Raw genomic sequence first — 72089 nt, 5'->3', positions numbered from 1 at the left:
CCTTGTGCGGAGCACATTCTCAGTACAAAAGAGTGTTGTTGCAGCTCATTATTCATCACTTCGATATGCTTTTCTTCATCTCGTTTACTCTCGTTCTCTACTTCAAAAATCCCCCAAAATCTCTATAAAACTTCATGTTTTACTTATATATTATTATATTTTCGATTCCGGTCGATCCCGATGTGATCTTCGAGTCCCGAGTCCCGATTCTATCCTACTTTAGTGGTTTCACACTTTACAAGTGAGTTCACGGCCCCTTTTTTATCGTTTTATAAAATATAGGGGAAATACATGTTATAAAACTAATTTATCAATTTTACAAAATATTATTATTTGCAATATATTAAGTAGTTTATGCGATAACTACATTAGGATAATATGTATGTACTTACTCTACCGAGTTTTAAGTATTGATATTATGCCTAGTCGTTATGATGGCCGGTAGTCTATGACTAGATAATACCTAGATGTTATAATGACCAAATCCCTAGGAAACCATAGTACCTACGAGTTATGCTAGAAAAATTTAGGGATATGCAACGTATTTAGTTGTTACTCTCCCTATATCATGTTAAAATAATCATAATTAGGGTATATATATATATATATATATATATATATATATACAAAAATCATTGATGATATACAGCGGGAAGATGTATATACAAAGATAGTGTGATGTGTGTGTGTGTGTGTGTGTATATATATATATATATATATATATATATATATATGGGTAATTATGGAAAGATAAAAGATAAATACCTAACGTCAATGCGTTAGTGAGTTGATAATCCGTCCAAAGGCCTTGATTAAATTCAGCATTTGCCCAAAACCTATACTCGTTAATCCTGCGAGAGCCTGAAAGCATCGATTATAAGGAGTCACGGTAATACATTAGATCACCCTAGAGCTTAGTCGATTATAGAGGCTCATGGTAATAGATTAAAATCGCCTTAGAGTTTAGATTACCGTTAGGGACGCCTAGGATGGTAAATAAAATACGTTATGATCGTTAGATATTCTAAAAAGATAGTAAATAAGGATTAATAAAAAAATATCCTAATTAAAATACATTAGGGTCATTTGATATCCTAAAAAGATAGTAAATTAGGGTTAATTAAAATATCCCAATTAAAATATGTTAGGATCATTAGATATCCTAAAAAGATAATAAATTAGGATTAATAAATGATATCCTAATTAGATAAAAGATAGATCGTTAGAAAGATAGAAAACCAGGTTAATAAAATATTTAAGAAAGGTTTTTCTTAGAGAAAAATGATTCTTAAAAGTTACCCAAAATCGAAAACTCTAAAAACATGTGAGGTCACCAAAATTACATTGACATTTTCAAAACCTCATGTATTCCTAGGAGGCCGTGAGATGGAAGCCTACACTCCTGGAAGCAGCAGCTGATGGAGGAAGCAACTAGAAAACCCTTGTAGTTTATCATTCATGTCTATCTGTTAGGACACCTTACTAAAATAGGAACCCTAGAAATCCGATGTAACTTTTTATCTATAAATAAAATATAAGTTTATGTTATATATTTTGTTTTGTACTGTTAGATATATGATCAAGGACTGAGAACCAACATCCCTACGTCACACTGCAGGGTGTGACATCTATGAGGTCCAATAAGCATTCCAAACTGACCAAATGATGTTGGAGTCCACCCAACTCTAAGATCACCCATAAAATGGACCAAAAGTGCCAAAAACCATAAATCACCAGATCTATGGAACTGAAGAGCAATATATGAACTTTATACTCCCAATAGTCCAGAAACGGAGTGAAACCAATGGATCCAAACTTGAAACTGATGGGTTTAGAGCATAACAAACAATCTCTATGTGTGCATGCAACCGTAATTCTTGATCTATGTTTTCTCTAATTGAACATGCAAGTATTGAACACAAAAGGAAAAACCCTAATAGGCATCTAGTATTTTCGAAATTCACAACAAGAGATAGCAAACTAACATTTGAATGTTATGTAGTAATAACAAACAAATCCTTGTTGTTGTAGAAGCTTGAGAACTGGTGTCACAAGTGTAACACCTCTAATGGCTCACAAACACACTTAGCAAGAGGATGATATATGAGAGAGGAGGAGGAGGAAGCTTCAAAATTTCGGCTCTTCTTAAGGTTGGAGTGGTCGAAATCAAGGGGGGTTGTAGCGGCTTATATAGCTGAGGTATCTTAGAGCCAAAGCTAGGGTTTGCTGGAGGAAACCCTAATTCCTTAGCTTAAGGTCTAAGCAGCCCATAGACTCCACGGCCTTGGACGAAAATTCTAGGGCCTCCCTGGAAGTTTTTTTCCAACCCTTCTAGGATGGTCCTAAAGCCCAAATCCACGACTATCAATAAATTGCCAAATAGGCATGTACTTTTAATTAATTCCTTTAATCCAAAATTAATTCCAAATTAATTTCTAATTGAATATTAATTAAACAATATGATTTCTAAAGAAAATATTATTTCCATAATACATTAATAAATCATTTATTGCAATTTATTAATCAAATACTAAATTCTTCCTCTTTCTCAATAGGTCATCCTATCTAGTTGCTAGTGTGAAAACAACCCTAAAGGACTGTGTTACTATCAATTCAAGTACATACCAATTATAGTTATGGGCTTAGACACCTAATTCAATAGTCTCTCACTTGGATAAGTCTAATAATTATAGTTGCAAGTATAACTTAAAAAATGACTAGCAAATTGTAGCTCTTGAAGCTGCTGTCGAACTCTGGCCTAGTGAGTTTCGTGTCCTACGATAAGTGATCATATAATCCTCCGTTCTGCAAGATATAATGTGGACAAACGACATGGAACAAAATCAATCTGATTGTCTAATACCTTTTTTCCCGATTTCCGATTTGTAATAACAAAGAACTACTAATCGTAAACATCAATTTAGTCCTGGTCTGGCCCGACGCTATAAGTCAACACCAAATCATTGAGGGGCCCAAGATATTGCTTTTCCCATTAGGGCAAAAGGAACTAATAAACTTTGACTTATATGCTTGCACTATTTACTTATCAAATCATGCACAACAATACATTTTATAATATCAAGTTACTGATGCATTTACGCATTATCAATGCACATCCAACTCGTAAAAAACAACTGATATATCTCCGTTTAAATATTATACAATATTATCGTCTCATAATTACTCGTGATACATTCCACAAAGCAATTTTCTGAGTGTGGGTTAATCCAATACTCAAATTCTCCATTTCAAAACTACTCATGAATACTGCAGCAAACCATTGCTATGTCTAAACCCTTAGACAATCTACAGTCTAACTCATGACATTATTAATTCACTGCTTACTTCTAAAGTATGATCGATTGTGGATATTTGAATAACCTAATTATCTGGGAAGTAAAACATGCAAACTGAAACACAATAATAAACAATTGACAAAAGATAGTAAACAATACTCATATATAAATATTCATTATTTAATCATCAAATGTCAATTACATTTACATTGTTACAAGTTTCTAAATATCTATCTAATCACTATAACTAATATCATCCTTCAGACCAATGCTCCATGCATGCTTAACGTGCTTAACCCTACTTAGACCCTTTGTGAAGGAATCTACAAGATTCTCTTCAGATGATACCCTCTTCACAACGAGGTGTCCTTCCACCCTATGTCTAATGAAATGGTATTTTCTATTGATATGTCTAGATCTTCCATGATCTCTTGGTTCCTTTGTCAAGGAAACCGCTCCTTCATTATCATAAAAAATCTCCATTAACTCCTTTATGGCTGGCACAACTCCAAGGTCTCTGATGAAGTTCTTCAACCATATAGCCTCCTTTGATGCTTTGCTTGCTGCAATGTACTCTGATTCATAGGTAGAATTAGCTACTGTTTCTTGCTTGGAACTTTGCCAAGTTACCACTCCTCCATTAAGGGTAAATACCCAGCCAGATTGAGAATGGAAGTTGTCTCTGTATATCTGAAAGATGGCGTCACTATACCTGGTAACTCTTAAGTCATCACTACTACCAAGCACAATGATCCAGTCCTTAGTTCTTCGCATATACTTAAGAATATTCTTGACCGCTATCCAATGAGCTCTACCTGGATTTTCCTGATATCGACTAACCATGCTCAAAGCAAAAGCCACGTCAGGGCGAGTACATGTCATAACATACATGATCGATCCAACAGCGGAAGCATATGGAACTCGATTCATTTATACTGTCTCTACATCCGTACTCAGACTCTAAGTCTTACTCAGTTTGGTATTACTCTGGATTGGCAACTCTCCTTTCGTGGAATTTTCCATGCTAAAACGCATTAGCACCTTATCCAAATACGTACTCTGACTAAGTCCAATTAATCTTTTACTCCTGTTTCTCAAAATCCTTATTCCCAAAATATAAGCAGCCTCTCCTAGATCCTTCATAGCAAAACATTTTCCAAGCCAAGACTTAACCTCTTGCAAAGTTGGAATGTCGTTTCCCATGAGTAGTATGTCATCAACGTACAATACCAGGAAGGTGATTATAGTCTAGAGGCAGTTATCTGGGCTGCCAAGTCTGTTGAGGAGATGATAAAGGGAAGAGTCGCCAACAAGGTTGAGGTTGGTGAAAAAAGGAAGTTTGAGGGATCTGCAAGGTCCAACAAGAAGAGCAAGTCTGGTTTAAGAAATTTTGGAGGAGGAGGAAATGAAGCTAAGTGGTGCGAGAAGTGTAAAAATGAAACACTTTGGGAAATGTAGCGAGGAGGTGACTTACTACAAGTGTGGAAAGATTGGGCATTACGCCAACAAGTGTACATCTAAGAAGAGGGTGTGATATGGATGCAACGAAGAAGGTCGCATTTCGAAAGACTGCATGAAGAAGGAGGATGCAGCAAGGCCCAATGTTCCACCGAAGCTGAAGGCGAGAGCTTTCTAGATGACCTGGAGGCTGGAAGCCGCAAAGGATGCAACAGATGTCGCTTCAGGTACCTATCTTGTAAATGGATTGCCAGTCAATATATGTTTGATTCTGGAGCGAATTACTCCTTTATATCACACAAATTTGGTGGAAGACTAGCATTGCATGTAGATAAACTTGATAATGCTTTAGTTGTAGAAGTTGCCAGTGGCAAATTCATACTTGTTAGCGAGTGCATTAAAAACATCGCCATTGACAAAGTCTTCAATGGTGTTGTTTCACCCCCTTCCAAGATAACTGATAGCCTCATACAACCATCTCTTTATCTTTTACTTGGTGCAAACATATGGGGAATTTTTTTCATGTAACTAGGGGATTGGAGTCATTCCCCTTTTAACTGTCATTAATCATTGTCTACATTTTTCTTGCCCCTGCTTAGTTACTTGCTAAGCTTGTAGCCAGTTGCAGTTTTGTATATGTGCCCATAGTGGCATCGATAATACCTACCCTGTCTGTTCGTAGTAAAAAAAAATTAATTTTTTACCTATTCTTCCTGCAGCGGCAACACCTATTTCAACATGGGCAACACCAAGTATGTGTTCCTGTATCCGCCCCTATTTGTGGCCATTATATATATATATATATATATATATATATATATATATATATATATATATATATATATATATATATATATATATATATATATATATATTCCGTTTTCAAAAATAAAACTTTTATAAAATATGGTATTTTTGTTAACAATCATTAAATAATTATTCGAAAAAAGAGGAGGTGTTTTAATCAAGTTTTATTGCAAGATGAAACAAGCACTTAAAATAACGAAATGTTTAATACATGGACCAATTATGAGAATAGTGGAAACATGGATGGCTGCTTTGATTGAATGAGTAAAGTTGAAGGACGGAAATGTGTAGAATCTGATGGGGTATAAAATTTGAAAGTAAATGCATATTTGTCAGTTAGACTGGTGGAGATGACTGTGGAAGCACCTAATAAAAACAACATTGAAATAAAGGGTGGGTGTGAGGGTGTGGTAGACACGTGTGAGGGATGAGCACCGCACGTGAGTTTACCCCTTAAGTTACTCATTATTACGGGTCTAACCCCACGCCAGGTAGTCCAATTTATTTTGATGTCGTGGTCATATAAAACCAAGCCAAGAGTGTCCAAAAGCGTTCGAAGGTGTACTTGTCACCTGACCATTGAAAATAAAACAAATTTTTATTCTAAATAATTTAATTAATAAAAAAAAAAGTATAACTAGATTGATATGGAGTCTGGAATCCCTATTAAGTTCATACATAGTTGACAAAACAAGCTCTAGCCGGAAAGTTATAACTCTAAAAACAGAAAGTTGTAGCTTTCAATTATGTAAAAATATATTTTTTTTGATGATTTTAATGTCATCGATTATTTTTTTATTATGAAATTTACAAAGCAGAAGGTGTAGGGTGTATGCATGTGTAAACGAGTTGGAAAATGGTACCACCAAATGATGAGAGCTCAAGGGGGTTGCGCCCTTGTTGGTGTCCAAAGGACAGTGTATCTGGTCGGCGCCCCGACTCGAAAATTAATTTTGTTAGGAAAAATATTACGAAAAATATTATTTTTGAAATATATTTTCTGTGATTATTGGGGTAAAATCAAAATTTAATGTTATTTTACTCTTATCTTTGATAATTAGAAGAATTTGAATTCTATATATAAATCTTTTGTTCGTGATTTCTATCAATATCTTCATCCGAAATTCTTTCTAGAATGATTATCCCCATAAGTTGGATTTCGTGATACTCAGACATATGATTGATACGGAAAGTGATCACACGATCCTTCAAACAGATCAAAAAAAAACCTCTCGATTTCAATAACCACCCTATTCTTTCGAAACTCATAATGTTTGACAAATAGTTATAAAAATTTTGAAATATATAAAATTATATAAACATAAAAGCTAATTCTTAAAAACATTAAAAGACTAAATTAAGAAATATCTAAGAACCTTTTTACCATGAGTGATGATTAAAAAATAATTAACTTTGTTTTAACTTTAATTTGATAATTAAGTTTTGAAAATATTAATGAATACTATAATTGACTCTTGCAAAAGGTTTCGTGAAGTATGGACTTGGTGAAGTATATATGGACCATACTAAGTTATGGTCATTTACATGTAATTAGGACCAGTTTCTTATTTTAAGATCGATAATCAACTTATCTATATAATTTGAATGAACTTTTTGCAGAGTTATGCTCTTTTTTTTTTTTTAATAATTTTCAAATTTTGGTGACTGAAATAGAAATCAAAGCGATGTTAAGTGTTATTTTCTTAGCATTTAGTCATAAATCATATTTTTCTTGTTTTCCAATAACTATGCCAATTTCCAAGTAAAATATGCTTTTGTCTCTATCTGTTATTGAAAAAGAATAAAAAAATTATAAACGATTATAAGAAGGCCAGCATACTGTGTGAATCAGTAAATACATAAGGATTAAGGAGCGTCCATGTGCCCCATACTAAAACAACGAGCCCAAGCCCATGGGAAGATAACAATAAGTCTCCATCAAAACAACTTTATATTGTCATAGCCTTACAGAATATAAAATTGGACTTATTGAATTGAGGTGCCAAGTATCATTTTTTTTCTCATTTTTTAAATATTTTTCAACCCATAATACCCATAACACATGAGAAGTTGGAAATATCTTTCCAAACCCACTCAGTCACATCAACATCATTAGTTTTAATTTAATTTATTTAAAAAATCAAAATAAAATAAAATATAACATTTTTATAATTTTTTAATCTTTGAAATACATTTATATTAATTTAAACCAAAAAAATATTCAACAATATTAAAAATAACATTTAATTTTTAAACCACGTTACAATAACATAAATTAAAACCACACTGCAATATCATAAATTAAATCCTAAACGACAAACGAAAACTAAAATAAATACTTAAATTCTAAAAAATAAAAGAATGATGATTTTTTAAAATGCTTCAGGCTGCTTAGTGACGAAAATTTTTCATGTTATGGTGTTCAATACTCATTTTGTGTTGCATTTAAAACTTCTTCATCGGAAACTCCAAGCCCGCGGGTATTCGTATTGTGGGTAAAAATAACATTAAACTCTTTCACTTTTCCCCGCATATCTTTCCATTTAAAAAAAATGTTGGTGTGTTGAACGATCTGAACCCCCAAGTTGTTGCTTAAAATGATCCAGAAGTCATCGTTAAAATATGACGATATATTTTGACTCACATACCTATTCTCGAAAGTGTCAATGTATGTTCGAGTCAACACCACTTTTTTGACCTCGGGCCATTCTGTGGATACAACTATCTGGGAATGACATCTATTTTCATATTTTAAATTGGAATGTAGAGAAAGTAGAGTAAAATTGAATGAAATTGAAAGAAAATAGGTAGAAAAAGTAAAGGAGAACGGAATGGTATTGAAAGGATAATAGGTGTGGTTTTAAATTGGTACTTAAATGAATTTATAATAAAAAAAAATTACATTGAAAAAAAAAACTCGGAGCCGTTAAGAGGATTCACAGGTTCCACAACCCGTGTTGCATGTCGAAAGTCATGTCCCCGGCAGCACCACCGGTACCGCCATCCCATTTTGGCCACCCCGAACAACTCTGATGTAACGTCCCAAAATTTCAAGTTAAAAATTTCATTTTTAATTCAACCATAAAACACCATTTAGTATTGCCAATCACTCAAAAGTGTAAGTGTATTAATGTGAAAACAATTATCAGAGTGCAATTCCAAGATCATAAAGTTACGGAAACATGGGTGGATGCAGTGCAGTCATGTCGGACCCTCCCCTTTTGTACCAGAAGTACATGAAACCATAAACAATAAACCGTAAACACAAAGCTTAGTGAGTTCCCCAAAATATCACATACCATACATACAATAGAGAATGTTGTGTCAACCATAGTCTTTCCATTATGCTACAAGTCGTATCATGGTCTTTCCTTGCCAGTTCGGGGGCCAATACCCTAGGTCTTACAGACAAGTGCCAAGAGCCACCTCCTGGTCTTTCATACAAATGAAAATGGCCACCTTCTGGTCTTCCTATTTAACATAAGACAATGGGTGTAACACCCAGTTCCTGGTACGTATTTTAAATATAAGTAATTGCATTTTTACACTAGGACTCGATGAGTTGGAGGCCCAACTCGTCGAGTAGACTAGATTTTGGACGCGGGTTTTAAGTAACCTACTCAATGAGTCGGGAGCCCGACTCGACGAGTAGGACTGTCTCGGTGAAACCCTAATATTTAGGGTTTGCACCCTATTTAAGCACATTATCTTGTCCCACTTCAGCCTCCATCGTCTCTCACAGTCCAGAAAATCCCTAACTCGAAACCTTAAAGCATTTGGAGTGTTCTTGAACCATTTTTGTGTGTTTATGGTTGTTTGAAGCTTGAAGAAGGAAGTGGAAGCTTGGTGGTTCTAGAAGGAGCTAGTAGATGCAGAGATTCTGCTTCATTTCCAACTTATCCAAGGTAAAAAAAAAAAAAAAAAAGCTTCAACCTTGACCATTTATCTCTTAGATCTCTAGTTAGGACAAGTTTCTACCTTTCTAAGTCTTAGTAGAGCCATTTTGGGGATTTTGTGGTTCTAAAGGGGTATGACTTCTGATCTGGAACCATTAAGGGTTCCAATGGCATAAAGTTGCCAACTTTATGGCCATGGGGGTCACATGCATCATATAAACCCCATTTTAGAGCCTTTTGAGCCAAAAACCCCCATGCATGAACGTCAAGTTCGTAGCTTTATGTGTAATATGGGCCCTAGGGGGTCAGATCTATGTTTTGGATGCATTAGGACCATCTGAAATCGATTGAATAGTTTTGGACATAGAGGGGCTCAGCGAGTCAGGTAGCATTTTCCCCAAAAACCCTTTTGATATCGTGTAGTGTGTTGAGTTGGAAGAAGACTCGGCCAGTTGGGTCCATTAGGGACCTAAAGAACAACGTACTCAACGAGTTCAAGGATGAACTCGGCGAGTCAGGGACTAAACACCTTAACCCGGATGAAGATGGACTCGACGAGTTCAAGGATAAACTCGGCGAGTCAGTTGTAGAAGGTCCCGATTGTGTTTAAAGGAGAACTCGGCGAGCCCTTGTAAGGCTCGACGAGTAGGATCAAAGTCTTAGCGTTTTCATGATTTCGAAACTCGACGGGTTGTGGGGCCAACTCGGCGAGTTGAGTCAACTGGATGTTGACTTTGACCTAGAGTTGACTTTGACCAAGGTGTTGACCTTGACTTTGACTTTGACCTGAGTGGACCAGGAAATGGTAATTAAGGAAGATTGTTATGTGTAGGATCTGAGAGGGATTGATTCTGGCAGCAAGGACAGTTCAGACACTTTACGACATCGAGGTGAGTTACCTTCCAGTAGGGGTGGGTTTAAGGCCACAATGTCAGCCCACTAGTAGGAGTATGTAGTTAGATAATTGTATGTGTGATAATTGTCTGGTATGCCACTATCTATTACGTTCTATGTGCCAGTATGTTATGTTCTATGTGGTAGTGGTAGGGGTGAAATAGTCCCCGATATTCGATTGAAGTAGACCGAAGGGGAGGCCAACACCCAAATATGTTAGGAAGTCATCTGGTTGAAATAGACTGAAGGGGAAGCCAGCACCCAGATAAGCTAGGCAACTATCCGGTTGAAATAGACCGAAAGGGAGGCCGACACCCATATATGCCTGGATAGATATATTATTGTATGGTATGCGGTATGATGGGGGAACTCATTAAGCTTCGTGCTTACAGTTTACATTTTTGTTTTTAGGTACCTCTTCATCGAAGGGGAAAAAGTCGGCACGGTAGCATCACATTGCACACATATCCGATTTCTACACTATGATGTCCTTAGGATTGTACTCTGACATTATTATTATTCCATGACATGTTTTTATGACATTTGACTTATGGGTCATGAGTTTGATATGATTGATGTTTTTTTTTTCAGTAAATGGTTTTATAAATTACTTAATTAAAAACGAAATTTTGGTCTTGAAAATTGGGATGTTACAAGTTGGTATCAGAGCCTTGGTTTAAGGGATTCGGACACACCTTCGGGGGTGTCCGATCTCAAATCGGGGGTATGAAATATTTTTACAAGAAAATAGTTTTCTAAAAGTTTAAAAATAAAAAGGTTTTGAGAAAGAACAAGGTGTGTGATGCGTGCAATCAGCCGAGCTCAAGTAAGTTTTCCCCAAGATACCCATACATGTTATGTTATGATGTGATATAATTATGAGAACTGCATGCTAGATTAGGGCCAAGGATCTAGGAATGATGCCTTATATTCTTGTTGCCTTTGTATGAGAACTGCATGCTAGATTAGGGCTAAGGATCTAGGAAGATGCCTTATGTGCCTGCTATATGTGCTTATTGAGTTATATGCTAGAATTGATTAGTCAGTAATATGATGGCTTGAATAGGATATGCTTGGTATGGTTACTCAATGCCCGAATGTTGCTTGCTTTGTGCTTTTGGGAGTTCTAGTTATCTTTAATTAGCTAGTAAACGAATACAAAAAGTTACATATTGTGAGGAATAAATAATTCCAGAAGGTTGGATCTATCCCTATTGCGCAACTCTTGTTTGAGTCCAACCGTTGTAGGGTAGGACCTCTCATTCGAAGAATTATATGGTCTTAGTGATATGTAATGGTGCTTGCAAGCTAGTTAGATAAAGGTAGTAGGTATTCCTTATGCAGCTGATGGCGGGGAATAGGTCGGAGAGTTACCCTAGGGTAAGCCTAGGATGAGATTAGTGAAAAGAGTAGTAGTAGTAGAAAGGACTTGGTAAAGTCAAGGCAATCCTTGAGGAAAGTACGGATAGATGTGGAAGGAAGTATGGGCCCGTACTACTGAAAGCAGAGGATCCGTACTCGAGTCAATGAGGGTCGAGATAGAACCAGGGAACTTGTAGTATGTGATACCTCATAAGGTTATGTATGACCATGACGATTATGTGTTTTGTTTCAGAATGGTGATCATTACGCGATACGGAGGAGGATCGGGTTTAGGATCAGGTTTGGGATCAGGTGTCGAGCCAGTTGATGAGGGACTATGTGAGTTCATTGCTTCTGAGATCACTAGAGGCATCCTTGAGTTGACCCCGGTGATTTTCGGGTCGATCAAGGAAGGGATTATTGAGCTGATGGAGGATTGCCTCAGGGGGTTTAGGAGTGACTAGGCAGCCAGCCAGTCAGGGGCACGTACACTGTCCTTTAAGGACTTAAGGGTATGCGTTGCGCCAGACTTACACGGGGTGAAGGACCCCATTGTTTCTAGGAGATGGATTGTAGACATGGAGTCTGCTCAGTTGACTAGCTTCTACCCGGAGGGGTTGAAGGTTCGATATGTTGTTGAATGTTTGAGGGATAGGGCTAGAGATTGGTGGAGTTCGGTTGGTGACTCTTTGGGAGCCTCAGCTGTTGAGGCTATGACATGGTCGAACTTTGTGACTAGGTTTAGTCTTGAGTTCGTGCTGGTTGTGGAGCTTTAGCAACTGGCCAAGGAGTTTCTTGATATGAGACAGAAGACTGATACGGTGGTGGAGATTACCGCCAAGTTTCATGAGAGGGCCTTATGGGTGCCTCAGTATGCTGGAGATGAGGAGATACAGAAGACCCGTTATCAAGATATGCTGAGAGCTGATATTCGGGAACATGTCAGCTAATCAGCCTGCCCGACACTAGATTCCGTGATTGCGAGGACGAGGGAGAGGGAGATTGATATAGAGCACCTCCAGAAGAGGAAGGCAGAGACTGAGCGGGTCACTGGGGTTTCAGGGAAGAAACCCAAGCGATTCGACGTTGGGTCGAAGGGCCAGCAGGGTCGGGGTCGCTGTGGGAAATGCGGAAAATTGCATGAGGGATCATGCAGGGCTGGGGGATCGGGATGCTACAAGTGCGGCAAGACGGGACACTTCAGCAAGGATTGTACAGTCCTTACCCCCACCAATCCGACATTGGAGTTGTTGTGTTTTCACTGCAACCATCGAGGCCATAAAAAGGCCAACTGCCCGAGATTGACAACAGCAGCGCCAATGGTGGCGCTAGCTCCAGCGACCCTGCGGATCACGGATAGCCGACAGGGCAAGTCAGAGGATCCAGTGGTGAGGAGTCGAGTCTTCCAGTTGACTACCGAGGAGGCACGCGCCGCACTCGATGTGGTGACGGGTATGATTTCTTCTCCCTAGCTTTTATTATATGTTGTTTAGGATATTTATGTGCCATGTTATGTGTTTTGTTTAGGATCGTTCCATGTAACCGATATTCCAGTTCAGGTGTTGTTCAATTCGGGTGCTTCCCAATAATTTGTCTCTCTTGCACTTAGCAAGAGGTTCCCTGAGTCTTCGGGCATGTTGGATTGCCCTCTAGAGTTTGAGATTGTTGACGACCGATCAGTTCGAGCATCAGAGGTTTTCAGAGATAATATTTTGAGGTTGTTCGAGGAGCGCTACCTGGTAGAATTGGTTCCCATACCATTGCGTGGGAACAAGCTCATCATCGGTATGGACTGGGTGAGCCCTAATGGGGTTGTGATTGAATGTGCACAACAGTTGGTACACATCAGGACCCCGAGTGTGGGAGAGCTGGCGATTCAGGGCGAATGACCATAGCGTGGACCAGCTTTATGCTCAACGACGAGGGCTAGGTGCTGCCTTCAGCTGGGTTGCGCCAGATATGTTGCCTAAGTCACGGATACCTAGGAGGCGGGTAAGGTGACGGTGAGTGATGTACCAGTGGTGCGAGAGTATGCGGATATATTCCCAGAGGAGCTGCCTGGGATATCTCCGGAGAGACAGGTAGAGTTTAAGATCGACCTGGTCTCTTGTGCGGATCCGATAGTCAAGGCAACATATCGGTTGGCTCCCCCTGAGATGCAGGAGTTGTCTTCACAGCTGCAGGAGCTGTTAGACAAGGGATTTATTAGACCGAGCAGTTCACCCTGGGGAGCCCCGATTCTGTTTGTGAAGAAGAAGGACGGGTCGCATCAGATGTGTATCGATTACCGAGAGAAGAACAAGGTAACGGTGAACAACCGTTACCCACTCCCAAGGATTGATGATCTCTTCGACTGGCTACAGGGGGAATCTTGGTTTTCCAAGATAAATCTATGTTTAGGCTACCATCAGATGAGGGTCAGATATGAGGATGTACGTAACACAACATTTCGGACCTGCTATTGCCAATACGAGTTCGTGGTGATGCCCTTCGGGCTCACCAATGCTCCTGCCGCGTTCATGGTTCTCATGAACCGCGTATGCAGACCGATGCTGGATCGGTCTGTGATAGTTTTCATCAATGACATCTTGGTTTATTCCAAGCCAGGAGCAGCATGAGGAGCATTTGCGGGAGGTGTTAGATACCCTGAGGAGGGAGAGCTTGTATGCTAAGTTCTCCAAATGCGAGTTCTGGTTGCGCGAGGTGCAGTTTCTGGGGCACCTTGTCAACCAGAACGAGATTTTGTTGGGTTTTAAGCACTATAACACTCCTATGGTGCACATGCAACGCTAGATGCTTTGTAACCATGTTTTCTCTAATTATAAATGCATTTTCAAATTTCCAAAGCATATAACTTAACTAGCATACAATTCAAAGTAACAACTAGTTAGATAGCTTACTTCTTGTGTACTTCTTGACCTTGGAAGCTTGAGCACCTCAAATGTTGTGCCTCTAACATGTCACAAATACCAATATGCAAAGGAGGCTCTTTAGAGAATAAGTTAGCTTGCAAAATCGGTTGTAGGTAGGGTTAGCCGATTTTGTCACTAAGGGGACTCTTTTATAGTGTTTCTCAACGCTAGGGTTTCATCCATGAAACCCTAATGCACCATGACCTTCCATATCCCTTAGGCTCCATCGGTTAAAGCTCCATGGACTATCCATGAACCACTTAGCCCACCCTAATGGATCTTTGGCCCACACTATAAGAATGGATGATTTACATAATCAACCCCTTAGATTTAATTAGTCACTTTTGATCACAAAATGAATTAGTTCTTGAATAATACTTAAACAAATATGATTTCTCAATTAATAGATTATACTTATAATATATTAATAAATCACCAATAATCGTATTCTCAAAAGTTCATCCTATGAAATTGCATTGGTGAAGGCAACCCAAAAGGATCATGCTACAATCGGATCAAGGGAATCCTGGTAAAGCTCACTGGACTGCAGTTAAGAACATTCTTAAATACCTGCGGAGGACTAAGGATTGGATCAAGGGAATCCTGGTAAAGCTCATTGACTGAATCTCGCTATCCATAGCCTCTTTCCATTTAGCACACTCAGGGCCTGCCATGGCTTCATTGTAGTTGTTAGGCTCATCCAAATTTACCAATGTACTATCACTGATAAATGTATCACCTTTTGTAGTAATATGGAAACCATAATAAAACTCAGGTGTTGTCTTAACTTTGGTAGAACGCCTTCATCAATATGTTCAACAGGAGTTTCCTCCTCGGGTTGATTGCTAGTGTTTGAGGTTCCTTCACCGCTTGACTCTTGAAGCTCTTCAAGGCCAATTTGCCTCCCACTGTCCCCTTGGCATATAAGTTCTCTCTCACGAAAGACCCCTCTTCTTACGACGAAGACAACATTGTCACTTGGTCGATAGAAGAGATATCCAAAGAATTTATGTGGGTAGCCAATGAAAATACATCGCTCACTCTGAGGTTCAAGCTTGTCGTGAGTTTCACGCCTCACAAAAGCCTCGCAACCCCAAACTTTGATGTGGTCTAAAGTGGGAACCTTCCCAGTCCACATCTCGTGAGGTATTTTGGAAACCTTTTTGGTAAGGACCAGATTAAGAATATGGGCGGCAGTCTCTAAGGCATACCCCCAAAATGAGATTGGTAAGGAAGCTTAACTCATCATAGAACAAACCATGTCCAACAAGGTTTGATTGCGCCTCTCAGCCACACCATTCAGCTGTGGTGTCCTAGGAGGTGTCAATTGTGAAACAATTCCACATTCCTTAAGATAGTCGTGGAACTCGATACTAAGATACTATCATCCTCGATCGGATCAGAGTACCTTTATCTTCCTGCCCAATTGATTATCCACTTCTGCCTTAAACTCTTTGAACTTTTCAAAGGTTTCTGACTTATGCTTGATTAAGTAGATATAGTCATACCTACTATAATCATCAGTAAAAGTCACATAGAAGCAGCTAGAATCTCTTGTGATAGATCTAAAGGGCCCACACACATCAGTGTGTATGAGATCCAACAAAACCTCACCCCTTTCACAAGTAACAACAAATGGTGACTTAGTCATCTTTCCAAGTAAACAAGATTCGCAAGTATCATCCGATTTCAAGTCGAATGATTCCAAGACTCCAACCTTTTGGAGTCGTCCTATGCGCTTCTTGTTGACATGTCCAATACGACAATGCCACAAGCATGCTTTATCCAAATCATTGGATGAATTAATGTGTAATACATTATTTCCTAGGTTATCTACAACATTCACAGTTTCATACACACCATTGCAAGGTAAAGCTTCAAAATAAAGTACACCATTATAATAAGCATAAATACCACCAATATTATTATTAAAAGCAAAGGTAAAACCTTGTTTTATATAAACTGTGAAAGGAAATATTATTTCTTGCCATATCGGCCGAGAAACAACAATTATTCAAATCTAAATTTAAACCATTACTAAGCAATAAAGAATAAATTATAATCTTGGTCACAGGCGACACTTTCCTATTTCCCATGATTAAGTTTATCGTCTCGTGGTCCACATCCCTACTTCTTTTTAGTCCCTACAAATCAGAACAGATGTATAATCCACATCCTGTATCAAGGATCCAAGAATTAGCATGTGATGTATCATTAGAATGAATAGTGCAAATACCTGCAAATGAGGGCTTGATTTTCCCATCCTTAATATCCTGCAATTACTTTGGACAACTTCGCTTCCAGTGCCCCTTTTCATGGAATTAGAAGCACTCTTCTTCCTTTGGATTGGTAGAGGGTACAACAAAACCAACTTTGGTTCCGCTAGAAGAAGATCCATCCCGGGACTTTCCCTTGGAAGGAGCCTTCCTCTTTTTACCCTTACCATGTCCAATTGCCAGGACATGGGTAATAGTAGTAGTAGGAGTAGGAGTAGTAGCAATAGATTTTCCTTTCATGTTGCTTTTAGCAGTTCTGAGGAGTCCTCGAAGCTTGCTAAGAGTGACCTCCTCCTTCTTCATATGATAGGTCATATGAAACTGATCATAACAAGGAGGTAGGGAATGAAGAATAATATCAATAGCCAATTCTTCATCAAATTTGACATTAAATTTTAGCAAGCGGTCCACATATCTTTGCATTTTCTGCAAGTGGCCCGTGATGGACTCTCCATCCTTCATTTTAGTGGTGATCATGGAGGCTATGATCTCATACCTCTCCTACCAAGCTGATTGATAGTACCTTTCCATCAAATCTTGGTGCATTTCATAGGGCTAGAAGTCCTCATAGGACTTTTGTAGCTCAGTAGACATGGTAGCTATCATTATACACGACACTTTGGTCGCATCCCTTTCATGAAACTGATACTCCTCATTTTGCTCGGGAGTAGCAGTTTGCTCATTAATTTCCATCAGCTCCTTGTCTAGGATATATTTTTTGTCCTAATATCGAAGGGCCATGCGAATGTTTCTGATCCAATCATTGAAGTTGGATCCATTAAAGATGGTTCTCCCTACTAAGTTCATTAGGGAGAAAGATGAAACGCCCGTAGATCCGGGCTAGTCAATTTAGAGACGATAAGCGTCAAAAATGACTGTTTGATAAAAAATTATTTAGGATGAATAATCTTAACTAAGTTATAGTATATGTTACAAGGATTCCATACATATAAAGAACGCCGAAATCCGAGTTATAATGAAGAATTTATGCATAAGAAACATTCCTATGTGCTCATACAAACCCTAATGCTTGGATCTAGGTTTCACTATTGAACATGCTTTGATTCCAAGACTTACAAACCCTAATCTAGCATATAAACAACTGAAATAACATATAGAATCAGATCTAGATGTTTACCTCTTCAATGCTTGACTTAGATCTTGTATATCTTCTTCTTTTGAGCCTAGAGTCACAAATGCAACTCCTCTAATGGTTCACAAACCCCACAAGCAAAAAGGCAATATGAAAGAGGGAGAGAGAGGCTAGAATTCAGCCTAGGGTACTCTTATAATCAAGTGGTAGCCGAATTCATGCCCTAGGGGTCATATTTATACTTACAGGTTATTAGGGTTTCACTCTAAACCCTAATGGACAGCTTAGCCACCAAGCAGCCCATGGAACCTTCTGGAATAAGGCCCTTGGACGAAAGTATGATGGATACCCATCATAATTTCGTTCCCCCTTAAGCCCATTAGGTTTCCTTAACCTAAAACTCAACTATCATACATTTGACAGTTTATACCCCTTTATTCAATTAATCTCTTTTGATCACTAAATTAATTCCTAATTAATTTATGACCAATACTAATTAAATAAATATGATTTCTCCTTTAATATATTATTCTTATAATATATTAATAAATCGTAATACTCTCTCTTTCTCCTTAAATTACCTTGTCAAGTTGCTATGGAGAAGGCAACCCAAAAGGACCATGCCAACCGGGTCAAGTACATACCAAATATAGTTACGGGCTTAGACACTATTCCAACAGTCTCCCACTTGGATAAGTCTAGTAACTACATCCCACATATGACTTTAGAATCCGATTAGCAATCGTAGCTCTTATACTTCGCTGTCAACTCTGATCAACTTGTCCTTTAGATAAAGGATCGTATAATCCTCTGTTCTGGATATCATGCTGACAATGCTTATTGTCCAACAGTAGTTCCTTGATTTCCGATTTGTTTGACATAGAATTTAGTTGAACACATCAACTTCATTCTGACCGGGCCCGGCACATAAGTCAAACCAAATCATCAAGTGGCCAATATATCACTTTTATTCTTATAGAATAAAAGGAACATATCAACTTCGACTCATATGCATCTATCATTTGCTAATGGATCACACACAATAATGTGTTTTATAACATAAAGTTACTGATGCGTTTACACATTATCAATGTATAACCAACCAGCAAACAACAACCATATCTCTAAGTTTTAAGAGTATATGATGTTATCACTTTGCGATCACTTAAGATAAAACACTACTTAGTGATACAGCAAACTCGGGTTTATTCCAATGCTCAACTCATATTCACAAGCACTCATGAACTTTGCAGCAAACCTTTGCTATGTCCAAAACCTTTCAGACAATCTACAAACAATTCATGACAGTCTTAATTCATACCTACTTCGCAAATATATGACCGACTGTGGACCTTTTGAATAATCATATCATTCAGGAAGTCAAAACATGCAAAATGGAAACAATAGATAAATAACCAACATAAGATAGTAACTTTACTCATAAATAACACAATTTCATTTATTCATCAAATGTCAAGTACAAACTATCTACTACATATTTCCTATCTAATCCAAACTTATATCATCCTTCAGCCCAATGCTCCTAGCGTGCTGCAAGTGTTTGACCCTACTCAGTCCCTTCGTAAGGGGATCTGCTGGGTTCTCTTCTGATGATACCCTCTTCACAACGAGGAGTCCCTCTTCTACCCGATGTCTGATGAAATGGTATTTTCTGTCAATATGTCGAGATCTGCCATGATCTCTCGGTTCCTTGGTCAAGGCAACCGCACCTTCATTATCACAGAAAATTTCCATCGGCTCTTTTATGGATGGCACAACTCCAAGGTCTCCAATGAAGTTCTTCAACCATATAGCCTCCTTTGACGCTTCGCTCGCCGTAATATACTCTGATTCGCACGTTGAATCAGCTACGGTCTTTTGCTTGGAACTTTTCCAAGTCACTGCTCCTCCATTTAGGGTAAACACCCAGCCCGACTGCGATCGGAAGTTATCCCGATCCGTCTGAAAACTAGCATCACTGTACCCTCGTACCCTTAAGTCATCACTCCCACCGAGGACTGGAAACCATTCCTTGGTCCTCCGAAGGTACTTAAGAATATTCTTAACTGCAATCCAATGTGCTCTACCAGGGTTCCCTTGATATCTGCTGACCATGCTCAAGGCAAAGGCCACATCAGGGCGAGTACAAGTCATAGCGTACATGATAGAGCCTACTGCGGAAGCGTAAGGTACTCGGCTCATATCAGCTATCTCTGTCTCTGTACTCGGGCTCTGAGTCTTACTCAGCTTGGTATTGCTTTGGATTGGCAACTCCCCTTTCTTGGAATTTTCCATACTAAAACGCTTTAGTACCTTTTCCAAGTATGTATCCTGACTGAGTCCTATCAGTCTCTTTTCCCTGTTTCTAACTATTCTTATTCCCAGAATATAAGCAGCCTCTCCGAGGTCCTTCATAGCGAAACATTTCCCAAGCCAGGATTTGACTTCCTGCAAGGTTGGGACATTGTTTCCTATGAGTAGTATGTCATCGACATACAATACGAGGAAGCTTACTATACTCCCACTGGCTTTGACATACACACAAGATTCATCTTCGCTTCGCAGAAAGCCAAACTCTTTAACTTTCTTGTCAAAACAAAGATTCCACCTGCGAGATGCTTGTTTCAATCCATAAATGGATTTCTCAAGCTTGCATACTCTATTTGGATGCTTCGCATCGACAAAACCCTCTGGCTGATTCATGTAGACATCCTCAGCCAACTTTCCATTAAGGAAAGCGGTTTTCACGTCCATCTGCCATATTTCATAATCATGAAACGCAGCTATGGCAAGCATCACCCTAATAGACTTTATCTTCGCAACTGGCGAGAAGGTCTCATCATAGTCAACTCCGGGAGTTTGAGTAAAGCCCTTCGCAACCAATCGCGCTTTAGAAGTATGCACTTTCCCATCCATGTCCTTCTTCTTCTTGAAGATCCACTTGCACCCGACTGTCTTACGACCCGGTACATTATCAACCAAATTCCAAACTTGGTTGTCGTACATGGACTAAATCTCGCTGTCCATAGCCTCTTTCCATTTTACAGACTTTGGGCCTGCCATGGCTTCCTTATAGCTGCTAGTCTCATCCAGATTTACTAGTGTACTATCACTAATAAATGTATCCCCTTCAGTAGTAATATGAAAACCATAAAACTGGGGTGGAACACTAGCCCTAGTGGAACGTCGAAGAGGTAGGGACTCGTCAACAGGTTCAACAGGAGTTTCCTCCTCAAGTTGAGCGCCAGTGTCCGAGGTTCCTTCATCGCTTTGATCTTGAATCTCTTCAAGTTCAATTTGCCTCCCACTGTCTTCTTGGCTTATTAATTCCCTTTCTCGGAAAACTCCTCTTCTAGCAACGAAGACAACATTGTCACTCGGTCTATAGAAAAGGTAGCCAAAAGACTTCTGTGGATAGCCGATGAAATAACACTTCTCACTACGAGGTTCTAGTTTGTCGTGAGTCTCTCGTCTTACGAAAGCCTCGCAACCCCAAACCTTGATATGTGTCAACGAGGGAGCCTTCCCTGTCCACATCTCGTGAGGAGTCTTGGAAACCTTCTTGGAGGGAACTAAGTTAAGTATGTGGGCGGCTGTCTCTAAGGCATACCCCCAGAAAGCTATTGGTAACGAAGTCCGACTCATCATAGAACGAACCATGTCCAACAAGGTCCGATTACGTCTCTCAGCCACACCATTCAATTGTGGCGTCCTCGGAGGCGTCAATTGCGAAACAATTCCGCATTCCTTTAGATAGTCGTGAAACTCAAGACTTAGGTACTCTCCTCCTCGGTCTGACCGAAGCATCTTGATTTTCCTGCCCAACTGATTCTCTACTTCATTCTTAAACTCTTTGAACTTTTCAAAGGTTTCCGACTTTTGCTTGATCAAGTAGATATATCCATATCTGCTATAATCATCTGTAAAAGTCACGTAGAAGCGGCAAGCATCCCTTGTGGTGGATCTAAAGGGCCCACACACATCGGTGTGTATGAGATCCAATAAACCCTCACCCCTTTCACAAGTGCCAGTAAAGGGTGACTTGGTCATCTTCCCAAGTAAACAAGACTCACACGTGTCATCGTCCCTAAGGTCGAATGACTCCAACACTCCATCCTTTTGGAGTTGGGCTATGCGTTTCTTGTTGACATGGCCAAGGCGACAATGCCACAAGCATGCTTTGTCTAGACTAGTAGACGAATCAATATTCAAAACATTATTTCCAAAATTATCAACAATCATCACAGATTCATAAATCCCATTACAAGGTAATGCATTGAAATAAAAGACACCATTCAAATAAACATTAATAGAACCATTATTATTATCAAAAGAATATCTGAAACCTTGTCTAAACAACCCGTGAAAAGAAATAATGTTTCTTGCCATATCTGGCGAATAACAGCAATTCTCTAAATCTATTCCTAACCCATTACTCAACACTAAAGAATAAACACCGACTCTGGTCACAGGCGACGATCTTCTGTTTCCCATAATCAAGTTCATCTTCCCATGCTCCATTTCCCTACTTCTTTTTAGGCCCTGCAAATCAGAACAAATGTGGTAACCACATCCTGTATCAAGAACCCATGAAGTAGCAAATGATGAGTTGTTAGATTTAATAGAATACATACCTGCAAATGTGGGCTTGATCTTCCCATCTCTTATGTCCTGCAGATATTGTGGGCAGCTTCGCTTCCAGTGGCCCTTTTGGTGGCAATAGAAGCACTCTGCTTCTTTTGGATCGGAAGAGGGTTTAGCAGGTCCAGCTTTGGTCCCACTTGAGGATGAACCATCACGGGGTTTCCCCTTATGGTGGCTCTTACATGGAGCCTTCCTCTTTTTGCCCTTTCCTTGACCTATTGCCATCACAGGAGCGGCCACAGCAGGGGACGGTGCAACGGATTTATCTTTGAGGTTGCTCTCAGCAGTCCTCAAAAGTCCTTGGAGCTTGCTCAAGGAGACCTCCTCTTTGTTCATATGGTAGGTCATCCTAAACTGATTGTAGCAGGAGGGCAAGGAGTGGAGGATTATGTCGATAGCCAAATCCTCATCAAACTTAACATTAAGTTTGAGAAGACGATCAACATACCTCTGCATTTTCTGCAAATGAGCAGTTAGGGATTCTCCACTCCCCATCTTAGCGGTGATCATGTTAGTAATGATCTCATAGCGCTCTTGCCTCGCGCTCTAGTGATACCTGTCCAGCAAATCCTGATGCATTTCATATGGATACATGTCCTCATAGGACTTTTGGAGTTCGAGGTTCATGGTGGCCAGCATGATGCAGTGAACTTTCGTGGCATCATGCTCGTGGGCCTCAAAGGCGGCCAATTCCTTAGGAGTAGCAACATTTGGGATGATCTTCTCAAGCTTTTCATCGAGGACATATTCTTTGTCCTCGTAGCGTGTGATCATGCGAATGTACCTCATCCACTCGTTGAAGTTTGAACCATCAAATGTCACTTTCTGACACAAGTTCATCAACGAGAATGACCCAGAAGCGTTGTTTTTGTTGTTGTTAGCAGACATCTGAAAAAAGAAAGGAACAAAGTTTGATTAGAAATGAATCCCTAATTAAACACCCAAATGAGAAATTAGGGCTAGGATCCAACAACATTATTTACAACTTAGAAAGGGATGCCGTACTCTAAAAGTAAATAATTTGAAGGTAAGTGAATGACGATTCACTAATTCTCACCATGAAAAACGAAAAAACAATTTAGGTTTTAAATGTATTGAAAACTCCTAGATCTTTGAGATTCATTGAACTTTTCAATGGCATGTTTAAATCTCAATATGCATTTCAAATTTGCGACTGGGATGCCGAGGATCGCAAACAAATTTGTGAATAACCATGCGAATCAACATGGTGCACTCAATGTCTCTATCACCTAATCAATGTGCCGGTAAACCACACACGCTCCATTGATCTATGACAAACATCGAGTCACCCTTCGCTACCAATGTCATCCCCAAATTGATGTGCCGGTTAACCACACACGCTCCATCAACATTTGACAAGGGTACGAAGTGTAATTCCATGGATTAGCATCATTTTCACATTTTACCCTAAAGTAACTAGGAATGGGAATTTGTAAAACATGTAGTTACTTTATGATCAACATTATACTTTTAATGAGGAGAGGGTTGCCCTATCCTACCCGTTCGGCTAACGACCCTCCACCAGTCAAGCAAGCGGTAGGTGTGAGTGTACACCCATTAAGCGCCATTTTATAGGCAACAACCTTATACCCACCTTATAGACCGGCTTCGTGAATGAGGCCTACTAACGGTAAGACTAGCATTTAAAGTTATACATATATATATATTAATCAAGCTTGTAATAATATATAATAGTATAGGGTTGAATTTTAAACTTGTAAAAAATTCTAAGGGTTTGAAATTTAAATTATTCCAAATTAAACTTTTAATTACAAAATTCAAATTTCAAAACTTGAGGGCAAGTTTTGAACTTTTCAAAACATAAGGGATCAAATAACAAATAATTCAAATTAACCAATTAATTTCATAATTATCTATATTTGACCTAATCTTAATTTTAGTCATTAGATAATTACCAAATAATTTTTAAATAATTCATATTTATCACATAAATAACTAATATTTAAAAAGATTTGAAATTATCTATTCTTTTGGCAAGGATAAACACTTAATATAGATAAAATTCGGATTTTAACTTCATAAAACAATTAAGCATCAAGTCCAAGTCAAAACAGCAGCCAAAAACCCGAAAAACCCTCTTTCTGACGAACAGCCTCGCCGAGTCAGGCCTGGACTCGCCGAGTAGGGGCCAACTCGCCGAGTCCAGGTAGTGACTCGCCGAGTTGAGTCGAGCAGGGACCAAAAATCATTTTTTTTCAGCAATTAAAGCAGTTAAGCATCACATACAACTGAAACCAATCAAAGCTCTGATACCACTGATGGGTTTTATGCATAAGAAACATTCCTATGTGCTCATACAAACCCTAATGCTTGGATCTAGGTTTCACTATTGAACATGCTTTGATTCCAAGACTTACAAACCCTAATCTAGCATATAAACAACTGAAATAACATATAGAATCAGATCTAGATGTTTACCTCTTCAATGCTTGACTTAGATCTTGTATATCTTCTTCTTTTGAGCCTAGAGTCACAAATGCAACTCCTCTAATGGTTCATAAACCCCACAAGCAAAAAGGCAATATGAAAGAGGGAGAGAGAGGCTATAATTCGGCCTAGGGTACTCTTAGAATCAAGTGGTAGCCGAATTCATGCCCTAGGGGTCATATTTATACTTACAGGTTACTAGGGTTTCACTCTAAACCCTAATGGACAGCTTAGCCACCAAGCAGCCCATGGAACCTTCTGGAATAAGGCCCTTGGACGAAAGTATGATGGATACCCATCATAATTTCGTTCCCCCTTAAGCCCATTAGGTTTCCTTAACCTAAAACTCAACTATCATACATTTGACAGTTTATACCCCTTTATTCAATTAATCTCTTTTGATCACTAAATTAATTCCTAATTAATTTATGACCAATACTAATTAAATAAATATGATTTCTCCTTTAATATATTATTCTTATAATATATTAATAAATCATAATACTCTCTCTTTCTCCTTAAATTACCTTGTCAAGTTGCTATGGAGAAGGCAACCCAAAAGGACCATGCACAACCGAGTCAAGTACATACCAAATATAGTTACGGGCTTAGACACTATTCCAACAGTTATGATATGTCGAAGTTTCGCGACAGAACCGGCATGATACTGAATGACGTAAAAAGTGAATTTACGTTAGAGCGATATTTAGCCCTAGTGATCTAAACAACTGTTGTAGAGTTCGTTAAAACGAGAGCGTGCATAAAAAATAATGCCCAAATCTGACTTTGTATGAGGAAGTTATGATTTTTATAAGTTTCAGCATAGCAGTATGCAGCCCGAAACTCGAATTCGAGATCGAGAGATTGTTGGTCGAAAAAATCTAAACGAGAATCGAAGATCTCGTTGATAGTAGTGCATTGGTGACAAAACAGACGAAAACGGACGTCAGATGAAGAAGTTATGAATTTATAATGGAGTTTTCTTGTCCCGGCCTACTAAAAATAAATAATAAAAATAAAAGTCAAAATTAGCCGACGAAGTCTGAACGAAAGTTGTAGAGCGTAGTCTCACCTACGCGTGGATATAAAGAACATTGAAAACGGAGTTCGTATGAGGAGGATATGAATTTTTGAAGTTTATTAAATAATTTAAATATAAATTTGGATATTATCTGAAGGAGGGGAGGAGTCATCGATCCGATCCCAACTACGCCCAGCGTACCCGGATGCATGAACCACTCGAGTGTTCTGCGTTCGTAAGCAATGACGACTCTGGTCTGATCCGGACTACGCCCCGCGTACCGGAGCATTACGCCCAGCGTAACGCGAGGAATCAGACCCTATAAAAGGGCAGCGAGGCCTCCGACTTTTGTTGCTAATTCTTACACTTCTTCACCCTAAACTTGTTTCTTCTTGGCATTTTATACCCACGAAGGCCCGATATTAATCCCGAGACCCAAAGCAAGTCCCGAAGCCCCGAAGATCCCGAGAAAAATAGTTTGTGAGCCGAAGCTCTGCCCGCGAGGAGCCCGGTTTTTGTGAAGATCTTCCATATCTACTGAAGAATACTACTTCTACGATTCGTAGTGCTGTCCAATCATCTTCTGATCAAGTGAGTGTATAGTCACTTTCATCTTACACATAGATATGAAGTATTTTATAAAATACGTGCTATGGGTATATATATATATATATATATATATATATATATATATTGTTGTTTATATGTGTAAGTGTGTGGTTACTTTCTTCTGACACATAGATATCAAGTATTTTATAAAATACATGCTATGGGTATATATATATATATATATATATATATATATATATATATATATGTGTGTGTGTGTGTGTGTGTGTGTGAGTGTGGTTACTTTCTTCTAACACATAAATATGAAGTATTTGCTCGAAATACATGCTATGTGTTTATGTACTGTTGTTTATTTGAGATAAGTGTGGAATGGATGTTTTATATGGTTTTTAAATGAGTTAAACTGTATATATATATATATATATATATATATATATATTATATCTACTAATATGTTGGGTAGAACATGGGTAGATGAGATAGTTGGTATGTGATAAAATTATGAGGTATGTAAGATGATTAAAGAATAATATTGGTAGATGCACCAATTTGAGAATGTCATAATACTAGCAGATGCGCTTAAGAATAATATTGGTAGATGCACCAGATAGAGAATATCATAATACTAGCAGATGCGCTTATGGCATAATCCTGGCAGATGCGCTTATAGGATAAATGTCGGCAGATGCGCCTAAAAGAGAATGTCATAAACCTGGCAGTCGCGCCTCATATTGTATGACGTAATCCTAGCAAAGGCGCTTAAAGGATGATGTTGGTAGATGCGCCTTATGTAGCAATAGATTTTGTGCCAATTCCTTAGGTCAATCCTTAGGAATGAATGAATGACGGGTAATTGAATTCTTAGGGTAAAATCCTAAGAAATAAAGGAAGATAATGGGGATGGGTAATTGGGTTGATTGTTTGATGGTTGAATATAATAATTATATTATTGTGGGTCGAAACCCTATATGCTCACCAAGCTCCCAAGCTTGACCCACTCAGTTTTCTTTGCATTACAGGTAATGACACAAGAGTATAAGTCGGTGGACTTGACGAGAGATTTTGGATTAATAGATCAGTAGTTATAAATGACTATTGTAAGGTCTATTTTTGCTGTTTATGCTTTTGGTCTGTATCAGAACATGACATCCCGAGATTTTCTTATTTAATGGAAATACATTTCTCTAAAGAAATGCTTTGATAAATTTGTATCATATTTTGTTTTGGGAACAAATTCCACAACTGTTTTCTTTAAAAGATTACACTGATTTTAAAAACAAGCATAAACAAATCGGTCTTTTCTGGCCGAGAAATTAGGGATGTCACAAAAGAGCCTGAAGGGTTTGAGCCTCATGCATTGTTTGGGATAGACATCTGTAAAAGAAAAGGAACAAAGTTTAGATTAGATGAGAATCCTTAATAAATCACCCAAATGAAATATTAAGGCTAGGATCCAACACAATATTCTATAATTGCGAAGAGGGATGCCGTAATCCATTTGTAAAATATTTGAAGGTAGGTAAATGACGATTTACCAATTTCCACCATGAAAAACGAAACTACTTATTAGATTTTAATTTGATTTGAAATTCCTAGATTCTTTTAAGATTCATTGAACTTTCAATGACATGTTTAAATATCGATTGTGCCTTCTCAAGTTTGTGACTGGGATGCTGATGATCACAAATAAAGTGTGAATAACCATGCAAATATACTTAGTACTCTTAATGTTACAAATCACCTAACCAATGTGCCAGTTAATCACACATGCTCCATTGATCTATGATTAACATTAAGCTACCCTTTTCCACTCTTTATTAGTCCAAAATTAGTGTGCTGGTTAACCACACACGCTCCACTAACGACTTAATAAAGTGCAAAGTGTAATTTCATGGATTAACACCTATTCACATTTTTCCTAAAGTAACTAAGATTAGGAATTTAATAATAGGTTTAGTTACTAAATAATTTCATTATACTTTTAACGAGAATTAATGTCCTGTCCTACCCGTTCGGCTAACGACCCTCTACCAGTCAAGGAAGCAGTGGGTGAGAATGGACACCTATTAAACTACCATTTTATAGGCAGTAACCTTATACCCCCCCTATAGACTGGCTTTATGAATGAGGCCTACTAACAGTAAGACTGACTTTTCTTATATATATATATATATATATATATATATATATATATATATATATATATATATATATATAAGTATTAACATTTAATGTTATAATAGTATAAGGGTAGAATTTTAATCTTTTTAAAACTCTAGGGTTTTGGAATTAAATGTCTTATTAATGTGACTTTACAAATTCCAAAACTTGAGGGCAAGTTTTGAAACTTTTCAAGACCTTTCATATTCATAACCTATGAACCATTATGAGTTTTAATATACATGAATGTGACTTTTCATATAACTTGAGGACAAGCTTCAATAACACATTTCATTACCAATTAGATCAAATTTTTGGATCAAACACAATTATCATATAATTTTTCCTGTTGATCTAAACAAACTCATAACAAGACAATTCATATCAAATACTACATATAATTAATTTATTATCTAAACATTTGACAATTGCCTTTTAAATGGATGAAGACTATCATTACCAATTCAGAAAATACAATTTTTATGATTACAAAACAGTTTGTGGTAATGACTTTATCCATTTCTGGCTAAGAACTCAAAGTTTCTGCACACAGGAGCATTAACTTGTCGAGTGCATGAAATGGACTCGTCGAGTTGATGCCTTACTAAGTGGACTCGTCGAGACTGTTCATGGACTCGGCGAGTTCATCTGTCAGAATGCAGAAAAGTCGATTTTCCAGCTTTGAAAACAAGTGTGCATCAAGTATAATAGAAAGCAATCATAGGCTCTGATACCACTGTTGGGTTTTAAGATCTATAACACTCCTACGATGCACATGCAACCCTAGATGATTTGGAACTATGTTTTCTCTAATTATACATGCATTTTCAAATTTCCAAAGCATATAACTTAACTAGCATACAATTCAGAATAACAACTAGTTAGATAGCTTACCTCTTGTGTAGTTCTTGAACTTGGAAGCTTGAGCACCTCAAATGTTGTGACTCTAACATGTCACAAACACCAATATGCACAGGAGGCTCTTTAGAGAATAAGTTAGCTTGCAAAATCAGTTCACACACTCTTGTAGGTAGGGTTAGCCGATTTTGTCACTAAGGGGACTCTTTTATAGTGTTTCTCAAGGCTAGGGTTTCATCCATGAAACCCTAACGCACCCTGACCTTCCATATCCCTTAGGCTCCATGGGTTATTGCGGTAATTTAGTAATTCCACACAAATGGCGTACACTGGGCGTACGTTGTGTGCACTAGGTGTACTAGGGTTAGCCCTTGTACGCTGAGCATACACCCCATACGTGGGGTATACATGAAGAAATGGTAAACCCTGATTTTTAGGGTGTGGTTCATATTTAAACCTCATTATAGCCTCATATCTCTTTCTTCTTTAGCCTCCCTGTATGAGAAATGACCCCAAGCAAACCCTAAGTGAAAGAGTTTGTTTTGGATCCCATTTAAGTGTTTAAAAGTGTTCTTGAAGAAGAAGAAAGTGGTAAAAAGAGCTTGGAGTTTGGGAAGCATCTTGGATCTAGGATATCCTTCTTAATAGCAACCTCCATAAGGTAAAAAGTTCACATCTTGATCACTCCATCTTGTAGATCAATACATGGACTATCCATGAACCACTTAGCCCACCGTAATGGATCTTTGGCCCACACTATAAGAATGGATGATTTACATAATCAACCCCTTAGATTTAATTAGTCACTTTTGATCACAAAATTAATTAATTGTTGACCAGTACTAATTAAATAATATGATTTCTCAATTAATATATTATACTTATAATATATTAATAAATCAATAATAATCTTATTCTCAAAATTCCATCCTATCAAATTGCATTGGTGAAGGCAACCCAAAAGGATCATGCTACAATCGAGTCAAGTACACACCAGCTATAGTTATGGGCTTAGACACCAAATCCAACAGATTTTGGTCGATCCGGCCAAAGTAGAGGTCGTGATTTGATGGGAGGTTCTAAAGCTGCATTTGAGAATCAGAGTTTCCTGGGATTGCGGGCTATTACCAGAGATTCATTCAGGATTTCTCCAAGATAGTCGTACCCTTGACCCGACTGGCGAAGAAAACCATTGTATTTCGTTGGGGGTCTGAGCAACAGACAACATTTGAGACATTGAGGCAGAGATTATGCGAGGTGCCGATTCTAGCCCCGCCAGAGGGCGTGGAGGATTTTGTAGTGTACTGCGATGCGTCCATTTCGGGTTTGGGCTCAATATTGATGCTGATAAGGCATGTCATCGCCTACGCCTCGAGGCAGCTGAAGCCTCACGAGGCGAACTACCCGACGCATGATTTGGAGTTGGGGGCGGTCATCTTTGCCCTCAAGATATTGTGACATTACCTCTATGGGGTCCGTTGTACCATTTACACTGATCATAAGAGTCTAAGGTACCTCATGGATCAGCCGAATCTGAACATGAGACAACGTCGGTGGCTGGATGTGGTGAAGGATTATGATTGTGAGATCCTATACCACCCGGGAAAGGCCAATGTTGTGGCCAATGCTCTTAGCTGCAAGGCAGCCCCAATCAGAGACGTTTGCTTGCGGATGATAGTGGTAACTCCGCTTCTGGGGCAGATTCGAGAGGCCCAACAGGAGGCTATGAAGGAGGAACATTGGAAGAGCGAGCGTATTGTAGGACAGGTTTCCTCCTTCGACTATGATAGCCGTGGGTTGTTGACACTACACCGTAGAGTGTGGGTTCCATATCATGGAGGGGTGTGCCAGATTTTGATGGAGGAGGCGCACAAATCATGATTCTTGATTCATCTTGGGGTGACGAAGATGTACAAAGATCTTCGTCCTGATTACTGGTGGCCCTGCATGAAGTGGGACGTAGCCTGGTACGTCGAGAGATGCCTAACCTGCAGGAAGGTCAAGGCCGAACACCAACGGCCTCATGGCAAGACACAGCGGTTGGACATCACCATGTGGAAATAGGAAGATATTACCATGGATTTCATCACCAAGCTTCCCAAGACCGCGCAGGGAGTGGATTCCATATGGGACATCGTGGATCGGTTGACCAAGGGTGCTCATTTCATACCGATCCAGGAGAGCATTTTGGCCGAGAAACTGGCGGACATCTATATTCGAGAGGTTGTAGCTCGACATAGAGTGCCAGTCTCCGTGATTTCTGACAGAGATGTGCGGTTCACTTCCAAATTCTGGAAGAAATTCCACGACGAGTTAGGTACTCTATGGCACGAAGTGCAAACTTTTCACTGATCATAAGAGTCTCCAATATCTATTTAGTCAAAAAGAATTGAATATGAGGCAACGACGCTGGCTAGAGTTACTTAAGGACTATGACTGTGAGATACTTTACCACCCTGGTAAAGCTAATGTTGTTGCTGATGCTCTTAGTCGGAAAGTCAATCTTGAAAGGAAGAGGCCAAGAGCGTTGAGAATAGAAGTTGTCTCGACAATTGTGGAGAGTATAAAGAAATCTCAAGAGGAAGCTTCTTAGAAGAATGACCGAAAGGATGAACGTTTGGGCAAAACGTTGGTGTTCGGTATAAACAGTCATGGACTGAAAGTGTTCCAAGATCGGATTTGGATACCTAAGACAGGAGGAGTCAGAGATCTTCTGATGGAAGAAGCTCACAAGACCATGTACTCGATTCATCCTGGTAGCACTAAAATGTATAGGGACCTGACACCCTACTACTGATGGCCGATGATGAAGCTTGATGTTGCAAAGTATGTGGCCGAGTGTGTGACTTGTGCTAGAGTCAACACACAACATCAGAAACCATATGGGAGTTTAGAGCCTTTGCCTGTACCTATGGGTAAATGAGAAGACATTGCTATGGATTTTGTCACTAAACTGCCAGAACAAAGAATGGTCACGACATGATTTGGGTGGTCGTTGATCGATTCACTAAGAGTGTGCATTTCATAGCAGCCAATGAGAAATGGTCTATGGAAAAGCTTGCGAATTCTTACGTGAAGGAAATTGTAAGGCTTCACGGTGTTCCATTAACGATTGTATCAGATCGTGATAGTCGTTTCACCTCAAGGTCTTGGAAAAGTCTACAAGAGGAAATGGGTCCCAATTTGTGTTTAAGTACAGCTTACCATCCGCAGACTGATGGTCAGAGCGAAAAAACAATACAAACACTTGAAGATATGCTGAGAGCATGTGCCCTAGAATTCCTAGGTAACTGGGATGAACATTTACCTTTGGTAGAATTTTCCTACAATAATAGTTTCCACTCGAGCATAAAGATGGCACCTTATCAAGCTTTGTACGGACAGAAGTGTTGTATGCCATCTTGTTGGCTTGAGGCTGGGGAAAAGCAGTTTATGGGACCCGAGATGGTTCATCAAACCGCTGAAAAGTTGAAAATAATTAGGGAAATAATATTAGCCGCTCAGGATCGTCAAAAGAGCTATGCTGACAAAAAGCGAAGACCGATGACTTTTGAAGTTGGAGATTCGGTTTTGCTTAAAGTATCGTCGTGGAAGGGACTTATAAGATTTGGTAAAAGGGGAAAATTAAGTCCAAGGTTTATTGGACCGTTTAAAGTTCTTCAGAGGGTTGGGAACCAAGCTTATAAGCTCGAACTACCAGAAGAACTGAATGGAATTCATAACACTTTCCATGTGTGTTATTTGAGGAAGTTTATGGGAGAAGTTCCCGACATAATTCCAATTTATGAGATAAGAATTGATGAGAACAAGAGGTTGATTGAAGAACCTAAAGCAATCGTTGACCGAAAGACTAAGAAGTTGCGACGCAAGATGGTCGAGTTAGTGCTTGTCCGATGGAAACACACAAATGGTCTGAATCTCACCTGGGAAATGGAGAGTGACATAATGAGTCGCTACCCGCAGTTGTTTGTTGATGTGTGATTACGGGGACAAAATCATTCTAAGGTGGAGAGAATTGTAACGCTTGTGTTTCTGGTCTTGTCATTAATAGCAATGTATTAGTCTACGTTAACCTTTGTAACCCATTTTGAAATAATAAGAATGTATTATTTGAGTATTATATGTTTTGTACTTAGTTGTGTGGCTTAAATGAATTAAGAATAAAAATAAGCGTCAAAATAAAATAGTAGATAAAGCCGATATCTTTGGATAATGTTGTATTAGTTGAAACGTGGTTTCCGAATATATAAAGAATGTCGAAATCCGAGTTATAACGAAGAATTTATGATCTGTCGAAGTTTCGCGACAGAACCGGCACGATGCCGAATGACGTAAAACACGAATTTAAGATAGAGCGATATCTAGCCTTAGTAATCTAAACGAAAGTTGAAGAGTTCATTAAACTGAGAGCGTGCATAAAAAGAACGCCCAAATATGACTTCGTATGAGGAAGTTATGATTTTCTGAAATTTCGACTTAGTAGTATGCAGCCCGAATACTCGATTTGAGATCGAGCGGTTTTTAGCCGAAACAGTCTAAACGAGAATCAAAGATCTCGTTAATATTAGTGAAATGATAAAAAGATAGGCGAAAACGGACGTCGGATGAAGAGGTTATGAATTTATAACGGAGTTTTCCTGTCCCGGCCTACTAAAAATAATATATAAGTAATATATTTATAATATATTAAAAATAAAGTCAGAATTAGCCAACGGAGTCTAAAAGAGAGTTGTAGATCATAATCTCACCTACGCGTCGATATAAAGAACGTCGAAAACGGAGTTCGTATGCGAAAGTTATAAATTTCTGAAGTTCGGGGCGCGAAACCCCAAAACTGTCAGATACCACGATGTGGCAAGTCTTATAACACCTCCTGGATTCCCCAGACGCAACTTGCGATGACGCATGTAGTGACGACCAAGCCCACGACGTGGATAAAGGTGCCACGACGTGGTAAGGGCAAATTTTGCCCTATAAATAGATTTGAAGGGCCAGCCGTTTAGGGTTGCTATTTTCTCTCCTCTCTCTCTCTCTTGTTTTACCTCGATTTACCTGCAAGAAATATCCCGAAGCCTCGGTATCATCGCGAGTCCCGAAGCCCGAAGATCCCGAGAAGAAAAGAGTTTCTGAGCCGAAGCTCTGCTCGCGAGGAGCCCGGTTTGTGTGAAGATCTTCCAGATCTACCGAAGAATACTACTTCTATAAGTCGTAGTGCTGTCCGATCATCTTCTGATCAAGTGAGTGTGTAGTTACTTTCTTCTAACGCATAATTATGAAGTATTTTATATGAAATACGTGTTATGTGTATAATTTGTTGTTATATGTGTGAATGTATATTCACTTTCTTCAATCTCATAGATATGATTTATTCTCTATGAAATACATGTTATGTGTATGTGTCTCATCTGTTGTTTGGAATATGTATTGAATGAGAATGCTATACAGGTTTTAAACTCTGTATAAAAATATATATTTTTATCTACTAATATGTTGGGTAGAACATGGGTAGATAGTTGATGTGTGATAAACAGATGAGAGGCCTCGATGTTGTTTTTGATTCACTCATCTAGCGGAGTTTAGATGACGACCACAGACTTTTCTAGACAGTCATGTGGAACGCTAGCAGGCTCGCCGCCTGTAGGTGTTAATGAACTTGGGTGTTCATTCGCTGTACTCCATCCCCCTTATGGTTGCCTTATTTGACATATATTGCTGGGAAACCCCTGAAGCATGTGTTGTCGCCCGGATGAAATATTCTTAGACTAGGTCCCTTGTGTTAATTATTTTAGGGACGTAAAGTGAGAATAACGGGAATGGGTAATTGGGTTATTGTTGGTTGATGAAAATTAATTTAATTATTTATTGTGGGTAGAAAACCCTATATGCTCACCAGGCTCCCAAGCCTGACCCACTCAGTTTATTTGTATTACAAGAAGTGGCGCAAGGGCATAAGATGGATGAATCATCAAGTTGTTTTGTTTACAAGTTTGTATATGTATATATTTGTTGAATGACTTGTAATGTTATCGTTTATGCTTTATGGTCTGTATCGGAACATGACATCCCGAGTTTTGATTATATAATGAAAATACATTTCTTTATGAAATGCTTTGGTAAATATTATTTTATCACGTTTTGTTTTGGGGAACAAATTCCGCAACTCTTTTAAATCAAAAGGATTTACTCTGAAATTATTCTAAAAGCATAAATGAAACCAGTCTTTACTGGCCGTGATTTTGGGGATGTCACAGATGTCCTTGGGATTGTACTCTGACATTATTATTATTATGTGAGATGTTTTTATGACATTTGACTTATGGGTCATGAGTTTGATATGATATTGATGTTGTTATTCAGTAAATGGTTTTATAAATTACTTAATTAAAAACGAAATTTTGGTCTTGAAAATTGGGATGTTACAATGGGCCAACATTGGTGCCTTCGACCCATAGTATAGTAAGGAGACTCACCTCAAGCTGCTAAATATCTCAAATAAAAGCTCAGACTGCCAATTAGAAAAATCCTTGCGCTAACATCATCAATAACACCAAATTAATAATTGGTCCACAACCCGTAGCTGAAGTCCATGCTCGATTATCTAACACTCAGGGTAAAATTCCATTTTACCCTTTCCTCACTTGGCCCAAAATCCGAGGCCCAAACCAAAAGCTTCAAAAACCCAATATGGCCCAACTTCCTAATTAGGCCTAAAACCCATGATGGGCCTAATCTAAGAAGGCCCAAAACCACATCTCACGTCGTGACCAGTCCTTGGTCACGTCGTGATAGTTCACTCGATCTGATCTCACTCATCTCGATTCCACCTAGCCAACTCAGTCAAGAAATAACACCTGAGCTTGTCTCACATCGTGAGCCCAAACAAGCTCATCAGAAATGGGACCAAACACCCCTCACATCACGAAACCTTGTGCCGCACGTCGTGAGAACAGTATGAGGCTAAAAATCCAACTTTTAAGTCCTTAATCCATTAAGCCTTCGACCCCACTTCTTTCATAAACTAAAGAGGACTCCAAAGGTCAATAAAAATGATTACTTGATGGATATGCATGCCCCATGCATGTCCTAAACCCATCTTAGGTCAAAATGATAAGAAATAGCCCCCAACTCATGCAAGATTCATAAATCACAACTAAACTTCAGATCTATAAGATATGATGCTCAAGGGACTCTTAAAGGACATAAATTTGCCAACTTTATGGATTTACTCCATGCAAACTCTCACAATCATGAAGGAAAAGGGATAAGAACCTAGATCTAGTAACTTAAACTCATAAAGGTTGAATCTTGGACATTTACAATGGTCCAGAATATGCACAAGATGATGATGATGAAGCCTCCTTGCTGGACCAACACTCTGAACACCTTCTTCTTCTTCTTCTTCTTCTTTTTCTTCTTCTTCTTCTTCTTCTTCTTCTTCTTCTTCTTCTTCTTCTTCTTCTTCTTCTTCTTCAAGCCTCTAAAACACCAAGATGAATCCAAAACCACCAAAAGATATGAGGGTTAGGGTTTTCTGAGTTGGAGGGAGATGGAGGCTGAGAAATGAACCCTAAAACCGAGTTAAGGGAGCTTAAATATATGTGAAACCCTAAAAGTTTGTGGGCTTGGGCTGCATCGCTCCTCACGTTGTGAGCTCCTATTGCTTACGTTGTGAGCTCCTATTGCTTACGTCGTGAGCTCGGTCTCGGACAAAAATCTTCATGTATCCCATCTCACATCGTGATCCCTTATTTCTCACGTTGTGAGGCTCATTTTTCTCCAAAACTCAACCTTTTTACTCCTTGAAGCCCCGATTCGATTCGTCCATATATATATATATATATATATATATATATATATATATATATATATATATATATATATATATATATATATTGTTGCGACGCAACATGCGGAGGGGATGGCTAGACCGAGTCAGGTAAAGACTGTTCCAGGTTTCCATTTACGCTTAATTGTACCGACTGGAATCCATGAATCCTGTGATGGCATAAGACTTAGATCTGAAGCAGATAAGTGAACATTAGGGGCAAAGCTAGTTTTCTAAGAAAATGGAAAACCAGGGACAAAATTCCAATAAAATGGTTTGGATTTATTTAAGTGGACACACTCCTTTTCTTCCTTTTTCTTCTTTCTTTAGGTGATGATATTTACAGGTGGTAAATGGTAATGAAAATGATGAAAGGGGTTTGTTGTTCATGAAAAAGATGCCAACAAGTTGTGTTTATTGGTGGTGCTCATGGTGCATCGTGGCTACGGGCGTTGGTGGCGAGCGGTGGTGGTGCTGGTGGTGGACGACGATGGTAGACTTTTATGCTCGGTTCAGATCGTTTGATGTGTGTGGTTTGCATATGTTTTTGTTGTTTTGTATTCTTTTTGGATTTGTTTACAGTAACATATCATGTGGGTTTTGCTTTGTTCATATGGATTTATTCATTTCTTGAGAGAGAGAGAGAGAGAGAGAGAGTTAAATACTTTTTTTCTTTTTATTTTAAATAAGACAAAACATCATAAATGGTCCCTAGTAGTAAAATAACGAAAATGCCCTCCAAATATTATAATCAAATAATTGTTAACCGCCAAAACCTAATGGAGTTAGCTCAAATGACTGTTTGTTAAGAGTTTTGAAACCACATGGAATATCTATGAGGTTTTTTAAACATAAAGACCAAACTTCAGTTTTTTGAAAACCACAGGGACCATTTATGAAGTTTTTTCTTTTATTTATTCTTATTATAGTTTACTAAAAATTACCAGGAAAATCTACAGAAAAGTCTAAAACTTTTGAGAAAAATTCCAAAAAAGTCATAAATTTTTTTGAACAAAAAAGTTTTATTATTTTGATAAAATCATATATATATATATATATATATATATATATATATATATATATATATATATATATATATATATACACACACACATACTAGGTGTGAGACCCATGTATTACATGGATTTATTTTAAAAAAATTAAATATAAAATTTTAACGATTTGAAAACTTTAAATTTATAAGAAATATAAATTTTTGGAATTATTAAAATTAATGAGACTTTAATGCATTAGATACATTACATATATACACCATTTTCTAATAAATACCTTACATATATATTACCCTATATATTAAATGTGGATTTTAATTTAATAAAATCAAAAATACAATAAAATGACAAGTGAAAAATAGAAAATTTTAAAATTTCTAGAAAATGCCATGTGTCCAAATGAATGAGAAGAGGACATGTGGCAAAGTCATTTTCATTTATTAGGATATATATATATATATATATATATATATATATATATATATATATATATATATATATATATATATATATAATTTTTTCGTTAATTTGGGCAAAATGTTAAATAATCGAGATTTTTCTGTTCAAAAAAATCTTTTGAAACTTCATTGCAATTTTTCCCAAAAGTTTGGAACTTTTCTGTAGATTGGATAAACTTTTCCTAATATGTCCGATATATTGGATTAACTTGAGACCGATGCAACTATAAAAACTTTTAGAGCCGAATGACCTGCGCCCGTGGGGTTTTTATGTCCATGTCATCACAAAATATTCACGTCTTAAACCTAACAATTTAAAAGGAAAAATATTCATAAATCAATTTTATGCTAAACTTTGACACCACAATGGTTTCTTTTTGTTGCCAAAATGACCAAAACGGGTTTTTATTTTTAGCATTTACCTTTCTTCTAATGTTTTTTAACCTTTAGAGAAAATTTTACAACATTAAAACATAGATTCAAGGTTCAGTGAGAATAATTTTTGAAATTATATAACCAAAACAATTTAAATACTTTCTGAATACACAACAACAATACCATGAAATGAAACATCATCAAGTGATACTCCAACATTTTGAAAATATGACACTAAAATTATCTATATAAATCTTGTATACGAACGTTTACCATTTTCAAAACGGATCACCACCATCTAAAAGTCATATATAAACTATTTTTTTGTAACATTTAAAGAGTAATAAATAATCAAAGATATATATATTTTTTTTTTTGGCTAATCCAACAAACCATTGTTCTTGACTTCATAATCTTTGAAAAAGATGCAGATGCAACTCATGCAAAGATGATACTGGAGAAAGCCAATCTTTTCTTCATTTCTTTCTTCTTCTTCTTCTGATATTATACTTGCAAGAATGCTTCTATGTACAGTTAGAGAAACTTAATACTTGATTATTATTATGCTTCTTTATGTCTGTCCATCAGCTAATCAAAACTCAAGAGTTTTCTTATTACCTGCATAAAAGAATACATTTTAGAATTATATTACTCAAGGAAACAGATAAAACATTTCCCATTTTACAATTTTACTCACCTTTAATTATGTAAAAACACTAAAAATGTCGAACAAACAGGCCTGTGGTCAGAAAACCTCGACTCCCAACGTGTATATGACTTCTGATGTATTCCCTCTCCATACCACAATATTCTATCACACCTGAAAATTTTAGGTTCTTGATTAATGTTACTTATTGAAATTTGCATTATAAAAGATTTTCTTTATAGGTTTTGTAGCCTAAAAAGTAATCTTTTTTTGACTTCTAAATTCTAACATGATATTGGCTCATTACCATGCTGGTGTTCTTCTTTTGCTCTTTGATTTTATGGTGTCTCCAGCATACAAATCTGAATTGTAGGAGTATTTGTATGTTGGTGGAAAGAAGATCTTCCCCTCTTTCCAACCTTTGAATACTCTCCCAGCTTCCCTTTCCATTTTAAGCTGTCCAAACATCCACAATATAAACAAAAAGAAAAAGTTTAAAAAAAAAAACAAAAAAGATTTTCGATTTAGTCGTTACACTTTCTTTTTTACAAGAAACTCGATCCAAATGTTATAAATAATTAAACAAATGCATTACTACAAAAAAAGTTATTCTCTCAACAACCCCTGAACTGGCCCACACTGTCTTTACCAGAATACAGTCCACATTGGAACTGAAACTTTCACACTGTGACTACCGAGGCATATAAGAAGTGGTTAAATTATTAAACAAACAAAGTATGGGAAATGAACATATGGAAGTACCTGATCCTTATTAAGAAGGGCATCCCAGTCATTTTGCTCCAAAAATTTCTTGGTTTCATGGTAACTAAGGGCGATTCGGTAGTTTAAATCACCTAACCAAATGACTCGGCTGGAGAAATTATCATAACATGAGATTACATTTGGATTTTTATAAGTCTTGATTTATAATCAAGAAGATAAAAAAGAAAGATTCTTACTCATGTTCTAAAATTTTGTCTGGCACCTTGGCATTGGGTGTTCTGCAAATCTTTGGAAATTGTGTGCTTTTAAGTATCTCAATAACATCTAAATTTCTTCGAAGCTCATCCCCTTCTTTTTCTCCTGATGCCAAGTGACTACATACAAAGCAAAAGCTTGTTTGCTTGAAGGTCATGCTCACCGAAATACAACCCTGTAAACAATTAAATTACCAAAAAAAAAAAAACTTTCAACTAGGTTTACATCAAAAAGCTTCAAAATTTGTGATATATATCGAACAAAGTTGAAAACTTTATTCATCATACATCACAACTTTCAACTTTGTGGAATAAAGCTTTGAACTTTGTGTGTATATGAAATAAAGCTTTGAGCTTTGTGGTTTACGTGTGATGTATATCGAATAAAATTTTGAACTTTGTCACGTCTATCCAATATAACAATGAACTGTGTGATGTATATCAAATAAAGCTTTGAATTTTTGTGATGTATATCGAATAAAGCTTTGAACTTTGTGAGGTATATCAAATAAAACTTTCAACTTTGTGATGTATGATGAAAAAAGATTTAAACTCTGAGATGTATATCAAAAAAATATTTGAACGTTGAGACATATATTTAATAAAGCTTAGAACTTTGTGATGTAAATCGAATAAAGCTTTGAACTTTGTGATGTATGTGAAATACAAATTTGATCTGTGTGATGTATATTGAATAAAGCTTTGAACTTTGTGATGTATGTCAAGTACAAATTTGATCTGTGTGATGTATATTGAATAAAGCTTTGAACTATGTGGATTATGTGTGATGTATATCGGATTAAATTTAGAACTTTGTGATGTATTTAAAGAAAAAAAAGCTTCAAGATACATCAACTATTAACATACCTTATTCCCAAGATAACCCAAAATCCCACGACTTATGCAAGAAGTTCTCAAGTGGCCTATATATGGAACAAGCTCCTTTTTAACCCAAATTGTGACGAAAATGCCCACCATTTGCTTGCTCTTTATAAGACAATATCTCAAATGTTGATTCTTTCCAGTTGGTGGAGGTGCAGCGGTAGTAACATCAGGCGCCACCATGTTAGGGGTAGTATCGTCTTCTTCTGATGAAGAGGGATCATCATAATTGTTTGACTTTGACTTTTGACATGCGAAACATGAATCCCTTCCATAATAACTCTTTCTTTCAGGCTCAACAATGGTGCAATTGCAGCTCTTGAATCTTCTTCGACTCTCTGATCTGAAAGATCTACTTGCGGATTTGAGCGATGTTCTTTGCAAGAACATCGAAGATTTTCTTTCAAAAGAATTGGAATTTGTATTTGTTCTATTTAATGCGTAATAATCTTTATTAGATTGTTTGTTGAGAGATTGACTAATCAACGAGAGCCATTTTGCTGCAGAACCGTTGTCTTCTATTACTAACACATTTCCAGCGTTTAATGGGACTATTTCCTGAAAACTGATCACATAAAACATTTTTTTTTTAAATCGTTGGATTATAAATTAAGAGAAGATATAACAAATTAACAATATGTATTATATACGCACCCAAGAATGTATATATCTGATTGACAATTGATTTGTAGAAGGTTATCAAGATCGAGATCACTAGAAGGTGATTTTCCTGCTACATTCCAAGTTGCTGTAAACACCCTACAGAAATGAATCATGAAAACATGAATAAATTTACAAAATTATCAAAAAAAGTGTAAAAAGGATATAAAGATGAAATTGGAACCTGAGGGATTGAACATCATGACTAATTGCCATTGAATCACTTAGTAAGTTAGTGCAATCCAACACACCAATCCTGCTAGCTGCATAAGTATGGTGAATATAAAGATGATAATGGATATAAAGATTAAAGAATATTATATATATGGATATAAAGATTATAAATGATATTATATGGTCTTCTTGAAGGCATCAAGTGACAATGGAATGGATGTCTTTCTGTGTTGCTTAGTGAGGTCAAAAAGCAAAAATTTGAACATATTCTTCACTTTTTTCTTTACTTCAACTTGTAATATTCCTCATTATCTTATCTTCAAACAATTAAATTCTGGTCTCTAATTCGCAGATATTTGGGAGAGACTTTGACCAAAGTTTAAATATCACACAACTTTTAACCCAAAAGAAGAATTCAACAGACAAAAGGAGTAGTTGGATGCTCGAGAAATAAACAACCTGTGGGATCAAAAGAATTTTTCAATACTTTTCCTTCGTCTCCATTGTTCAGCTTCATTGACAAAATTTTATGAATAAAGGACTGAAATCATCGACATCATCATCATTATTATCGTCATGATGCATCAAAAGAAAAGGGATAACACAATCAGAGAGAATGAATGAATAAAATAAGGATTGAATTAGTGAATCGAAGTCATTATGCAAACCTTTTTGATTTCTTCCATTTTCCCAGTCATTTTTCACATGGGTATGATATATGAATTATGATCCAGATTCGGAATCACAATTCTTCAACTGAAATATCAGATTCAATTCAGAATACATACAAAATTGGAAACGAAAATACACCTAACAATAAAGAAATCAAAGATGAATGAATTTCATATTAAAAAATTGGAAAAGGAAAGAAACCCGCAGAAACCATGTTTCCTGATTTCTGGAAACAAAAAGTTGGCTCACGATACGGAGACATTGAAAACCCCACATGGGTTTTCAAAAAGGAAGTCAACTCGCTGCAATTTTTATGTGGGGTTTAATGCGTTTATGAAGAAAACGAGGGAGATAGGTGGAGAGGGGACCTGAAAAACATTCTGTACTTCCTTCCACAAGCTGTTGAATCTGAACTTTTTTCTTCAAATCAACCTGCTTCTGTTGATGCATTAAAACTTTAAAAGGGATGTTCAATTGATTTAATTGAAGGAAAGTCGTTCTGAATTGAAAGAATACGTCAAATTTGGGAATATATATGACATATCACATATCCCTGCTTAATTCAACTGTTCTTGGTTTTGTGCCAACAAGATGTGTGAAAGAACGCGATGTAATTTTCATTCATACCCTTTTAGTGTTGTTTTATTTCACATAGACCCTAAATTATATGAAATTGTTTATAAACAAAAATGATAAACAAAATATCTATAAATATTAAATAGTATCAATTGATCACATACTTCCAAGCTAACTATGTATATGTTTATTGAAATCGTGACCATGTCTTCTTCAAGCTGTTTTAAGACTTATATAATCTAATTAATAAATATACAACTTTAAGGGAAAAAATATTATATTATTTTAAAGTGAATTCTCTTATATTTTTATGAAATTCTAATTTAAGGCTTTCTAGCTTAAAAAAAATACCTATTTATTTCATTCAACCATTAAAAAAACTATTAGATTATCTTTTTTTAGTAATCCTTATATTCTCTAAAATTTTATGATTTAAGAGATTATAACCAACAGATTTTTGAGAAACTTACCTATCATCTATCATTTATGGTTATATGAGGTTTATTGGTCTCAAGAAATCTTAAATTAGACAATCTCATAAAAAATAAGAGTTTTAAACATTAGAAATATAATATAATGGTTTTTTATGATTTTTTTTTTAAATTTAGTTTTTATAATTAGGGTTAATCTCATAAAAGGCCTTATATTTTATTTTTTTTATCGGAATCTTTTAGTCGTTTTCTTCCAAAGAAATTGTAGAATGTAATGATTTTTTCAGGAAAAACTAAAAAAATTTAAGGTTTCGAAACACTTAAAAGGTTAAGGTTTATTTCCGGAAAAAAAAAAGAAGACAAAGTTGAGAATTTTCCTGGAAAATTAAAAAATATAATGTCTTTCTAATAAAAAGGTTTGAAATTTAATTCGGAAAACACATAAAATATATTTTTTATGATTAACCCTTATAACTACTAATACAAATTTTATCTGCCTTTAAAAAAAAGTTATTATCTAAGTATAAAGAGTATAAAATATGTAAAAAAAAAAAAAAAAAAGATGGGGCTTGTTGAGTAAAAAGGGGAAAGTGAGTTGGCTTGACTAACCGGGAATCATTGAAAAGCGAAAACTAGTTGGGGGTTCAATTCACAAGAAATCCATCGAAGTGGGTGGTCCAAATCACACACAACGTGCAAGGCTTAAACCCTCCTTTTTCCTTTTTTAATTGTATGACAAATTAACATTTAATTTTTTTTAATTTAGAAAAATGCATTTAGGATATTATTAGATCAATGTGAGCAAAACAATATACACGTGATGTTCATGTTCATGCCAACTATTATAATTACCGTGTCATATTATAATATTATAATTGGGTGTTGCTAACAAGACACCTTTTAGACATTTATTGATATTTTTATAAAAAATTAACTGTTTATAATCATTTTTTCCGGAAAATAATATAATTTCACGCAATAAAAATATTTAAAAAATTAATTAAGGTGTTCATATTGCAATATTTGGTGTTTTTTTAGTCAACCACATTATAATTAGAGGATTTGTCGCTAAACATATTTAAAATAGAAAAAAAATACTTTTTAATTTTAAATTTTATAAATTATAGTTTAATTAGCGGTACAAAACTATGATAAAATTGTTTTTGAAAAAAATCACATACAAACATTAATTTTAACTTTATATAAGTGTGAAACTGAAAATAAATTGAAAATCTAATTAAATAAACTTAGCCAAACACCCTTTTAGTGTAGCTAAGTTTTAAATTAGCCTATCTTTGTCTAATTTTCTATAACAAGATGAGAAAAGAGATAAATTGATTTTTTTCTTTTATCTTTTTATTTATTCATTTTAGATTTAATAACAACATACATTATATTTTTATATTTTTTATTATCTAGTATTAGAAATGACAAGTTAGTTTTTTTCATGTTAAGTAGCATAAATAAGATTATATATGATTATATCTGAAATTCATCTACACAAAAACTATAAAAGATATATGTTTGTATATCTAGTTTATTTAAACAAAATATACAATATAAACATGTTTTTATTTTAAACCCATTTAAATAAAAACTAGAATACAATTACTATTGGGCGATTAACAACTTCATGCTCTTACGGTCGTGAGTTAAGTTGCAAATAGTCTTGTATGACTCTTTTTGTAGCTTATCTTAGAGACAACATTTTCTCAAATATTGGGAAGCTATAGAAATCTATCTAGAAGTTGTAAGTATTTTCTAAACTTTTGGTTCTTTTCATTTTAACAACATATTTAGATTTTCGCAAGAACATATATATATATATATATATATATATATATATATATATATATATATATATATATGTGTGTGTGTGTGTGTGTATAAAGAGAGGGGGAAGAAAACTAACTAGGTTCAAATATTTCTCACATCTATTATGTGCTACAATGTACCAATAAAAATTTAATAAAAATTAAATTATTATTTAATCAAATAAAGATAGATATTAAATGATTCCATAATTATATATGTATTAAATGATATACATAATTATAATTCATTTTTTATGGAAACTAATTGCATTCATCATTAATATCATCAATAATATTCTTTTAGAATGACTTCTCATCTAGGTTTTCATGTATGGGTTCGTATTTTATTTCATGACCTACTCACTCAAAATACAACAAAGTTGTATTGAACATGGAGAACGAGAGTATATTCTAGTAAATTTTGAGAGTATATTCTAGCAGAATTAGAGTGTATTCTAGTATAATACACTCTTGTTCTTCATATTCCATGCAATTTTGTTGTATTTCAAGTGAGTGGATCCATAAACAAAACACAAACCCATACACGAAAAAATAGATACAGATTCTTTATGAAAAAATGTTATTGTTGACATTAATGACGAATTTAATTAGTTTCTATAAGAAAAGAATTATAATTATAGATATCATTTAATATCTATCTTTACTTAGTTAAATAATTATTTATTTTTACTAAATTCATATTGGTGTATCCTAGTCCTAGCACATAATAAATAAGAAACACATGAACCTAGCTATATATATATATATATATATATATATATATATATATATATATATATATATATATATATATATATATATATATGCTTAGGTTATTTTGTTTTTACTAAGTATTGTGTGCCAAAATGCACAGATCTGGACCACCGGATGAAATTAATCAATGGACATGATTTGGGAGTGTATGATATTACAATGGGGTAACATGTACCATATAATCACACATTTTTTAGCAAAAGGGTATTTTGGACAATTAACTATATTTATAAAAGGAAATTTTAGGATTTTTAGGGATGATTAATTTTCCTAATTTAAAAAAATCTGAATTTTTTAATTAATTCAATTTTAATTCTAACGTAATTTGTAAACATAACCGATTTTATTCTGTCAGGATATTTTTTGTTAGAATGATGCTCTTTCAGAATTTTATTCTAATAGAATACTATTGAAGAAAAAAAAAATTCTTGAATCATATGTTGAAAAATAACAAACATTCTAATATATTCTTATACATCCGAACTTAAATACAAATTCATACATATTCTTACATACTATAATCCTTATACATTTTAATATAATTATACATATTCTAAAAGAATCTCAATAAAAATGATTAAAATTCTTAAAAAATAACAACATTCTTAAATTGTGAGTATGATCAAACTTTATTCATTCTTCAAGTTATTCATATTAGGTCTTCAACGCCTTTTTCCAGCCATTCCTATCACGAATACAACAAAAACTAATAATTGTTAAAAACATGTTACTTGCAATTAACTATCAATTAATATATTTTGGTATAATACATACAATATGACAGAATACATATAATACATTCTGGCAGAATACATCGATTTTATTCTGGTAGAATACATTCTGATAGAATACATATAATACAGTTGTAACATCCCATGTTCGAAGGACTACAACTCAGTCAATATTAATCCAATTAAAATGAGATTGGAACCTAACTTGTATCTAACACAAAGGAGAATATGCAGAAAAAAATTTCAGATCATTCCAAGCTAGTATGAGAGATATATGATAGTTCAAAGATTACAAAAAATTGGTTGAAATATTTTATTCAAACATTTTAACAAACATTTGGTAGGCAAAATTAGATGCTCATATCTTTATACTCCATTTGATGAAAAATACAACATATGTAATTAATAAATACATGAATGTGACTAAATTTACAAAAAAAAAAAGTGTATACCTTCAAATACTAACAAGTAATTTGAGATTCCATGCCATAAAATCGAGATTCCATTATGACAGAATTAAATCTTGATCTTCCATTCTGATAGAATTGTTGTCAGATACACTCATAATCAAAATTTTGTGGTAATTACCAAATCGAGACCATTGGCCTGTACATAAAAATTACACTGTTAATTTTTCGAAGTTCTGGTTGGAGCAAAAGGCATCAGATTTCTTGTTGGAGAGAAATTAAAAAATTAAATATTATTAACTATTTTTTCATTGAGGCAATTTATCGAACACATGGAGTCCATGACAGAATCATATCAAACATATCAGAAAAAAACGAGATTTACTTGGATTACAGAAATATATGAAGTCAAAGAAGGATAAAATAGAAATATATGAAGTCAAAGAAGGAGAAAATAACGAACCTGATGAATCTAAACTTCAGATTGTGAACTTGATTGCGACCAACTAAGAAAAAAACCTCTAAAATCGAAGATTTTACATTAAGAAAGGAATCTAGAAAAGTGTTCAAGGAAGTGTTGGTCTTTATTTCACGAACAGTTGTGTTCGCAATTGCACGATAACATGAACGAAAGTGAAAGAAGGATGGAGGGCAGGTGACGAGACGGGTTGCTGGGATGAGTGAAGTTATGGCCGACTTCCTTGATTTTCTTTTCTTTTGTAGGTGAAGAAGAAAAACTAACATGAGATAAAAGAGAGAGGTCAAACCTATTTATTTTGTTTCCTTAATTGCAGGGATTTTATTAAATGATCCCATTAATTAAAAATGCAAAAAACCAGAAATACCCTTTTTGATTTAATTAGATATTTAATTATTTGCTAATTTCTTATTGGTGCATACATGCACACAATAGTTGCTAAAAACATTTGAACCTAGCTCTCTCTCTCTCTCTCTCTCTCTCTATATATATATATATATATATATATATATATATATATATATATATATAGAGAGAGAGAGAGAGAGAGAGAGTTAGGTTCAAATGTTTTTAGCAAATAGTGTGTGACTAAATGCACCAATGAGAATTCAAGAATAATAAATCATTAAATAAATTAAAAAAGGGTATAATGGTAAACTTCCTATATCTAATTATGGTAAAAAAAAATAATTCAATGAATATCTCCTTAATTAGTTTAACCTTACAAAGCCCACATCCCTAACCTTAAAGAGTACGGCGACTTCCTTAAATCATCAATATCTCAGTTCCTCCTTTCCACCAGAAATCATCGATACCTCAGTTCCTCCTTTCCACCAGAAATCGATTCTTTCACAGCTGCATGTTCGTCGACCTATTATGATCGGAAAGAGGCTAAAAGTGAGGGTTCGGTGGTGCTGGTGGATCGCTAGCATAGGCGATGGAGGGAGGTCGGCAGTGCAGGGCTGCTCCCCTCGACTCCATTCTTCTTCTTGTCTGATTGTCTTGAAACACAAGGGTGGTTGCAAATTGGGAGTTGTAAGGCGACAGTAAGTCATATGGGGTGGTGGCAATCAGCAGGTGGGTGGAATCGGCGATGGAGGAAGTTGTTCGACAATGATTCAATCAATAGGTAAAGGCTCCTTCTTTTCTTTTTGTTCTTGTTTGATTTGGCAGAATTACATAGGTGTTCGTTTGATTAATAATCGATGGATGTTTGTAGAAATGCCTCAAAGAGAATTTGGCAGCTTTGTTGTAGAAATGACCTGAAAGAAATTTTGATTTCTATGTTGCACGCCAGGTGTTTGTAGAAATGCCTCAAAGAGTATTTCTTTTATTTTCTTCATTAAACTTTTTGATATGTTTTTTTTGTTGTTTTATTAACTCCTTATTTGTTAATTATCTGAGTAACATCAATCTTTGCAATTGGTATTTGATTTTTTTAATCAATTTAGGGTGAAGATTTGATTAAGGGTTTATAAGAGACTTTCACAAATTTGAGACATTTTAGAACTTAAACATTGTATGAATGAGAAAACTCTTCTCAAAAGCATTTGTAATCACCTGATTAAATAAGCAATATGTGGAAAATATCAAAATCTAACCTTCTAATATTTGAAAATTATTAAACTTAACATATTCCACTGTTCACAATTTTATAATCTTGATTTAGTAGCAAATTTTATGTAATCTATCAGAATATATTCTATGTATTCTTCCAGAATATATAAAATGCTAGGAATTGCAAGTAACATTATAGTAATTCTGACAGAATGCATTTATACATTCTATGCTTTAGAATGTTTATATATAGAGAAATACGATTGCAAATGGAAAATCACATGCTTTTAATTCTTTATAGTGGCATGTAAAGTTATAACTAGCAGATTTTATTCTATGTATTCTGCAAGATTGTATTCTATGTATTATGCAAGATTATGTTTTGTATATTCTACCGAAATGAATTATATGTATTCTCCCAGAATGTATAAATTAATAGGAATTGCAAGCAACATGTTTTTAACCATTATTAGTTTTTGTTGCATTTGTGATAGAAATGGTCGGAAGAATGGCTTGAAGACCTGATAAGAATGACTTGAAAAATGAGCCAAAGATTGATGACACTCACAGTTTAAGAATGTTCTTATTTTTTAAGAATTACACTTGTATTTATTCATTAACTGTATATTCAAGAATACTGCTTTTTTATGATATTCTTTTAGAATATGTATAAATATATTACAATGTAGAAGACTATTAGTATGTAAGAATATGTATGAATTTGTATTTAAGTTCGAATGTATATGAAAATATTAAAATGTTGTTATTCTTCAACTAGGAGTTCAAGAATTCTGTTATTCTTCGTTAATATTCTACTAGAATTAAACTCTGAAAGAATATCATTCAAACAAAAATTCATTCTGACGGAATAAAATCGGTTATGTTTACAAATTATGTTTAGAATTAATTAAAATTAATTTAAAAAATTCAGATTTTAAAATTAGAAGTGTTAATGATCCCTTAAAATCTGAAAATTACCTTTTTTAAAATAGGTTAATTGACCAAAATACCCTTTTCTGAAATTTGTGTTATTATATGGTACATACTACTCTATTGTAATATCATAGACCCTCAGATCATAATCATTGATTTTAATCATCCGGTGGTCCAGATCTGTGCATTCTGGCACACAATAATTAGTAAAAACAAAAAAACCTAAGCCTATATATATATATATATATATATATATATATATATATATATATATATATATATATATATATATATATATATATGGTCTGGTTCGGTGAGGACTCAAAAAATGGTGAGGACTATGAGGACAATTCTTCACCGCCCATTTTGTTACGGGTACAAACCTCAAACCTAAATACTTGGTCGTGGTGCGTTCGCATGCGACCCACGTCCGTGGTAACTAATACGGGCTCAAATATTTAATCACGTGCGACGAACGTCAATGAAACGTTATTTAAGTGAGTTTTATTATTTATTTTCGTTTATTTATTTATTTCTTAATTTTTAAATTTTTTTTGTTAAAAAAACCAAAAAACTCTTAAAAAGATGTATGCTTAGTTTGAACGCTTTTAATTTTTTTTTTGTTTTCTTAAATTTTTTTCTGTTTTATAATTTTTTTCTGTTTTTTTAATATATTTACTACATACTGGAAGATACTACTAGTGTTTTTCTTTATTATTGTTTTTATTTTTTGATTTTTTTTTTATTTTTAAACTAAATATCAGTTTAAGTATTTAATGTTTAACAATTATAAAATTTTAAATAAGAAGAATATTAAGGATCATAATATATTCCATTCATATTTTTCTTGAATAATGTTATTTTTGGATCATAAAATTTTGAATCAAATTATTTTAAGTCATAGTATTTTAAATGAAATCATTTTTTAATAATAGGATTTTGGATTAATAATATATTCAATTAAATATTGTTTTTGTTCAAAAAAAATTATGGATCATTATATATTTTGAATCATTTAGTTTTGAATCATAAAAGATATAATTAATGATTATACAATATTTGAATCTAAATGTTCTAAATCATAACAAATTAAGGATCATAAACAAGCTGAATCAAAAGTTTCTTTTGAATCATAATATTTTGAATCGTCACATTTTAGATCATATTTTATTTAACATTTTCTTAAAAAATAATATTCCTTAAAATTAAAAATAAATACTTTAAAAACTTATTTTTGAAAAATTCTTTTTACAAAAACGTTAATATATTGAGTAGAAGTATCCCTTAAATTTTTATGATTTTCGAAGAACTTTTTTGTGGGTTTTCTATAAAAAAAATAAAAAATATGTTTTTTTTCAAATATTCCTGATTGTGGTCATTTTATAGAGAATTAAATTTTAAGAACTTTAGTTTTTTTAGATTTTTGAGGCTTCACTCGATCCAATATATATATATATATATATATATATATATATATATATATATATATATATATATATATATATTAATATTATTGGTCACAAAATAAATCAAGGAAAATACGTCATTATTTAGCATGAAAAACAAAAAATAACTTGTCACTTTTTGTATTAGGTCATAAATTTTTTTTATTAGAAGAAGAAAAGTATGTTGCAGGTTGCCCCATTTTACATCATGTGTTAAAAATAGACAAAAGAAAATACGTGTCATTCACCCCACGCACATATCATTAACAACTATTTTATATATTTTAACAAATATCTTAATAAGTATTCAATAATATATTGGAATGAATATAATTATTTATAATTGGTAGTTTGTAGTAGGTCAAAATTGTCTAAGTATCGATATGATCTCTTGCAATTAGACATATCAATAAGACGAGTTTGAAGCGAATCACTGTTCATCCAAATCTTTTAAAAAATTAAAAACATGTCACGTTCACTCCTATAATCTTCAGGGTTTTGAATAATCATATTCATTCCCGTATCCATCGAATCAACGAATACTCAACCTATTAACCCAACCCTTTTATAATATTAAATTTTTTTAATTTTGATGTGTTACACAAAATAATATTTCTCAAAAAAATAAATTGTATACTTAAACAACACTATGTACATTACTTAACACTCAAAATCCTATACAATAAAAATCACATTTTACTTAGGCATCGAGTTGCATACTTTTATCCCGATTCCTAGGTATGAAATTTTAGGAGTTTTATGCATTTTATAAAACCTACTCGACGAGTTGGAAGACCTTAACTCGACGAGTTGGTGACTGATTATGAAACCCTAATTTTTAGGGTTTTGCACACTATTAAAGGACCTTAAGTCCCACTAGTGGCCTCCCTTATCGCCTCCTTGTCCAGATAAAACCCTAGTTCGTGCATTTCTTCTCATTTTGAGTGTGTGAGAGCTTAAAGAGTGCCTTTTTGGTATTTATTTGAAGAAGCTTGAAGTGGGTGGTGCATAGCTGAAGGGAGAGGTTATAGATTCGGTGTCTACTCTGTTGTGGCAACCATTTTTAGGTATAAAGTCGATACCTTGGCCTTTTATTGCTTAGATCTTCTGCTATGGGAGTATATTGTCATTCTTGGTTCATATTGGAGTCATTTTTGGAATGATGCATTGATTAAAGTTGCCACTTCAGATCTGAATGTTTTGTGGCTCCTTGGTCCTAAATTCTTAAGCTTTATCAAGTCTTAGCCCTACTCCATGCCCTAAATCTCTTAATAAGCTATGATTGAGTGTTTTATCCCCTTGATGCCATGCATGGACGTAAAGTTAGCAACTTTACGTGGTATCTCAGCCTTAGGGGACCAAATCTATAGTTTTGTGCTTTAGGTTCGCTTGGAAAGCGGCTGAATGTGTTAAGACTAGGAAAATTCGACGAGTTTCCCTGCCAACTCGGCGAGTTGGCTCAGGGTTTCCCCGATCTTCTGGACAGTGTAAGAACTCGACAAGTTGTCTTGACGACTCGATGAGTTAACTCGGGTTTTCACAGTTTTCTGAGTTCTGAAGGAACTCGATGAGTCATTAGATGCGCTTAACGAGTTGGGTCAACATGAATTGTTTACCTTAACTGTTGACTTTGACTTTGACCATGGTTGATCAAGTTTAACTTTAAGGGTATTTTGGTAATTTAGGATTTTGATGGAATTAGTCACATGGTGGTTGTAGGCAGTTGAGTTGGGATCTGTGAGTTGGGATTGATTTTTACCGGTTCAGCACTACTTGAGAGGTGAGTTTTTCTCACTATACTAAGGGGTCTAAGGCACCAAGGCCGGCCCATTGGATTTGATAAGCTAGTAGTTATTGATATGCTAAGTATGAACTAGATATGCATGCTAGTTTGATATGCTAGTCTTATAGATCTGTAGGACTACCTGTGATACTGTCTGATTATCTGTTACATGTCGACATGTTGTGTCGGTTGGGTTGAGGTTGTATTGCTTTGTGTTGTAGCCAACAAACCCTAGAGTATGCCATATATTAGCTGAGGGTCAGGAAGGTCATGCCAGACTCATACTGAGGACTCATGAGCATTCCAGATGCGAGCTGAGGGTCATATAGGGCATGTCAGACTCGTACTAAGGGCTAACCATTTGTATTCCAGTCCGAGGATTGAGGGAGCAAGCCAAACATAAGTTGTGGGCCCGAGAGTAAGCTAGACTTATGATATAGGCTCAAGAGAAAGCCATATATGAGCTAAGGGCTAGAGAAGTGTTGGGCTGAAGATAATTTTGATGTTGCGTCTTTTGGGCTCGTTGTTTAGCCTTGTATTCTCCGGTTTGGGCCTGTCCAACCGAGAGCCTTTATGTATTGTATATAAGTTTAATGCTTGTATGCATATTAGGTTAAGATTGCTGAGATTATCGATATAGCGATTCATCAAGAGTACAATATTTTTCTTTAATCATTCTTGTAATCTTCTAATCCTTTACAGTTAATGTTCTTAATCGAGCTCTTCTAAGGATTTTATTTAATCATTCGACACGTTTGATTCAAGCTGTTTTGTTCTTATTATTGCGTTTTTACTGTTTCATATTCACATACTTGTTCAAGATCTAATCGATCTTCATAGATTAAAAGTTGTTTTAATCCCATCAATTGGTATCAGAGCAGGAGGCTGTGTAATCGATACACATCTTTTCTGTGAAAAAGATTTCCATTAGGGTTTTCCGCAATCATCGATATTTATTGAGCCGTCATCTTAATTGACGTATCTTAATATTTATTGTTTTGCCCTAATCTGCTTTATTACAAGTCTGATCTTTGAACAGGTTTTTACGATCATAATGGACGCGACGCAATCAAACCCTATTAATATTTCCAACAGCATCGGTTCGACGACAAAGATTCCAATCTTATACACCCATGACTATGAAGTATGGGCACATCATTTTGAAGATTACGTGATTGGATCGGAGGACAATGGTTATCTCATATGGGAAGCCATCATCAATGGACCGTTTTCTCATTCTGCGACATCCAGAATCATCAAGACACAAAAAGAGTACAACGATCTGCTTAAGGACGTGAAGGATATTGCACAAGACGAGAAAGACAAATTCCAGTGTAATATTAAGGCGTTAAGGTTGATCAGATTCGCCCTTCAGTCAGACACATTCAGACTGGTCAGCTCATGTACTACGACAAAGGAAGTATGGGATAGACTTCGCGAACTGTATTCCACAGACGAAGATCTTGAACATTCTATCCAAACCTTGCTTCTATCTGAGTTTGGAGAATTCAGGCAAGGGGCCGAAGAAACGGTGACCCAGACGTTTGATCGCTTCAATCATCTTCTCAGCAAGATGATCAAACACGACATTGAAAGGAAGCTCATCGAACAAAAGGTTACTTTCTTGAACGGACTGAGATCTGAATGGAGAGCAGTAGTTTCCACAGTCAAAGCCCATGAACAGTTTAAATCATACTCTTTGGCAAAACTGGTGGGTATTCTAAAATCCCAAGAGAAGATTGTGGTTCAAGAAAAGAACGTTGTTTCCAGTCTTGGTTCGTTGGCCCTCCTATCTAAAAGTAAAGTTGTGAAGGAGGATGAAGAGCTCAACTTGGAGGAATACGACCTCACAACTGAGGATTATGCCATGATGGTATCCAATCCTAAAAGGTTCATAAAGAAGAGATTCCCCAGCAACAAAAACCGAAACTGGCAGGGGAGTTACAGCTCTGAAAAAGTAAACAATGAACTGAAGGCTGAGGAACCCAAGAAGGAACCGAAGGCAGATGGCGATTCCGGAGTAAGCTGTTTCTACTGTGGTGGCAAGAACCACTATGCTAAGGACTGTGTTCTTAAGAAGATGGCTGAAAAGGACAATGGAAATGATAAGGAAGCCGTGCTGCAGAAGAGATTGGATGAGTTGAGAAAGAAGAAGTCTACCGCTAACCCTTCTATTAATGCTCTTATTGTGCATGGTTCGGTTAATGACGATGAGTTCGGTAGCACAGAAGTTTGGTCTACTGACTCAGAAGACGAAGAAGTGAGGAAGCCTACTCATGGAAAGGCTTATGTGGCTAAGGAGGAAAGCAGTGGTGGAAAATGCTTCATAGTGACTAGCGTATCTCAAATGAGGGGATACAATACCGATGGAGGAAGCGATGGACCGAAGGTGCAGGAGGATATGTGCTTTACGGCCAAACCACTCAGCCAGCAGTTCAATGAGCTCGATGAACTGATAAAGAAGGTACAATCTGTTTTTATTTCATCTAAAGTACCATCATCCTCATATGAGAAAGAACTAAAAAATGTTAATACAAGAATTTCTCATTTAGATAGTAGCTTAACTCAAACTCGAGTCACCAATTCTAACCTGACTGATCAATTAAGCAGGGTGGCGTCGAAGAGTGAGGAGCGGCGAATGTGGATTGAGTTAAAAGAGTCGGAATTAGTTAAAGTTAAAGACGAAAACATTTATTTGCAGAGAGACAATTTGAAATTGTTAAAACAACGAAATGTTTTTTGTTTAATAGTTAAACGTTTATATTCCAATATTACTCAACTTCACTTGGATTGTGAGATAGGCCAAAAGATCCATCGCATGATTTTGCCCTTCCTAGAATTTAAGGAGGATGAAATCGATGCCGAAGCCTACAATTGTGAGAGTGTGATATCGTCTGATGATGTCAATCCGACCTACATGTATGGATTGGACAAAATTGAGTCCTTCATTAAATCCAAAGACCACAAGGACATGCTCAAAAATCTTTTGGACGAAAATGACAGACTTAAACTGAGAACCGAAACCATGCAAAAATTTGACTCTCTAAACGCCAACGTAAGCTCAGAAAACAAAATCGATGTTGAAAATGCATCTGAGCTTAACGAGGACGATAACATGAGTGAAATTTCTGTAGAGGACACAGTTGACTGCTCAGAGTTTGTTAAAAGCGAAACTGAAAACCACAAAAACCTAATTTCTGAAAACTCTGTGGAGTTCGCTCGATTGTCCTAACAAAAGTCCCCGAAATTAATAGAAAAAGCAGTTGTGTATCAAAAGGTCAGGACCACTCCGAATCAAGTATACAAAGTGACTGGAGTTACCAAACATCAAACAGCTGAGCTCACAGATATTGTAAACGAAGACAATGCAGATGGTTGTGATGAGTACTTCTGGGAAGCTCCAATAGATAATGGAAATGAAACCGTTGGTCTATCTGAAAGAACCTCCTGGATGAGAAAAGGGAGATACATACCTGAACCATTGAATAAGCCCGATAATTTCAGTGAGCCAAGCACCAGTGGTACGAAAGATATTCCTCAGGAGGATGGGAGATCAGCAAAAGAAGACATTCCTTCCACTCCCTCAGCTCAAAGTGAAACCTCTTCGGACATTCCTTCTACTCCCTCAGTGCAAACTGAATCTTCTTCGGATACTCCCTCTGCTCCCTCGGCTCAAAGTAAAACTCCTGAAGTTCAAAAGGAACCAGCCAAGGAGACAACAAAAACAAAAGCGAACGTTCATCATCAACCTAAGCAGATGAGAGATAAGAAGATAGAAAGGAACCAAAGCTACAGGAAAAACCTTTCTGAAAGGAAACAATTCTGGCACTCCCAGAATGCATACTACTCACACCAAGACAAGAATCTGAAGTATGAAAACAATCCTGTAAGAAAGCCTGAAAGTTCCAACAACCGAAAGCCAAGATTCGGTTCACAAGAAAATACCAACCGAAAGCCAAGGTTCGGTTCACAAGAAGATACCAACCGAAGGCAAAGGTTCGGTTCTGAAAAGGACTTCAACTGAAACCAAAGGTTCGGTTCCAAGAACAACTCCAACCAAACGCAAAGGTTCAGTTCTGAAGTCAAAGGAGAACAAGACTCTAAGGTTAGTCCCTCCAATGATCAAAAGCAAAAGAGTCACCTAAAGTCACCAGCCAGGAAGTCCTCTCCATCCAAAACCTCTCATTCTAACTCTTCTCGTTCTTCTAATTCTTCTACTTCCACCAATTCATCTCCATCTTGCTCTAAAGCTAATCCCGCTTGCTCTCAAAAGCCTCATTCATCAGCTGAACAGAAGGGAAAGCAGAAGGTCGATGAATCCAAACCAGAGTCCAAAGCGAACACACCCAATCCTAACAAAATAAAAGTCTTTACCATTAAAAAGAAAGATGAAACAACTCTAATAAAACGAACATATCTAGTTGACATCTCTCTTACTATTCCCATTTCCATGAAAAGCTCACATGGACCCAAGAAACTTTGGGTTCCTAAATCTGCTTAATTTTTGCAGGTTATAAGTGACGAGCAGTTTGATGAAGAATGGTACATCGACAGTGGCTGCTCGCGTCACATGACAGGGAGGAAAGAGGAGCTCAGGGAATACAGATCTCTTGCAAATGGTGGCAACGTTAAGTTTGGAAATAACTCTTTCGGCACCATAAAGGGATATGGAATGATAACAAATGGAGACTTCACTATAAGGAAGGTTGCTTATGTGGAAGGACTCCAACACAACCTCATCAGTGTATCTCAGCTTGTTGGAGGTACAGGTCTCAAAGTTTCGTTCGATGATGAAGGTTCTGAAATCATAGAGAAAAAGACAAAGAAAGTGATTCTGAAGTCAGAGCGAAAGGGTGAAATGTTTCCTCTAAACATGAAACCCATCAAAGGAAACCCAGCCATATGTCTGTTATCAAAGGCTCAATCCGACGAAAGCTGGTTGTGGCACAGAAGACTCTCTCATCTCAATTTCAAAGATATCAACCGACTTGTCACTGGAGGTCATGTCAGGGGTCTTCCATTGCTCAAGTTCGACAGAGAGCATCTGTGTGCTGCATGCGAAATGGGAAAGCAGAGTCGTCAAAGTCACCCATCTGTAATCAACACAAAAGTTGTTGAACCACTCGAATTGCTTCATATCGATTTGTGTGGTCCTTCATCTATCGAAAGCATCGGTGGTAGCAAGTATATTCTTGTTATCGTTGATGACTTTTCACGATTTACATGGGTGTTCTTTTTAAAGCTCAAATCTGAAGCGACTCAAAAGCTGAAAGTGTTTATCAAGCAAATTGAAGTCCAGCTCAAGAAGGTCGTTCGCAACATCAGGAGCGACAATGGTCTCGAATTCAAGAACAGGGAGTTTGAAGAGTTTCTTGCAGAAAAGGGAATTAGTCACAATTTCACAGCTCCTTACACACCACAACAGAACGGAATAGTCGAAAGACGAAACCGATCCTTGTGTGAAGCTGCCCGAACTATGCTAAGCTTCGCTTCCTTACCTCTTTATTTTTGGGCTGGCGCTATTTCTGCTGCTTGTTATACACAGAACAGGTCCTATCTCAACAAGCGATTCACGCTCACACCATATGAGATTATAAACAACAGAAAGCCCAATGTGAAATTTTTCCATGTGTTTGGCTCAAGGTGTTTCATCTTTAACTCTAAAGAACACCGCAACAAGTTTGATGTCAAAGCCGACGAGGGAATCTTTCTGGGTTACTCACTCACATCCAAGGCGTACAGGGTCCTAAACAAACGTTCAAGAAGGATTGAAGAGACATACTATGTGACCTTCGACGATAGCTATGTCAAGAAGCTACAAGCCATAGAAGACACGGCCAGGGAAATCTTTCCTCAAACTGGCCAAGTCACAGTCTCAATCGCCAATTTATACGAGAAGTTTATGGAACTCTTTGACGAACCGGAAAAAGCTTCTCTCTCAGAAGCGGGTGCAACTGACAACAAAGTTGATCATATGAAGCAAATTGTCGAAGATGCTGCAAAAAGAATGCATGAAGGAGAATCGCCCACTGATGAATCTCCAACCAACAATGCTTTAGTCGAGGGGGAGCCAAGTTCTCAAGTCCAGGGGGAGCCAAGCTCTACTACTTCAACCGAAGGTCCTTCACCAACCGAAGGTGCCTCTCCAACCGAAGATGCCCCTCCAAACGAAGGTGCTTTAACGCCTGAAAGTCCAGCACCACAAGAAACCCCTGAACCTCATGTTTCTCAAGACTCATCAATTGAGGGGGAGCATGATGATATGACGCTTGATTATGATAGCCAATCTGAGCCAGAAGAGATGATCAACGCTGAACTAGATCCAACCTTTGATCCGAATTACCCTCCTCTTACCAAATGGACCAGAGATCATCCTATCTCTCAAGTAGTTGGTGATATATCTGAAAATGTTCTGACCCGATCTCAACTGAAGGCAAAACAGACATCCTTATTTTCAAAGGTTGAGTTTTGTATGTTTAACTCATTCGTATCAAAAGTTGAACCGAAGACAGTGAACACTGCCCTCGATCACTATGATTGGGTTCAAGCCATGCAAGACGAACTGAACGAGTTTGAAAGGAACAAAGTCTGGCGCCTCATTCCAACTCCTCTAGATGCTTCGGTTGTTGGTCTTAAATGGGTTTTTAGAAACAAAATGGACAAGGAAGGTAATGTCATAAGGAACAAGGCTCGTCTGGTGGTCAAGGGATACTGTCAGGAGGAAGGAATAGATTACGAAGAGACGTTCGCTCCAGTAGCTAGGCTAGAATCTGTTAGAATATTTCTGGCCTATGCTGCTCACAAAAACTTTGAGGTTTTCCAAATGGACGTCAAGTGTGCATTTCTCAATGGAGAACTCGAAGAAACTGTGTATGTGGAGCAACCTCCTGGGTTCGTGAACGAAAAATATCCAAATCATTGCTATATTCTGGATAAAGCTGTGTACGGCCTCAAACAAGCTCCGAGAGCCTGGTATGAAACGCTTACAAAATTTTTAAAGATGTCTAAATTTAAACAAGGTTCGGTTGACCCAACCTTCTTTCGCAAAAAGGAAGGTAACCACCTTATGATAGTTCAAATTTATGTCGATGACATCATCTTTGGCTCCACGAATCCCAGCTTAACAGCTGAATTCAGACAGTTGATGGAGACTAAGTTCGAAATGAGCTCAATGGGTCCTATTAATTTTTTCCTTGGTTTAAATATAAGACAGGGACCCGAAGGCATCTTTATCAATCAGGAAGCTTACACGAAGACTCTCCTAGCGAAGTTTGGAATGATGGGCGACTCAAAAGTCAAAGTCCCAATGGCATTCGGCACCAAGCTTACCCCTTCACTAGATAAACCGGCTGTCGATATCACGCTCTATCGTCAAATGATAGGCTCACTGATGTATTTAACTGCTAGCAGGCCTGATATCATGTTTTCTGTGTGTTATTGTGCTCGATTTCAGGCTAACCCACGCGAACCTCACATGCTGGCAGTAAAGAACATCCTACGCTATCTCAAGCGAACCACCTCCTTAGGTCTATGGTATCCATCCAATTCAGGCTTCTTCGTTCAAGCCTATTCTGATGCTGACCTTGGAGGATGTGGACTCGACCGTAAAAGCACAACTGGTGGCTGTCAATTTCTTGATGGGAAATTGGTCAGCTGGCAATCCAAGAAACAAACATGTGTGTCGCTGTCTACTGCCGAAGCGGAATACATTGCCGCTGCATCCTGTACATCACAAGTGATTTGGATCCAGAGTCAACTTCGAGACTATGGACTCAATATGAAGAAGATCCCACTATATTGTGACTCTGAAAGTGCAATTAGGATCTGTCATAACGCAGTGCAACACTCTAAAACCAAACACATAGCACTGAGGTATCACTTCATCAAAGATCATGTGGAAGATGGAAATGTCGAAGTTCACTTTGTAAGAACCACTGATCAACTGGCTGACGTCTTTACCAAAGCTCTTCCAGAAGCATCATTCAATAAAATATTGCAAGGGCTAGGAATGATGGAATCAGAGTCAGTACCTCACACTACCTCTCAACCTCAAACGTAAGAAGCGAAACCAACCGAACGTTCGGGTTCGGTTCAACCATCTGACTCGCTCATTACTTCAAAGGTAGTTTTTCTGTGTTGTATCTTTCATGTACTATTTTGTTTTTCTTTATGTTAAAAGTATTTATTTCTTGTATATCTAAATTCCTTAGTTTCTCAAAATTTTCCAAAACCGAAACCTACCGAAGGTTCGGGTTCGGTTTTTCAAAATTTTGTGGAACCGAAACCAACCGAAGGTTCGGGTTCGGTTTTTCAAAATTTTCTAGAACCGAAACCAACCGAACGTTCGGGTTCGGTTTTTCATTTTTTTTTCCAGTTTTTTTTTGTTTAGGTCTTATTTTTATTTTAACTCTTATTTTTTTATTTTTATTTATTATTTTTTTATTATAAATTTCAAAAACTCCAAAAATATTTTCTTTATTTTTCTTTGTGTGCTCATTCGTTTATGGGGATATATTTGATGACTTACTTAAGTGTCCCTAGAAGCATGCTGCTGTATGTAATTCAAGCCTCATAAGATTTTGAATAATAGCCTTCATGACCTGGTATACACAAACCTTGTCTTCCCAATAAGGCTAACTCATTTATTCTAATCGTGAGCTACCTCACTCTCTTCTCACATGAGTTAAGAGTCTCCTGCTTGGTCCTTATTTTCGCAGCAGAGGTACTATGTTTTCTTACACCTTCCCCATTACACTTCTCCATTACATTCGTTTCATCACTGTAACCCTTGAGACTCTCAGAAACTACCACTGAGGTTTATGGTTACACAACATCTGTGTTTATGATCTTAGTTTCGTGCCACTACGAGCTGAGTGAAACCCAAAATTCAACACCAACGAATTGACGGTGACCAATTAATTTGATCAAGTTTTCACCAATGAATTGACGAATGTACCTTCATGGAATCTCAAATTTTCTTTTGCGTGATTCCAATGAAATTGTTACACACCATAACATTTCTTCCCAAGGGATCCAGTTTTACATTTTTTTTTCTGAGATTTCATAATTAATCCAAGCCACTATAAAATCAACTCCTACCTACTTGTTCAACAGACTACACCGGTCACACAAGTACTTTGTTCACTTTCGTTCTTATATCAAGAATTGAATTGATGCATCAAAACGAAACCACCCTTAATTAACCTAATTAAAAGAAGCCTTTCAACATTTATTTATAAATGTTTGATCGTAATTCAACGGGATTCCACACTAACACTTTGAGGTCTTTCTTGACCTTGAAGGAAGAGATTCGTGCCCGGGATCATCAGTTTCGTGTCATTATGGACATCACAGATTATCCTAAAAAGAGTTGCTTTATTTCTTTTTCTTTTACACTCTTTGCACGAAAATCCTAGATTTTCAAAAACTCCGTTACTAATTATTTTACAGGCTGGATTATTACTGGATGGTTACTAATGAAGTTGTGGTAAAAAATTAGCCACATGGGTCATTAATTGAAAACAGCCGTTTAAAAGGGGAAAAGACAAAAAGTTGCTGACTCGGCGGGAATTAAAAGGATAGAAATTCAAACGACGGTAAAAAGAAGGGCGCGTGAATTTGAAACGGCCGCGCTTTTTCTAACACTTAAAGGACGCGTGTGCGATATTGAAGCGTCATCAATCTGGCATTAGAGGCGCGTGTGGAAATGGAAACGGTTCCTCTCTCTGAACCGGCGCTTATTGGGCGGCGTAATCCTAGGAAACTAACACTCTCTCTCCTACGTGATCATCGCACGCCCCAACTGTCACCAATCAGTCACTCAAAAACCCGTTTCGTATTTCCATAAGAGATTTGAAACGATTTTTCTCTCTCCTATCACCCACTATAAAAAGCCATCAACACCACCTTTTACCTCTTTACTGCCTCCATAATCTCCAAAGCAAAAATTCTCCCAAACTCTCTCCCGTTCATCTTCTTCTCCAAACCTGCAACAATGGCTGAATCCTCTTCTGTTCATGCAACTTCCCAGATTCTTCCCATCCGGCCCCAACAATGCCTAGTCATTGATCTGAACCCACTGGCGTATGATTCCTACATGTCGCCGGTCATAGAATGCCTCAAGTACTCCCAGCTTGCTCCTGCACTGTCAAGAATTGAAACGGTGTCAATGGTGGCCTTATCTCAGGTCTATGCGACGGCTTACTACGACAAGGCCGTCGACCGGGTATTCTTTAAAGTGGGAGAACACAAGACTTCAATTTCTCGCCCCCGTTTCTGCACTATGTTAGGGTTTGCTGCTGACCAATCGCGAGTTCACCCGGAGACGATTCCGGTTGGGATGTTGTACATCATGTTTTACAACATGGGCTACACAGAGGTTCTCACCTCCGTCGCCAAGTTTAAGAAGTCCTGCCTACCGCCCCAGTGGAATGGGTTATTTACCGTTCTCTTCAAAGGACTGTCAGAGAGGAGCTCAGGATCTGACGGTGCAAGTCGTCTTTTCCTTTCGATAATGTATGGGGTGTACAATGGGATAAACCTAGACTATGGGTTTGTCCTTTGGCAACAGCTGATTCAGAGCCTCTCTTCCTCTTCCCGACACTCTGAGGTGTCGTTGGCCCGGTTCTAGATCTTGATCACACGATGGGCCATGGACAAGTTCAATGTTCCAACAGCCGATGGTGCATCGATGTCGTCTATTGGTACGTTTCATACCAAGAAGATCATTGTATCCGATGCATCAAAATTTTCTTTCATTGGCTCTATCCCGGAGTCGATGTATGGCGATGTGCCTTCCGACAGCAGACTGATTAGAACGATCAAGGAGTTTAGGCCAACTGGTCCGAGGGAACTGACACCGGACATGCTGCGATCAATTCATGATGCCGACAAACCGGTGGCCAGGGGCAAAAAGGCAGAGAAGGGGAAGCAAGTGTCCAAAGCTCCAAAGGGACCTTCTCCCAAGAAGCGAAAACAACCGAAGGCTGCTTCACCCCCACAGCCGAAAAGGAGGAAGACCCAACAGAAGCGAAAGCTCGTTATTCCCTCCTCTTCAAGCGAATCCGAAGGTGGGAGTTCGGACTCTGAAGGATCACAAGGAGACGAATCTCCTCAACGAGGCAACACACCACCTCGGTCCCCAACCCCAGAGATGGAACTTCATCAATCCCCAGTTCCTTCACCTCCACCAACAATTCCTATTTCCATTCCCACCATAAACCCCACTATTCCCCCAACCTCTATCCCTATACCTCCACCCATATTCACCACATCAACCGAAACACCACCAGTTACCGAAACCCCTCCTGTAACCGAACCACCACAAACTCAAACACATACAACCGACCCTACCCATACACAACCACCACCCGAAACTAACCCCCCCACCCACTCAACCTGAACCTACCAAACCAATAACACCCCCAGCTTCACCACCACCTCAATCTCCAGAAGACGCCTCCGATGGCGGTGATCAATACCTTGGTGGTGATCACATGAACTTCGATTCGGTCTACTATAGTCCGTTTCAAGTTCAGAGTGATGAGGAGGATGATGCTCCAGTAACACGGAAGCATCTTCGCGAGCTTAACGAGAAGGTTGATCAACTTCTCGCCTCCTCTTCCAACCAGCAGTCATCTTTGTCTGATGCTGCCCTTCAGAAGATCGTTGACGCCTTCTCCAGGGCTCAACATGATTCCGTCGCCTCAGCAACTGCTGCTATTGACGCCTCCACCCGAGCCTGTGAGGCTGCGACCGAAAAAGTCGATAAACTATTTAACGACGCTTCCATCCTGCTGAAGTCCTTGCAGGAGAGCGCCGACGCCACTAAGACAACTCTGGAACCAGTTGTTCAACAATTGGCCCAGTTTGTCTCGATGGAGCTGTCTTCGTTCGCTTCTCTCAGACAACATCTTAGCGACGACAACTCGGCACTTCGGGCCTCCATCGATGCCCGCTTGGCAAAGCTACAAGAGGATCTTGCGGCAGAAAATTCTCTGATGGACGTCTTGGCGAGTAAGACTACCGCCCTTAAGGTCAAGAGCACGCAGCTTTCCAACTCTCAGCAACAATTGGAAGCTCTTCGATCCGAGAGGGAGGTCATAAAGACGTGTGTTTCGGATGTCCACGCATCTCTCTCAAACATCCTGGAAGCACACGACCCCATCCTTAACCACTCAGTGAGGCGTACCCTCGCTGAAAAACTGTCTCCCGCCATGGACCTTTTAAGTAAAATTGAAGGCCTACCGAGTTTCGTGTCCATTCCGAAACAAGGGGGAGATGAGAAGCAAGGATCGAAACCACCTCCTTCCTCCAAAGCGACTCACACAACCGAACCACCCCCAACTGGTCATGCCTCGGGTTCGGGTGTGAAGAACAAGGGCAAAAACATAGCAGAGGGAGGAGATGAAGATGAAGATGAAGACAAGGAGACCATTGCGGACATGTTAAAAAGAAAGAACAGTCGCAATGCTGAAGACGATGCCAGTCGTGTGGCGCGTGAGGCTGAAGAAGCCGAACGAAAGCAAAAAGAAGCCCACGATCTCCTTGAGAGCCGAAAGTTGCTCTTCCCTACCTGGACCAGGGATCGTATGATAAAAGAGGCCATAGAGACTCCAAGCATACTATGGCTCGAGCCGGTGATATCATTCGACTGCAACAACTCTATCGATTCGCAGTTTGATATGCCGCTGACTCGAAAGGCGTTCATCTTCCACGCCTTCTCTAACATTTTTGAAGTCCCGCATCCGAACGATGAGCTTGACAGGGAGCTCATTGACTTCTACCTGGAGGCCGATCGCCCTCAATACCTTACATGGAGCGCCCAGAAGATTGTTAGTGTTCGGGTGCTGAAGCCTTATGCCGTGGGGAGATTCACAAACGTTAAGTTCAAGCTCATCCGAGGATCTGCAAGAACTGCCCACATCATCTCCATGGCGGATCTGCCCAATCTGAATCCTCATGATTGGATAGTCTTGTACAATATCCTGCTGACAGATGAATCTGAATATGGTCCCATCATAGACCATGTCAAAAGGATGCTGGCCTGCTATATCATGGAGGTTGCCCTAATGGATCAGGAGGTCGCCACAGTTTTTAAGAAGAAACCGAAAGTCGCACCTGTGGGATCGGCCAGTGATCTAAATCAAATGCAAATGGGTAAGATTGATCCGAGGCGAAACTCTGTGATGTTCACTAGAGCCGAAGGACAGAAATGTCTCTTTGCTTTAGCTGACAAACATCTTTACACCACAACTTGCTTGGAGCACGTCTTATCAATCATCAAGCGGTGTAAAGACAATTCGGCTGATGACATCAAGTACTTCAACGATATGATCAATTGGTACATCCGGTTTAGACAGACCATCCTCTCCATAACCAAGTGTCTGTTTAACACCGTGAAGAAGAAGGTACCAGCTTCAGCTGCCGGCCCAAGTAAGAAGTGAAGGTCTCGATCCAAATTGACGCAAAGGGGGAAATTGTTGGGCTGAAGATAGTTTTGATGTTGCGTCTTTTGGGCTCGTTGTTTAGCCTTGTATTCTCCGGTTTGGGCCTGTCCAACCGAGAGCCTTTATGTATTGTATATAAGTTTAATGCTTGTATGCATATTAGGTTAAGATTGCTGAGATTATCGATATAGCGATTCATCAAGAGTACAATATTTTTCTTTAATCATTCTTGTAATCTTCTAATCCTTTACAGTTGATGTTCTTAATCGAGCTCTTCTAAGGATTTTATTTAATCATTCGACACGTTTGATTCAAGCTGTTTTGTTCTTATTATTGCGTTTTTACTGTTTCATATTCACATACTTGTTCAAGATCTAATCGATCTTCATAGATTAAAAGTTGTTTTAATCCCATCAAGAAGGCATGCCAGACTCATACTGTGGGCTCAGGGGTAATCCAATCTGTAAAGTTGTGGACCCATTACATGTTGTTATTACGTGTATTATTTGTTTTATATCGGTATTTTAGGGAAAACTCACTAAGCTTCGGGCTTAAAGTTTTGGATTTTGTTTCAGGTACTTCGGATGATCGTGGGAAGGCGAAGGCATGATCGTGCACCTCCTCGCATTTTGTGTCATGATTGTTGGGATTTCTCTTATGTTAAACTATTTAAAAAACAATTTGAAATAACTGGTGGTTTTTGGATAATTTAAAAAGTTTTCAAATTTTTATGAATTTTTCAAATGTTACAAGTTGGTATCAAAGTCTTGGTTTGTGTGAATTGGAGGAACACTCGTGTGAATCCAGTCTCAAACTAAGGAAAAGATTTTCAAAAGGTTTTTCAAAAGGTTTTCAAAATACTAAAGGAGGATGCGAAGTGTACGATCGGTCGAAACCAGTAAGTAGACCCCAAAATACCATGTTATTATCTGATACTATGATATGTTAGAACAACATACTAATGATAGGCTAGGGATCTTTAGGGATTGCATGAAAGAATTGCCTGATTATATGATGCCTGATAGTCTAGGGCCTTTCTGTATAAAATTGACATCATTACTGTAGTTGCTTAGTGTATGCATCATAGTTGTATATAACTAATCTTATAGCCTGAGAATGTTTGGTTTGGCCTTATTTCTTGTTCTTTTCTGATAAATGGCTTAGGGTAGGATCAGATATTCGAATGTCTATAGGGTCCAACGTTATGTATGGCTAGCATACACGAGTGTTGCAGGGTTGGTGGAAGTTTCATGGATGAGTTATGCGGGGTCAGTCGGCCAGTTTTGAGATGTTTAGCCTTCCTCTACGAATGAGGATTGGGTGTTCGCCTATGCTTGTGTGTATTGTTAGGGCATTATGATGATCCTTGAGACAAATATGGGTAGGTGTGGAAGGTAGTATGGGCCCGTACTACTGAAAGCACAAGACCCATACACGTAGCAAAGAAGTCACAACTCCTAGGGCTTCGTTGGGAGTTGGTTCCCTATTGTTTATGTGGAATATCTTTCTGTTGTATTTTCAGTATGGTGGTTATGAGGAGATTCAAGACCAGATCCGGGTCGGGATCAGGAGCTGGCAGTCAGGGCGGGCCAGCATCATCAGGGACCATTAGTCAAATGAGACCAGATTAGTTGGATGCCAAGATTAGGGAGATCCTGCACGATGAGGTTGTTGCTCTTTTCTGGGAATAGTTATCGAAGATGTTTAGGTCTATTAAGACCAACATGGTTGAGTAATTTGATAAATGCTATGCTACCATTGCTGAGACGGCTGCCGCTATAGCCTCCGCAGCTACAGGTGGTGGGGTTGGTCGGTCTTTCCAGTATCGGGACTTCGATAACATGAAGCCCCTGACTTTCGATGGAGTTCAGGACCCGATCATAGCCATAAGGTGGCTATCTGACGTTGAGTGATGCTTTTTCATGTATTTGTGCCCTGCTGACCAGAGGGTCAGGTGTAACGACCATAAAATTCGAGCCAAATTAAAACATTTTAATTCATTCAAAAACCATTAAGTTCATACATTCGTTTTCAAAATAGTTTAAACATCAGAGTATTCCCCAGAACCAATTCACATAAATCATAAAACATGAGGAGTGGTATGATCACGCCTTTGGCTTGCCACGATCTCCTGAAGTACCTGAAACAAAACACTGAACTGTAAGTCCGAAAGCTTAGTGAGTTACCGCCAAAATACCAACCACATATAAACATACTCATAACATATCGCAAATAGAACAGCCATGCACATCGGGTCTACTGTGGGACTGTTCCGCCGCACCGGCCCTTCAGTCCACCTGGTCTACCCTCCAAGTCTAGCCATGTATATCGAGTCTACAGTGTGATTGGTCTGCCCGCACTGGGCCTTCAATCCACCTGGTCCACTCTCTGAGTCTATAGTATGACTGGTCAGCCCGCACCGGGCCTTCAGCCGGCCTGGTCCACTCTCTGAGCCTCGGCACGTCTGGTCCGCTCTCTTGGGGCCTTCAGCCTATCCGGACCGCTCGTTGGGCCTTCGGAATATTCAGTTCGCCCTGGGTATGTTGGCCTACAGCACAGAGCAGGACCCGCGTCCAACAACCATGTGCACAATAAAACAATTAATCACATAACAAATCCTTAACCAGACAAACAGTCTAACATATCACATAACATATCAACATCCTAACTAGGATTCCAACCTAACCGGTCACTAGCATAACATTGCCCTATATATCGGGTACCGACCTTAACCATGTCACTAACATAGCATTACCCTAAATACCAGGATGCAGATCTAGCAAAGCAATAACATAGCAAGCAATACCTAGATTTCCATCCGATAAAGGGCCAACCTTGGTGCCGTAGACCCTGTCGATATAGTGAGGATAAGTCACCTCACAACTGCCGACTGAAAGATAAGACCAAGCTGCTTTGACCACAGACACGATCTTCACCACAGAACACTACCAAAGAACCAATTCCATAAATACCAATATTACCAAAATACCCTTGGAAGTTAAACTGGTCAACTCTTGGTCAACGTCAAAGTCAAAGTCAACCTTCCTGGTTGACTCTACTCGCCGACTCACCCCGTCGACTCACCGAGTTCCCTTACCCAGAAAACTCTCATAACACACTTAACTTGCCGAGTCACCCCAAGACTCGCCGAGTCCAACGATCTCTGAGTCCCATGCTGCCCAACTCACTGAGTCGCCAACCTACTTACTAATCCAAGGCTTAACCAAAAAAGTTTGGGGTTCTGCGATCTGACTCGTCGAGTCTAAGAACAGACTCGCCGAGTCCAAGGCAATCTTCAACAGACCCGCCGACTTGGTCTTCCAACTCGTCGAGCTCCTGTCCATCATCATACAACTCGCCGAGTTAACCCATGTCACTCGCCGAGTTGCTTCAGTTCTTAATCCATACAGTGGCTTTTCGAGCCATGTAGGGGATCCAAATTGTAGATCCACTCTTCTAAGGCCTACCCTTCACGTAAAGTTCCAAACTTTACGTGAAACCAAGGAGCTATAGGCTTAAAACACCCTAGGGCTAGGGTTTATGACAACGTGCCTCACCAATACACCAAAGGCTGATACTTTATGGGTTTTTGGACCAAAACAACCCTAGATCTGAAGTAGCAACCTCAGATCTGGACTTCTAACTCGAAATGGCTCTTTAACATGCCAAAATGGCCCCAAAACATCATCCAAGGAAAGATCTAGAAGCAACAAAGGCAAAGTGACAGATTGTTACCTTCAACTGGTGCTCACAACCACAGAGTTGAATCCTCCAGCTCCTTAGTGGTCGAAACCTCCAAATCTTCCTCTTGCAAAAGTCCCAAGCTCACTTTCTTCCTCCTCTTACTCAAATTAGGGTTTAGAATCGCTTATAGAAGCTTCTGGCCGACAAGGAGGCTGAGGAGAGGACATAAGGTCCTTTAAATAAGGTGCAAACCCTGAGATTAGGGTTTTTCTCATTCCAGCACCAACTCGTCGAGTCCAGCTTCCAACTCGTCGAGTTGGTCACTTGATTCGCGATCCAAACCCGCTCCGACTCGGCGAGTAAGAGTACCTAGTCATCGAGTTCCTTCCTTTATTTACACTTAGCACCCTTCACTTCTTGTTCCGAACTTGGGATGTTACATCAGGTGCGCTCTGAACCTGCTAAGGTCCGGAGCAAAGGATTGGTGGAGACTTGTGTTGGGATCATATTCTAATGAGTAGAGGGTTGCGGTATATTGGGATCAGTTCAGGGAGATGTTTCATACTTATTACATACCTCGGGTTGAGCGTGAGAGGTTGGCTCAAGAGTTTTTGGATTTGAGACAGGGTA

General features: G+C 37.5%; 1 protein-coding gene and 1 long non-coding RNA gene across 2 annotated transcripts; one reads left to right on the top strand and one right to left on the bottom strand.

Moving 5' to 3' along the window:
* Window positions 1-39616: 39616 nt before the first annotated feature.
* On the bottom strand, window positions 39617-43963 carry LOC145086981 (DNAse I-like superfamily protein). Its single transcript, XM_079024865.1, has 11 exons — window positions 43767-43963; window positions 43395-43482; window positions 43186-43267; window positions 42737-42815; window positions 42547-42651; window positions 41878-42457; window positions 40993-41186; window positions 40796-40904; window positions 40341-40489; window positions 40085-40207; window positions 39617-40005 (listed from the first exon to the last, which is right to left on the bottom strand). The coding sequence occupies exons 2-10, from the start codon at window positions 43422-43424 to the stop codon at window positions 40087-40089; spliced, it is 1449 nt and encodes a 482-aa protein (XP_078880991.1). The 5' UTR covers window positions 43425-43482; window positions 43767-43963; the 3' UTR covers window positions 39617-40005; window positions 40085-40086.
* Window positions 42948-43188, top strand: LOC145086982 (uncharacterized). The gene is made up of 2 exons (XR_013700706.1): window positions 42948-43103; window positions 43136-43188. It is a non-coding gene; the product is annotated as an uncharacterized LOC145086982 (long non-coding RNA).
* Window positions 43964-72089: the final 28126 nt, after the last annotated feature.

Source organism: Lactuca serriola, chromosome 2 (genome assembly GCF_051521515.1).
Source record: "Lactuca serriola cultivar US96UC23 chromosome 2, Lser_US96UC23_V15, whole genome shotgun sequence".
NCBI lineage: Eukaryota > Viridiplantae > Streptophyta > Magnoliopsida > Asterales > Asteraceae > Lactuca > Lactuca serriola.
This window is presented reverse-complemented; position numbering and strand designations above follow the sequence as displayed.

Bases quoted from the DNA above. Each gene is read 5' to 3' on its own strand.
- LOC145086981 (XM_079024865.1), bottom strand. From the start codon at position 43,424: ATGACTGGGAAAATGGAAGAAATCAAAAAG. The intron at 42,458-42,546 runs GTGCGTATATAA...TTATGTGATCAG, and splicing joins TCAGATATATACATTCTTGG to TTTTCAGGAAATAGTCCCAT. The intron at 40,905-40,992 runs GTAAGAATCTTT...TAATTTCTCCAG, and splicing joins GACAAAATTTTAGAACATGA to CCGAGTCATTTGGTTAGGTG.